The sequence below is a fragment of the Acanthopagrus latus genome, chromosome 5 (assembly GCF_904848185.1).
Source record: "Acanthopagrus latus isolate v.2019 chromosome 5, fAcaLat1.1, whole genome shotgun sequence".
Classification (NCBI taxonomy): Eukaryota; Metazoa; Chordata; class Actinopteri; order Spariformes; family Sparidae; genus Acanthopagrus; species Acanthopagrus latus.
In genome coordinates this window covers 3993175-4059848 of record NC_051043.1, presented here as the reverse complement: position 1 = coordinate 4059848, position 66674 = coordinate 3993175, and the positions used below count along the sequence as shown (strand labels likewise).

Here is a 66674-nt window from a genome sequence, read left to right as displayed (position 1 = left end):
GGAGTCCTGTGGTTGTTTTTCCATCTTCAAGTGAACATACACGAGTGAAGCCTAGGCAGTATTTAAGCTTCAACTGTCCACAGTTGTGTTCACATTAAAAAGAACACGGGCTGATAAAGACAGTCAGTGTAGACAGATGTGTAAAATGATACCGGTATGTTTTGACAGAATGAGTAGGCAAGATATGGGTGTGTCTCCTAGGAGGGAGATTTGTTTTCTTTGAAAGATTCAAACTTGCATAAATGCAAATTCCCGGACAGAAAGCGAGCACTTTCATCAACTTCCCGTTGAAAGCAACTGTAAAATAGCTTTATTGTGCCGGCGTACAGTTCACATGCTTTGGCAGCATTTCAAAGCACATCAGAAATTCGAATGTATCTGCCAGCTCAGCACATACACAAGTTTGCACTGGCTGATCAAACAAATAGTTCATATGCAAATAGCTCATATGGTCTTTGATTTTGACATCATTGACAGATGATTGACGACTGAAGCTGTGAAGACACATGAAGGCCAGCTTGGTAGTAGATTAAAGAATGAAATGAAAAAGAAACAGATTTGTGCCTCAGCATGTGTTAGCCTTTCATCTTCCATGCAGTGTTAACCTTGTGTGATGTGCGGGACAAATTTACAGAATGAGGTGACTATTATTATTTGCCTTACTGTATTAGAGATCCAAATTCTGTTTTTGTGAAGATCAGCTCTAGAGAGGGACATAAACACAAGTTTTGCCAAAACAGAACATTTTTACTGTTTAAATAACAACCTAACAATAGAAATACTGAGTCATGTCAGGATATCATCGTGGCCCTGAAGTGGCTGAAAATATAACCTTTCACAAACCACAGCAACATTCACATTTGACAAGTACTGCATTCAACACCACTTCAAAAAACCCCAACTGTCCCTTTAAAACATCCCACGGAATGGGGACCTTTCTGAAATCTAACATTTTGTTGAGTTTGCCGTGTTTTCTTCTTCTTGTTCTTGTTCTTCTTCAGTACAGAATTATGTTCATTTAATAAATTATGGTCCCATTTAGAGTAAAATATATGATAAACTGGGTTATTTTTTAGGGTGTGGCTATCATGGTGGGGTCTCTTTTCTCTAGAGTAGCATCATAGTTAGCACACAGCTGATATTACAATCCAACATGTCTTTTTATACTTTATTTTTTTAATCAATTGAAAAAAAAAACCCATCAGATTTTATCTTTAGATTTTGTGGTGGATTTTGTTGCCTTTGGACAGAACCAGAGTGGCCTGAAATAGACCTTGTTTCCTGAGAATGGTCCACACCTTCTCATTGAATTGTTAGCAATAGACAGCGTCAAGGATGACGTTAATTGAAGGCTAACCTGGAAGTTAACATCGGCCTGGTTCCCTTGACAAAAAGAGTATAACATTTTTTAACTGGATTTAGGATTATTGCAGACAAAATATCTGTGGTAAACACAAGTGCATGATACTGATGTGTTTTAGTCAGTAAAATAATCTTCACAAATCAACACTTTTTATGGTTTTGAAGCTTAAATGCAATCAGCTGAGGTAAAAATCCAAATTACAGATTTAACATCCCTGTCAACTTCTGTAGCCTCATTTGTCAACCTGTTAGCAAACACTGTTTTAAGTTACAAAACCCACAAGTGATGCACTGTATTTATTAGTGTAAGTGTTTCGTGTCTGCTAACAAAATGTTTTACCAATGCTATGTTCAGGTTTTAGAACTCATTCGTGCAGCACTCTATAAAGCAAAACCATGTACTTCCAAAAACGCCAGCTGTTTTTTTGCTAAAGGTGATACTACCTTAACCTCACACTATCAGTCAGGTACATTTTGATCAGACACATTTAACAAACAGCATTTCTTTTCTTTCTTTTTTTCTTTTCTTGCTAATATGTATTTTTGGGTCAAATTAACTTGCACATGACTTCAAAGAGAGCTGTTAACTTCACAGCAGATGGAGTGTGAATCTGACAACCGCATACATACCAGAGAGAAGAAAGCATTTTTATTAGGTTAACTAACAGTGAGAGTTAAACATGCCATCAGCCACATCTTACAATTTCAGAGCGTCAAAACACAGCTAAAGATCTTTGATGCAACAGCGGTTTGGAACCAGACATTTTATAGACCTTTCTTTTTCTTTCTGTCACTGATAGAAACGTTACCTTGAGATGTGCATCAAGCTGTTATTATTGTTCTACACTGAACACAAGCAGGGCTTTGGCAGAATTAAAAACACATGGGGACTGTTTATTCATTTGGCTGCTGATTGTTTCCGTCTGATGATTGGAGGTGAGTAATATTTCTGAAACTCTGTAAATCTCCACCCTGGTCTGAACAGTCAAAGCTCCGGCTGGAAAATTTGTGCAAAACAGATGAGACAAAAGAAATAAAAGATGATCTTTGATTGATTTAAGAAGCACTGAGGAGACATTTGTCTGAACGGGTGCACTGGCACACAAAAGATGATGAAAGCAGAACTTGTATAATGTGGGGCTAATTTGAAAACGCTTCGATCATTAATTATTAACTCGTCCCTGTGATATGTACGTGCCATGGTAGCGAAAGAGACGTTTAGATGAGCCTGCCACAAAGGTTATAAAATGATGGAATAAAGTTTATGATGTTTATTAATAATTAACCAGCGTGGATACTTTACACCTGTAAGGAAATGCTAAAAATGTACAAAGGATTTGATCAAACACCACAATTTGCGGCAGGATCAGGACTATGTAGGCCTCAAAAAATTCAGGGAAAAAACAAAAAAAAGTATGCTTCCACTAAACCCCAGATAAGTTAACACTGGATGATTAGGGTGTGTAGGGGGAGTTTTGTATTCCCTTCTCATCACAGCACCCTGCTAATGCTCTGGTTAGGTTTAGGCACAAAAACACTTGGTTAGTGTTAGAAAAGCATCATGGTCTGACTTAAAATACCTGCCACGATCATGGATGGAGATGATCTGACTTCCCATGAAATATAGTTGGTGTTGGTCACCCTAGGATTATCTCAAAAACACCCGCTTTTGTTGCAGCATTCTTGCTTTGTAATAATGCCACCTCCATTCCCTCTATCGCCTGATATAACAGCAGAAAAGCATATGATGTATATGTGATATGCCATATTTGCCACTAATGTCAACCTTGGACACACCCGTTTTTTGGAGAACCTAAAAACATCATATCCTGGCAAGTGCACCGGTGTTGCTGTGAGGCTCCAGAAAAATGAGTAGACAATGATCGAATTTTAATTTTTGAGTGATTTGAGTATTCCTTTAATGTCAGTTGAACCGGCTCAGATGTGGCTGACAAAAGCGCAGCCTGAGCACAGTGTGTTTTAAGTTGAGGTGGGGCATTTCTGATCACTCCTCACTTCCTTTCAGTGTAAGGAAATGTGCCGGACACTGTTAAAGCCAAAAATGCCTTATGCAAAGGCAGGCTTAGCCGCACATGAGCATGAGGACAAAGGGGGGTGATGCAGTCCTCAGAGGGAACAAAATCTCCCACAGGGATGCTTTGCATGATGATTTCCCTAGCAGCTTCTTCATCACCCCAAAGTCGTGTTTTATTGTCCTTGCTTTTCGTGTTTGCATTCCATTGTTACTGAGCAAGTACAAATATCCTCCTTTATGCACAAAAAAACCTCAGACAGGCCTTCCGCTAAAGCCCAGCCCTTATCAATCCGTCAGCAGTCACCTTGTTCTACACAGGGCCCCCCTACCTCATCTCACCACCCCCCAGCCCACTATTTGACATAACGCTGTTGTGGCTTTCTGGGCCTTTATGCTGGCTGTTGTCTGAGGTAGATTGAAGACTCTTTGTGTGTGTCAGCCCCTGTCTTGAGTGGTCGCGAGGAAACCTGCTGGGCTGCGAGTGGAGAGACAGGAATGCGCATATGAATGGGCCAGTGTGTGCACCTGCTGACAGGGGGACGGCGTGCCTTTATGAGTCTGAGCTCATCAATATAAACATCTTGTTGAAATACGTGTGCAGCACAGTATTGCGTTCCCTGGTCAGTCACACTGAACAGGAGAAGCGTCACTGCAGTTGTGAATATTTTGCTGTTCGGCACTGAAGAATTGATGTGGCGTCAGCTGTGTGAATAATCACCAAATGCTGCAATTTAGCTCCACCCTTCTTATGTGCTCCCACTACTTTTCAAATGATATCTGAGTGCTCAGGAGAATCTGACTTATATGAAATGAGGTCTGGCAGGAGTCTTCATGTAAAGTCTGCCTTTTCTTCGACATTTCTACAGGAATGTTTTGAAGGTGAACTTGATTTTCAAATTTTTAAATGGATGAGGTAAAGCCCATTTTTAATTTCTTTACTCCTGGATAGTTTAATCTACAACAATGTATTGTTTTATGAATTTAGCGGGCAGATAAATGAAGGCCGAAAAAAAAAAAATCCTGAAATGTATTTGAGTGGAAGTATGAAATAGGATGAAGTAGCCTTAGTTTGTATTTGCATATGTGTCCTAGTGTGTAACACCCGTGTACTTTACATGATAATCCTTAGCACTTATACTGGATGTCTCAGCAGTTCCTATTCAGTGCCATCATTCTGATTTGACTCAATGGTGACAGAAGAAACAAAACAATGAAATAAAGGAAAGAAAAGAATGATATAAGGATTGTTGAGTTGGTTGAATATGCAACCCAACACAGGATGTCTCGTCTCTAGCTGTGTCTGTCGTCCGCTGGGTGCTGAGCAGTTAGCTTGCAGTGGGTTTCAGAGCTTTTTCATTGGAAATGGTGCTATGAGAGTGGTGAGAGTTGATCAAGACAGTGGAGCTGGGAAAACAAAATCACGTGGATAGAAATATTAAGGTTGTGAAGTCTGGTAACTATTTCAGTTCATGTGATCTCAGAGACTACTCACATGTTCATGTTAAACCAACCTTATTGACAATGTCCTTTATTGTTTCCACAACACAAATTATTATCTTCTCTTTGCCATAAACTACAGAGCTGATAACAGACCACACTGCGGACGACAAGTCAACATGTGCAGATAAGCAAAATTCTGGAGCTCAATTACACTGATCAATCAGTATATACAGTAGATTTACAGAGTTCCTCTGCAGGTTTGGCAGATGATACATAATAGTGTGATTTCTAACCGTAGTCTGGTGTGATGGAACCTGGATATGTGATCCCATGAGCTCAATTAATTTTCCTCTGACTGTTATGGGTTGTTTATCTCTGAGGCATCAACCTCAGAGTGTGAAGAAAAATACATCTGGGAAAACACACTTTCCCTCTCAAGTACAGCCACAATATCACAAAACCCCAGCAAGTTTACTGAGCACATTCAGGGCCGCAGCCAGGATTATAGAAATACTGAGGTCATTAAGTTTATTTAACTAGAAATTTGCCAATTTGCATTAAATATATTTGTTTATTTCAGTTATATGACAAATATTAAGATCAAGATATCAAAGACACAGAAAAAAATGACCTTTTGTGGGGTTTTGTGATATTGTGGCTTAATGGCAGCTGCAACCCTGAGCACCATTTCTGGGGAAAACCTTTGCATGATTATGGTCGCTGGTAGGGAGGTTTTGGCACTGTCCAGATCTGTTAGTTGCATTTTAGTCCAAGTGTGGCAGCAGGAACCCAAATTCTACTGACATAGCCTCCTTATACAACATAACAGGTGCATCATGTAAAAATTGATGTTATCAATATATACAAAAATAAAAAGAATGCATCACATTGTCCTTGATCACCTGATCAGCCCGACATTTCCCGCTGGCTTGCTGGGGACTGCTGAGCTGCGGCCTCTGGAATCATGGTAGCTCTTATCACCCGCTGACCCAGAGAGCACGAGCTTACCAACATCACCTCAACCGACAGACAACATGCTTCTTTGTAGTAGGAGTGGATCTAAATTGGATTATGAAACAAGGAGCAGCTCTGGTAGATTTGATTACACACTCCCACTCCCTCATGCAGATGAGACAACATAAGGCGGTCCGTCATGCAGGAGTCCGGCACTCCACTTCTTCATGTGTGCCCAACTACCAGCCATTTACTTGATTACTTTGCAATAACTCAGACCATTCAGGCTGTCGGAGGGCGGCCAAGAGGCCAGAGGGTGACATTCGTTTTGTACGGGTGGACATAGAACAGATAAGGGGCAGATGACCCTTTTATCTGTGAAAAGCAGAGCCACCTCCAGGGCTGTAAAATAAAGCCGACCAATGTTTGAAATTCAATTTTCGTTGGCCACTCAAATTGCCACCATTTTGCAATCTTACATTTTGTGTCACATTTGTCATTTGTTCAGAAACAAATGTTGAAAATCAACATCAACATCAATACAGACACATGAAAAATGTTGATTTAAATTTCTTACTTATTATTATCCAAAGCTACACTTTGGCACTTTATGATCCTTGACAGCCTCAAAATAAAAAATAAAAATGTTGTTCCCACAATAAAGCTGTTATGCTGCGTTTAGACCAAACGTGAGGAAAACATTTGCGATGCGTTACTTGTGGCGAGTTTGATTGCGGGGTAATTAACGTGCGGCACCTAGCCGGGTGAATACTGCCATGTGGATGACTGGTGCCCAGCTCTCAGCTGTGTAGCGCCTGTCCATCTGTACCCGACAAGGAGCAGTTTCTTTATTGGTGTTTAAAACTCAATGAATAGTAACTGTGACCAGCAAGTAGATGTAGATTGAATTAACGTGACTTTTGGTATGAACCCAAAACAAAGAGATTTTCTCTGTGATCTGACTATACAATAAATGGATCAAAAGGAAAAAGTAAAAGCCCTGAATTCATGCTTCGTCAGGTATGTCAGCCAGACAATAAGCACACAACTTTTAAAATGCTTGTTCCCTGAAGGGTGTTCGGATCGATCAGGGCTGTGCTGTGTTGAGACACGTTTTCAAAATTTACCAGGTAATCTGACTTTCTCGCCAACTTCCCTCCAAGGCAGGTCCTTATTTGTCCTGCTGCTTTTATCAAAAACTAAACTCTTTTCCAATTCTCATTAAAAAAACCTCCCTTTAAGTTTATGTTATGCGCTCCCTCTTGAGAAGGCTTGTTGACATCTGCCACCTGCTTTACAGCAACAATGTAATGCCACATTGCAGTTCATGCTGACCGCCATTGTAGACGTGCTCTCCAGGTTTCTTCTTTTACTCATAATGCTATTTGTGGTAGACTAGCCACAGTACAAGCATATTCCTGCCCCTGACAGGCCAGTTGTGTAACTCAGTGCAATTCTTTCTGTTTGAGAGGCTTCTGCCTAAATTGCCGTGTTGGCTTGTGGGTTGATCAAATGCCTTGTGCCATTACCCCAACCTGAAGCCAAGGCGAAAGTAGACAGCAGTAGGCAGAACCCGGAGCTTCTGGAGGAATGAACACCCGGACTTGAAGAAAGCACAGTTTGTTTTGTTTTTCTTTTGGGATTAAAGAAGTGGATTTATCTTCATACATATGTTTAATAATTTGATTGCTGAATGGAGGGAAACGTGCTTTACTCTAAAAGATAATACTCTTTGGGATAACAGACAGAAACTGTGTGTGGTGAGTGCTGACTTCAGTGAGAGACTGAACACAAACAATACATACCAGCACATTCAGTGCCAGTTGCTGCTCAATATCTTCCCGCTAATACAAGTAAAATATTCCCTGTTTGGGCTGAATCGGTCGAATTCACGCAAGAAATGTGGGGCGAAATTCACTTCTCCTAATGTGTGAGCACAGACAGCTTGTTAGCCTTAATCTAGCTTGGTAGTTTCGACCTCGGTTGGGCTTGTTTAACTAACATGTTCAGCTCCATCCACACTCCTGCTCCATTTTTGTTTAGCCAGGAGTTAGGCAGAGTCAGCCACTGCCTAGACGGTGACAGCCTGACAGTGAAACCTGCGGGTGACGGCACGGTGCCTCAGTCCGCTATTTTTATAGTCAGCAGTGAAAACAAGCAACAAAATGCCACCATTTTTAACTGAACCATTTGTATAGCCACAGCTTTACTAATTCTGCATCTTAATCGTCAAACAGTCAAACTAGAGAAATACACACAGAGGACTAGCTGTTCTCATCATCCACTCTCAGCTCAAACGCTGTGCACATAAGCATGGCACACAGACCACCTTCTATTTCTAAGGGAAAATAACATCCAGTTCTGGTTAAACTTGGGCTCATTATAGTGGAAGTGGGTTCCAGGGCCAGGAAGTTTCATTGCTTTCCAAATAAATCTCACTAAACAGAGCTGTAATCCAAATTCCTCATCTTGTGGAGTCCTCTCCAGCTCCTCATATTATGAGAGTCTTGCAGTGAAATCACACCTTGTCCTTCTAGAAATCACTTGTTGTGACATTTGTACTGACAGAACTGAGTAGAGTAGCACAGTTAATTTAATTTTTTTTTTTTTTTTTACTATTATTCTTTTCAGACAGAGCTGCTCATTTTCACCCAGCACATGCCAGTGTCAGATTGTTTCCAGATAAAGGGGCAAAGCAGCTCTCAAATTCAAACCAGCACATGAAAAATTATCAAAAAGACTGAGGCCCTGTAATATTCCTCCGGTTTTACCACGTGACACAGAGGGTTTTCATTACCTCGCTCACTGCTAGCAAATTTAAGGCATCGACTTGGATTATGTTACATGGAACCTGGCATGGGAACAATCAGAAGGTGCCGTGGGTGGCTGTGACTGTATGTTCCAGTCAGTATTCAAACAGGACTATTTTCTAAACTCAGCGAGCAGTTAAAAAGGCTGAGCAAACCTCTGCTATTACTGACATGTGGCACTCGGAAAGGGAGATCCGAGTTTCAGATCCTCAGCTGTGGGGAAGGAGTTACTTGTCACTGAGTGTAAACAGCTCTCGGCTTAGTTCTCCGAGCTAAAATAACCCCGTCCCACCCCATCTACCCCCCCCCCCCCCGACACCCCATCTCCTTGTGCTGTGTGGCGTCAGCTGCAATGAGCTCCAGATGTGGCCTGGCACCCCTCCAGTCACGGCACTGGATGTGGTTTCAAGGTAGTTTTGAAACACCACCCACCAGCGGACCCAATGAAAGTTCCTCAGACTGCAGAGGTTTCTGTCGCCAGATCAGACTTGACTGCAGAAGAAGAGCATTACCACTCTGCATGTTTTTGAAAGACTTGGAGGAAGCGGTATCCGCCTCTCGTATGTGTTACTTATTGAACATGCTTTGAATAAGTAAGTACATGAGACAATAGCTGAATGCATTTCCATGTGGTTCAGTAGATATGGAAATATCAACATCCTTTATTCACCTCCAGGCAATCATCCTTTGTTCCCTTTGCATATAACTACTGGTCCAAAAAGCTCTGAGAAGTATTAGCTGTGTCAGCATTTGATTACTACAGAAAAGGCAAGTCGGCTCAGTGAGAGTGGCTCGATAAAGGCTGCTAACAGTTTAAAAGAAAAGTAGAAAAACAAAATATTCTAGCACAACATTATAAACAATGTGAGAAATTAAAGCTATAATTTAATTTGGCTCAAAGGAAAAGTCCACCCAACTACTCACACCCACTACTTAACCCTAAGCAAAACAGTGTTGTAGCATTCTCCTAACAACTGGATTAACTGGAGGCTTGATTTAAAACCTACTCATCCCTCAGAATAAATGCTGGCAACATACATTTCTGCAAAACCATCAATCCAACGTTGAACCAAACTTCACGTTTCTTTAGGTTAAAGTCACACCTACACCTGAGTCAAAGTAAAAATACTGAAGTTTTACTTTAGTAAAGGTGAAAATCACCTACATGAATTGTACATGAGTAAAAGTCTGAAATCAAAAGTACTTCAAAGTAACTTCAAAAGTAATGTTCTGTCAATAAACGCACTAACATATCAATTGTAAAAGGATAAATAAATTATACATAGAGTTAATTTACATGTATATACTGTATAGGAGTAACATTCACGGGCCAGGACGATTACTGGATCAGATATTTGGAACTTTTCTGATCATCAGAATATTTTCTTTAATTTAATCGACAATAAAATTCACTCATTTTAAAATGTGCTACTTTCTGATGCAACATGCAGTCGCCAAAGTAAGTAGTAACTTGTTATAAAACAAATGTAGTGGAGTAAAAGTACAATATTTGCCTGTAATGGAGTGAAAGTGGCAAAAAATTAAATATACTCAAGTGCAGAACAAGTGCTGCAAAATTGTACTTGAATAAATGTACCTCATCACATTCCATCACTGTAGGAACTGATTTCATTGATATGTCAGTAACATTTTGAACATATTTTAGGTTTACAGAAATGTTAAATGCTAACATTTTCCTCTGGGGACTAGGTTGTTTAAAAGGAAAAAAAAAGGAAAAAACGTTTAATGGCTCCATACATCCTGTTAAATGTAATCCAAGTCTCCAGATGCCATGAGATCCCAAACTGATGTGCAGCTACTTCAGACAGAGTGCTCTAACACTTTTAGCTCAACAGCTGCAATGACAATTTCATCTTAAAAAGGGTGTAAGTAACATCTTCAAATCAATTTGGGATCTCTGGGTTTCTGAAAACCTGGATTGCACCAGACCATATGGACCCACTTTATGTTTTTTTTTTTGGTGTCTTATGTTAGAAAACAAGTCCCCAGATACTTCTGTTGTTTAGCAGAATGTTGTAGTGCTGTTTTTTCTGTTAAACTCCAGGATTGTTTTGTGAACAACAAAAAACTTCACCTGACCTTCCACAGGAGTGAGTAAATTATGACTGAATTTTTGCTGTTAGCTTTGTTTTCCATTACAGGACACAGTGATAGAGGCATCAATAAACTGCTGGTATAACTAATTGGCTGCCAGCCCGTTGACATTTGAGCTCATTACTTCCCCAAAAATACAAAACCCATCAGCCATCAACATCTGTAGAAAAGTGTGAAAGCCTTACATCAGCAGCAGTGTTTGCTAACACACTCAAAGATCATAAAACTAGTGCAATAAAAACAAAAACATTTAAGCTGTTGCTGTGATTGATGAATAACTTTGCCATAGGAGAAACATTACTTGTCTGAACTTGAACATCCACAATGTCTTACTATCCGCTGTAACAGCTACTCTGATGCTTTCCCCTCTTTCTAACGGTTAGCCTGTTTAGTGTTCCAACAGTGTGCTGAGAAAATCGAATGAGGTCAGTGTGTGTGAGCTGCCAGCTAACTCACATGGTGTGCTGGAAAAAAAAAAACAGATTCAGCTTTAAGGACAACAGCTCCCCCTGCTGACACACATTCAGAAAAGCAAAGGCGACAGTTCCTTAAAGTTTTAATAAAAACTGCTTGTTTCAAATGTTCAAAGCAAACAATCATTCATTTTAAAACTGTTTTTAAAGGTGCCAAATAAATAAAAGTTTCGTTTGTTTTTATTTTTGTCATGCTGTATTGACAGAACTGGCTTTGACCAATTTGGTGACCAAGGCAATCATGTTCATATACTCACACCGAAATGACCAGTGGGGGGCAGCAATACTCCTCGGCTGCGAAGAAGAAGAAGAAGAATAGGAAGAAGAAGCAGAAGCAGAAGCAGAAGCAGAAGCAGAAGCAGAAGCAGAAGCAGAAGCAGAAGAAGAAGAAGAAGAAGAAGAAGAAGAAGAAGAAGAAGAAGAAGAAGAAGAAGAAGAAGAAGAAGAAGAAGAAGAAGAAGAATCCTCAGCAGCAGCAGTTGCAACCATAGACATATAAAGAGTAGACGCCGCGTCGAACGCTGCTGCCTGTTGGCGCTGATGAGAATTGGGGCGGCCATCTTGGGGCGGTCACCCGTTCCACTCAGTGTAATCTGTTCAGCAGGCGCGATTAGGTGTCAGCGCATTTAATCAATCGTAACTCTGATATATAAACTGATTTTCACGCGTTTTTTTTTGTTTGTTTTTTTTTGCTGTAAACGTCATACATTATAGCTATGACACAGGACACATGGGCCGGCGTATTTTATTCATTATAAATGGATTAACAGTAATAGAATATTCTGATGTATGATATATGTTATGTATGATAGGTATTTTGCAAACACTATAAACACAACAGAAATCATATAGGCTCTCTCTCTCTCTCTCTCTCTCTCTCTCTCTCTCTCTCTATATATATATATATATATATATATATATATATATATATATATATATATATATATATATATATATATACAGTCGTCCTCAAAATTATTCATACCCTTGCTGATTCTTGTGATTTTTTCATTTAGTGATGAAATAAATGCTTGTTTTCAAATTTGTGTTTTAGCTTCATGTGACCAACAATTGAAAGAATGACAACAATATAAAATAATTTTAAAAAATCATTTCTGGGGTATTTTATTAACGGAGTCCAAAAAAAATGCCATGTTCAAAATTATTCATACCCTAGTCCATCGTCTTTATTTAATAGTCAATGGCATAGCCTTTATTCTTTATGACTGCTTCCAGACGATTCTTGTACGTGTCCACAAGCTTCTTGCACGTCTCCTGTGGGATGTTGGCCCACTCTTCCTTGGCGAATGCCTCAAGCTGGGTCAGGTTGGTTGGTTTCCTCGCCATCACTCTGGTCTTCAAGTGATGCCACAAATTCTCAATTGGATTGAGGTCAGGACTTTGACTTGGCCATTCCAGGACACTGATGTCATTGTCCTTGAACCATTTCTTGACTACCTTGGCGGTGTGTTTAGGATCATTGTCTTGCTGGTACATCCAGTTTTGGCCAAGCTTGAGTTTTTCAGCAGATTCCTTGACATTTTCATCAAGTATCCTGATATAATCCTCCTTTTTCATGATACCTTGGACCTTGACGAGATTGCCTGTGCCACTGGAAGAGAAGCATCCCCACAGCATTATGCTTCCACCACCATACTTGACAGTGGGCACAGTGTTCTTTGGTCTATAGGCTTCTCCTTTCTTCCTCCAGACATACTGGGTATCCATATGGCCAAATAACTCCAGTTTTGTCTCATCAGACCACAGGATGGTTGACCAAAAGCTGGGATCTTGCTTCAGATGACCTCTACAAAAGGTCAGGCGAGCTACCAGATGTTTTTTCCTGAGCAGCGGCGTCTTCCGAGGTTTACGTCCATGGAGACCTCCTCTGTGCAAAACTCGCTCAATGGTGGACCATGACACCTTTGTCCCTGTCTGCTCAAGGGTTTGAATTAGGGCCTTGGTTGTGGTCCGTGGGTTGGTGTTGACCTCTCGGCAGATTCTCCTGGCAAGTTTGGGGGACACCTTACACTTTCGGCCACGCCCACTGAGGTTTTTGACAGTGTTGAACCTCTTGTGCTTGTTGATGATGCTCTGGACGGTTGAGACAGGGACACCATACTGCTTGGAAATGGCCTTGTAACCCTTTCCTTCACTGTGGGCCTGCACAAGATGCTGACACAGGTCCTCACTGAGCTCCTTCTTCTTTACCATGATGACCAGAGATTAACAATGACCTGAACACTTTCCCACTATTTATACTCTTCTGGAAAGATGCTATTTTTTTAACCTTGTTTAACATTTGGTCAACAAAAAAGGTATTCATTCCAATGAGACATCATGAAATAACTTTGGGACAAAGATGAACACATTTGGGACATTTTTGTTGAGATATTGCCAGGGGTATGAATAATTTTGAACATGGCATTTTTTGGTAATCCGACAATAAAATACCCATGAATTTAAGAGTTTCTTGAATTGTGTATTGTTGTCGTTCTTTCACTTGTTGGTCACATATAATTCATAAACAAACGTGACAAAAATGCATTAGTTTCATCGCAAAAATAAAAAAAATCACAAAATTAACAAGGGTATGAATAATTTTGAGGACGACTGTATATATTTACACACACACACACATTATAGATACGTTTATATATCAGAGAAAATGAAAAATATATAAATCATGTAGAGTATCAATATGTTCATATATATTATATATACATTTATATATCAGAGAAAATGAAAAATATATAAATCATGTAGAGTATCAATATGTTCATATATATATTATATATACATTTATATATCAGAGAATATGAAAAAAATATAAATCATATATATCCATCCATATATGTAATAGATACATTTATATATCAGAGAAAATGAAAAATATATAAATCATGTAGAGTATCAATATGATTCATATATATATATATATATATATATATATATATATATATATATATATATATATATAGATAGATAGATAGATAGATAGATAGATAGATAGATAGATAGATACATTTATATATCAGAGAATATGAAAATATATATAAATCATATATAGAGTATCAATATAACTCATATCAGGCCAATGATATGTTCTTCTTAGTAGCCTACATTCATTCAACTCGGAGTAGAATGACCGCCCCAAGATGGCCGCCGCATTTCTCGCTGCCCGGCAGCCGTTGCGGCGTCTACTCTTTATATGTCTATGGTATTCTTCCTCACTGCAGCAAACAATGAGCAGAGGAAAAGACGCCCTATCACTGTAGTGATTATTTCTCCCCTATTTCAGGGGCGTAACATTTCTCAGATATTTCTACCCTTCCTCTTGTTGAACTCCAACAGCAAGTACAAGTCACTTTGCATAACAGTTTTGGTGGACTTTTGTTACGGATTTACATTCATTTGCTTGGCAGCTATGTATGCTAGATGCTAAAAAGCAGGAGCTCGCTCAGGCTGTGGGGCTGGTTGAAGTTGGGGAAGCACAGAGTCGGTCGGATCCACCATGACTCTCAACGTACCGGGTCTGATAATGATGGTCGCCTTCTACCTGCTGGTGTTAGGAATCGGCATCTGGGCGTCTGTGAAATCTAAGAAGCTGGAGAGAAATGTGCACAGCAGTCGCATAGAAGCTTCTTTACTCGCCAACCGGGGCATCAGCTTGGTACTGGGTGCGTTCACAATGACAGGTGAGTGTACACTGGAAAAGATGTCCATAATGTAATTGCTGTGAGGGAGGTTTTTTTTAATGAATTTTCACACTCTTACCCACTAAAGATGGTGTTTTTTTTTTTTTTTTAGTGAACATTGTTTTTAACAGCACACAAAGCTTTTAATATCTTGGCTCTGTGAAGTGAAGTCCCATTTTTTTTCCCTTTCCTTTGGTTTCACACATGAATATAATCTCTTGTTTCATTCTGTCTGACACAGGAAAAAAAATTCTCCTGAAAATGTTTTTTTCTCTCAGTTTTAATCATGAAAACAGAAAAAAAACCTCCTCAAAAAAAGATGTTTTCACTTTTTTCACATAAACATTTTTCCTCCATTTTCACACATAAACAAAATGTTTTTGGGATAAAATGTTCAGAAGAAAATGGAATAAAATTCATAAGAAAGTTTTCGGAGGAAAATGCTTGGAATTTTAAAAAAATTCTCAAGATTTTTTCTCAAGGTTTAATCATGAAAAAACTAAATCAGCATCTTCAAAAATAAATGTTTTTTCTCTTGAAAAATGTTCTTTTTTCATTTTGGTTCATACATTGAATAAATTCTCCTGAAAAGGTATTTGTTCAATCGGTTTCACACATGACAAAAAAGTTTATTTTTTTCATTTTGTTTCACGAAAAACTTTTTTCAATCGATATTTTTGAATTTCTCTACTGAATTTTTTTCATTTTGTTTCACACAAGAAAAGAAAATGTATTTTTCCTGAAAAAAAAAATCACTCTCAGAAGTTTTTCTGAGAATGTTTAATGTTTTTTCTCCTAAAAATGATTTTTTTCACCCAGTATCACACAAACAAATCTTTTACCAGAATATATTTTTCCATTCAGTTTTAAGGTTTCCATATGTTTCCTTTGTAAGACATTTTAAACAGTAATTTTTCCATCTCTGCGTGTTTATTTCTGGTTGCAGCTACTTGGGTCGGCGGCACCTTTATCACCGGTGTTGCGGAGTCGGTGTACGATCCCACCCAAGGTCTGGTCTGGGCTCTCGTTCCTCTGCAGGTCTCTATTTCCTTTATTATCGGTAAGACAGAACAGTGTGACAGCAAACAGGTGGAGTGAGAGGGGGAGTGACACGCAGCATCAAGGTCAAAGCCTCTTTAGATGGGACGCCCGCTCTGCCCACTGAGCTAAACAGCACCTCAGGAAGCTTTGATAAGAACACTTGAGATCCAAATGAGAAGTTTAATATGGAAAAATGTTGCAAATGTAATGGATTAATCCTCTCCTCTTCCTGGCCGTTATTTGAATGCAACCCTCCCATATTCTAGGAACCTGCTTTGCCTCTTCAAACTAAGCTGCTTCTTCTTATTTGCAAATGTACATTCAGATCTGTTCTAGCTTCATCTTCACTCAGAAAATGTTTTCTATCCCCACTTATCGTTTTTTTGGTTTTCAATAAAGGTGGACTGTTCTTTGCAAAACCAATGAGGGAGAACAATTACATCAGCATGATGGATCCATTTCAGAGAAAGTACGGGAAAACGCTGACCGCGGCTCTGGCCGTTGTCCCAGTCATGGCTGAAATCGTCGGGATTCCCGGATTACTGATTTCTTTGGGTACAAATACACGAACACACCCAAATGCACTTCTTTGCACTTCACTCGATAAGTTCTCTCTTCATTTTTTGTGCCATGTGTTCGTGACAGGGGCGACCATGAACGTCATCCTGGATCTGCCCGTCGGCGTCTGCATCTATATCTCTGCAGCGGTGGCGATCGTCTACACTGTCCTCGGAGGTCTGTACTCGGTCGCCTACACTGACGTCGTCCAGCTGTCACTGACCCTTCTCAGCCTGGTGAGTTTCACACTGCGACGCTCAAGCAAATCGGATTTCTCGGCACAGTCAGCGCGCTAATGAGATCACACTCCTCTCCTCCCAGTGGCTGTGTGTCCCTTTTGTTCTGACGAGTGGCGTTTACACCGACATCACCAAGACGGCCTTCAACCACACACATCAGGCCCCCTGGCTCGGCACGCTGGAGATTGATGACGTCGGGAGGTGGATCGATAATTTTCTAGTGATGGTAAGATGAACAGCAGTAGAACACATTGATTAAAATCACCAAGTTTTCACATCATATTCTGACAGGAATGAACACTCGGATGTTTTACCGACGGGAGGAGAGCTCAGAGATTGCTTTTACACTTTTCTGCTCCGTTCCCAAATATTTTGGTTTGTTCCACATTTTCCAGACCGTGGGCAATATGGCGGTTCAGGATTTCCATCAGAGGACTCTTTCCTCCAGCTCCACCTCCACCGCCAGAATCATCTGTTTCATAGCAGCAGGTGGAGTCATCGTCGCCGGACTCCCGTCGGTGTTGATCGCAGCTGTTGCAGCTTCCATAGGTACACTTGTGAGTTCGTACCTCTTGATATCTTCCAACATTTTGAGAGTGAATGCAGACTTCTTCTTTGTCCTCTGTGCTTCAGACTGGGACTCCACCTCGTATGGTTCCCCCTCTCCATACGAGCGAGGGGAGGCGGCCATGGTGTTGCCCCTCATCCTGCAGCATTTTACCCCAACCTACATCGCTGCTTTCGGCGTCGGAGCCTTCGCTGCCGCTGTGATGTCCTCCGTTGACTCTTTCCTCTTGTCGGCCACCACCATCTTCACCACCAACATCTACCAGACCATCAGGAGTCAGGTATCAGGAGCACGGGGGATGGAAGAGGGGAACTGAGTTTAATGCAAACATTTCATACGTGTAAGGTATTGTTCTTCTCTTCAGGCATCAGATAAGGAGCTGCAGTGGGTGATTCGTCTCTCGATAGTGGTCGCAGGAGTTGTGGGGACTTCTCTCACCTCCCTGGACAGCAGCCTCTTGGTGTTCTGGATCCTGGGTTCAGATCTGACCTACACCATCATATTCCCACAACTGATCTGCGTCCTCTTCATCAAGATTTCTAACGGTTACGGGGCGATCGCGGGCTACCTTGTCGCGGTGGTGATGAGACTGTTGTGCGGGGAGCCGCTGTTCGGCCTCCCCGTCCTCCTACAATTCCCAGCATGCACCTTGGAGGACGGCGTTTACATCCAGTGCTCTCCAGTCAAAACCATCTGCATGCTGGCTGCTCTGGTCTCCATTGTGGTGTTTTCATTTGTGTCGTCGGTCCTGTTTAACAAGGGGATCCTTCCTGAGAGGTGGGACGTGTTGAAGGTGAAATCACAGCCGGCACCATCACCAGCAGGTCGCACCAAAGAGTGTGATACTGATGATACGGATGACGACAAAGTCCAATCTGAACAGATGCTGGATACAAAATGCTAAGTTTTTTTTTTTCTTTGTTGACTTAACTTCTGGGTTGTGGTGTTACAGTGTGTAATGATTGATCTTTCATCCAATTGTATTGTAAGACACCTCTTAAATAGGATTTGCAGTGGGGATGTAAATGAAGAACCCTGTATGGTTCTGGGTAGAATGTATGTCTATATTTGTTGTAGCCCTTTAACTACCTCACCTAAATGGGATACAGCCATCGTTAATGTTTTAAATTCCACCTGTGATTTTCCTGCTTCCATGCCTCAAAATGTCTTCTGGGAAAAAGGTCTGTTCAGGGTGACACTTGACACAAATAGTCATCATTTTGTGCACTTATTGTAATTCCTGACACTCATTTAGAAAGTAATTGTAACATGCAAGTAAGGTATTTCAGTCAAAGTGAAACTCTCGCCAAATTGCAACCTATTGGCTTTTTTTTTTGTAAATGTACCCAAGTCAAACTTTAGTGTAAAAGCATAATTACAACAACAGAGGCGCTTTTTTTTTTTTTTTTTTTAAGAATGACCGTATATTCGTTTTCGGGTCAACCTCATTTTCAGTGGGAGTGCATGGGGCACTTTTACGATCGATACTTTCAAAACACTATATGGCTCGACACAAGAAACTTTGCTCGTAGTATCACCAGTATCACATGAACATGAGCATCGAGAACATTGTTTGTGCACACAGAGTTTACTAAAAAGAAAGTTTTCCAATGACTCACGTTAGCAGCAGCTTGTTCAGTGTTCGTGTTCATGTGCTATTGATGCTATTGTAAAAGTGCCCCTAGCACTCCCACTGAAAATGATTTTGACACGACAATATGGTGAAAAAAAAAAAAGTGTTTTTCATGCTTTTACATGAAAGTTTGACTCGAGTATATTCACAAAAAAAAACCTAGGTTGTTACCCTACAAGCAAGTGAATCCGATTGATGACTGACTGATTGATCAGCAACTGAAAACACAATAAATATTAAAAATGTGGAGCAGGAATGAGAGCCACTGAGAGTCGAATCAGTCAGTCTCCAGTTTCCCAGCAACAACTAAGATGGACTACATGGACTCTTAACAAGAGATTTATCAGTTCAGAAGTACGACATGCCAGTCACATGTTTTCTGACCCCATTAACTTCTGGTTCAGATCTGCATGCAGAGAGAGATCCAGGACATTACGATCTTTTCATTTTGGGGTGCCCACATTTTAATGATAAATACCAAGTTGGGTCCAAAAGTCTTATTTGGCAATCAGGGAATGGGACTCAACAATGAACCATCTTCTTCAGAATGACTTTAAAAGTTACATAGTGTTGGTTAAACATAAGCTTGATTGAAGTAAAGTGGACTGTTGGACCCTGGCGGAGGTTCCTGTTAGCAAATTAATTCAAACAACACGTTGTTGACCCTTGACCACCAAAATCTTACGAGTGCATTCTTGATTCCAAGTCGAGGTTAGTGCCAAAAAAGTTACGTTCACAGAAGTGGAATAAATGTACGTACAGCTGTTGCTAACACGCATTATTCTGTCAAATCTGATCTTCTGTTGGTGTACATTTTCCAAACATGTCCACGGAGCAACATCCTTCTTTGTGCACTTTCATTAACCATTTCTCCCAGAGTAGAGGAGCCAGTAACTACGATGGTTTAGTTTAGTTTGCTGGAGAACAAAACTTGTAACACAGCATACAACCGATATGTAATTTATTTGATTAATATCATCACACGTCCATTTTTTCTACAACATCAGGTTTCCTTCAATGTCAGTGCATTTCATAGGTCAGCAAGACAACCAGTAGAATCAAAAAAAACCAAAACAAAACAAAACAAGAAAATGCCAAAACCTAGAATGAAAGTGCTTAGCTCTCAACATCAAGCACGGAGTCTCAAAAGAAAGCACACGCAACCACACAAACAATACATACGCTGTTGCATCTGTCAGGTAAGTAACTGATGAAAACGCTGTGCTCCTTCGCTGGAAGACACAGAAAGAGTTTGCATAAGGCACCGAGACGTGGAGGGGAGTAGCTTATCGATGGCGGGGTGGATTTCCTCTTTCTGACTGGGGGGACGCTTTGAGAATGTGAGGTGGCGGTTTAGTCGAGGGGGGAGAAATATTACATTGTATGTACATCACAGTATAGTAGATGCAAAGGAAAGGAAAGAGAAAACACTGATCCAACACTTGACGTCTGTACAAAAGTGGCTCTAAAAATCAGAGCAGTTCAAGCGCGAGATGGGGGAGAAAGACGCATTCAAAGAAAATAATATTTATTTGCATTACAAAACAAGCAAATTTGGTTAAAAGCTCTTCATGACAGACACTTATAAATTGAAGTAATGCAGACACAGGAGCAGTATACTTGCTGCAATCAGTGTGAACAGAGAGACTTTGCAATCATCAAGCAGGTATTTTCACCATCCACCGTTAAACCACGGGACTAAAAAAAAAACAAAAAAAAAACAAGAAGGGCGTGAACGGTGGGGGAGCAATTCTTTAGATGCATTCACGTGTGACTCACCCGATCGTGGTCGTTTTTCGATAATTAAAAAATTTGGTTATTCGTCAGCTAATCTACGACATGCCATTCAAGCAGTGTGGCTAAGTCAACACATCGATATTGATAAAGCATCAAACAACAATTAAATACATGAGAATTTAGAGATGAATAAAGTAGATCTAAATGCACACAACTTACCTGATAAAGCAAGTTAAGGCAATATACGATCACTGTTGAGACTATCGTCTGAACACCTGAAGTCATTATCAAGGGCGGCCTTACCCGGTTAAAGGGTCACTCCACCAATTTTACAACATGGAAATACATAAAATCTTGCACAATGGTTCATGGCGAGGGACAAATTATCTTGAAATAAAATCAAATTGATTCTGTTTCTTAAAACACACGTTTATCAATTTAAAGGTGCAATACGTTATGTGTATCTATAGAAGTTAGCATGCTAACCAGCTAGCCTTAACCCATCTCAGTTCTAAGTTCCTGTACTAGTGATGTAAGCAACAACACTCTCCTGGAGCTCCCATTACAGACTGCTAACTGCCCGGCTAACTGAGCTAGCTAGCTAATGACAACTACAGTTAGCGGCTACTGCAGCAATGCGCACAAAAACTGATAACCAAAACCTTGTTGAGTCGATGCTGCATGCTACCCAACTTGAAAAACTTCAGTTTCGCATAGCTGTCAACCTCACTAGACTTGTAATGGCGTTTTAGTTATTTAAAACTTTTTCTGGGCCAAGTTGACGGCCATGTTGGTGACAAGAGATGTAGCTCGCAGAGTTGTTTCGCAAACATTACAACAAACTGCTACCTTTTTTGACTTCCAAAATGATCTTTAAAGTTTAAATCTTTTGTCTTTCGCCATTAACCAGAATACAGATTATTTCTGAAATAAGGTCCCATGGATGAGGGACTTTGTCTCTCCTTGAAAACCGTGACCAAATCTTAGATTCCAGAGTTTTATGGAGCTTATCTCATTATAGGAATATCAGCTATTTTTTTTTTTGACAATTTTCTTTTTTAAAAAAATGTCGTTAAATTTTCTGACCCTTTGTCCATTTAAACCAGGAAGTCAACATCAAGACTGAAAACCGGGGTAAAGTGCTGGACTAATTCATGGTCAGGAGCAGAAATCTCAATATAAGACCTGAGGAAATCGCTGCTCCCCACCAAGAAAAAGTCCCTCCTAAACCCACAACTTGTCTCTTTTACAATTTGGGTTTCGTTCAGATAAACAACTGAGACACAGAGTTTTAAATTAGGGAGCTTCAAATCTCCCTTTTTTCCTTTTTGGCAGACACTCTAGCAGTTTCCCCCGGTTTCCAGTCTTTGTGCTAAGCTAAGTTTTTTGTCGTTCTTTTATTTGCACTACAATTTATTTTTTCCGCTGCTGCTCAAACGTTTGGTTGTTTCCTCAAGACAAATTCTTCAGAATCAAACCATCCATGTGTATAAACTATAGTATAATACAGAAAGTATTGCCCTCAGATGATTACCTGGAGATCAGAATATTGTGTGCATGTAAATTTACTTCTGGCTTCTTTGTTAGTAGAGTCAACTGTCTGTGGAGGTTTAAAAGCCCTGAAAACTTCTTACATCAACATGAAACATCTGTGTGTTTTCCTCACAGGTTGAAGTATGACGCATGACTTTCGTGCACCAGTCAGGATCAAGGAACATCTGAAACAGAATCTGCCGACAGCTGATGGGTTGCATGGTTACAGTTCACACACCTACAGTCCCGATGAAGCAGATTACTTTGAGTTTTTGTACCTAAAACGTTTTAGAGTTTCACTGTTGCTTATTCAGTCGTAATGTTAAATCTTATCGAGAAAAACGTCGTTTTGAAGCAACAGTTCTCAGGTTCTTTAACATATATAGAGATCATGTACAGCATCTTTACATTCCAGTACACTAAATCCAATTTACAACAGTTTCACTGCATCACATCTATCAGGCAGTATTCCAATTGCTTTCTGTCATGTTGGATATCTTATTTTAGAGAAAGAAACTCCTCAAGAGTCGCTTGACGTTAGTGTGATACCACAGCTTTAAAAAGGAAGAAGAAGAAGAAGAAGAACCAAATCCAGGTTGATCAGAAAAGCCCAAACTGAGAGCATCATTCATCAGACTTAAGGCTGTGTAAATAGAGTACCATTACCTGTACAAGAATATGTTTCATTGACATTGGATTATAAAAAAAAAGAAAAAAAAAGACTGATCAGCAGTACAAAAGCTTGTACTTGGAGGCTTCGTGAATGTCGTGAGAGAGATTCGAGAACGCCTTCGGTCGCACCGTCTCTCTGTCCGTCTCCCCGCGGCTTGCATTCGTCTGTACGTCAGTGCAGGTCGTGCTCTCGCTTCAAAACTGCCAACCACACACACACACACACTCTCACACACACACACACTCACACTCACACTCACACCTGAACCTACAGTATCAACATCCAAGAAACAAGCTGAAGAAACTAGGATTTGAATGCAGAGTTTTTCCAAAGTGGTTTGTGATAGACCCATCCTTCACCCTGCGGGACAGAAAGAGACCAGTGTCAGGATATTATTGTTGACATCAGCCGTCACATCAGGCTGGAAACAATAAAATGTGCTTTTTTTAAAATACAAATAATACCAGAGGATTTGCCTCAAATTAAAAATAATGTCTATTATGGACATTTTCTCTCCACCTGGCTGACAGAGGTTATGCCCCAAACATCTCCTGTAGTATCTTTTCAGCCATCGATCTTAAACTCTGCTTCCATCTAGTGGTTCTTTGCTCCTATGCAAAAAGAAATCAGGTGTTTGTAAAAGTGCCGCCACCTTTTTCCACCTTTTAGAAACAGAATGTACTGTTACATTTGAGGATCTACATTTTGACTCTCACTGTAGCTCAGGATATTAAGGAACTCCTTGCAGTTTTTTATGACGTGGGTTTGATCCTCGCTCTGACCTCTATCTTTGGAGTATCAAAAAGTTATCAGAAAGTAAAAAGTGAAAAGCCCTCATGAAGGCGAAACACCACAGTGCAAATAGCTCCGCAAATGAAAAGACTGAGCAGTGGTTCTGAGTTCAATCCTCAGAGGAACCAAAGATTTTGCTGATCTGTCCTCAAACATCCCCACAGACCAGCCTGGATTTGATCCCTCAATCTCATGCATTAACAGCAGCAGTAGCTTATCTTACTGAGCTATAACACCACACAGCTTTATCAGTTCACAGAACCTATAACATGAATAAATGTGCAGGAGAGCAGTAATTTGTTTTTACAATATAAAGATTATCAGAGGATTGAACCCAAAACCTCACAGTCTGCAGGCAGCAGTGTAACAAACATTTGCAGTCTCAGGGTTTTCTTTCACTGAACAGAAAACCCTGAGACTATTAGATCTCTGATGATGCTCACCTGTTTCTAAAAGGTGGAAAAGGTCACAAGAAAATCAAATCAGTGTGAGAAGTTCCTGCGTGAAGAGGCCAGACCTTCAAGGTTCAAGTCCAACCTCATCTGTCCTGTGAGTTTTAAATCCTCAAGTTCTGACCGCAGCATGTGAACTAGAAACGTGACAACGAGCCCAACATGACCATTAGGATTAAATATACGGGACATGCATGGTTGAGGGTTCAACTCCAGGTCTAAAGAGAGGTTAACAGAGACGGGATTCAAACCCACAACCTCTGAGACTACAAACAGTCTTATTACAACCTGAGCTATTTGAACAGGTGCCAAACAAAGTTTCTCAGAAGTATTCACAACCTTTGGTGATCCGGCCTTCATAACTAATTGGGTTGACATCCTCAGAACTTCTGATCAGTCATCTAAAAGTGATGAGGTTCTTTCACACTATTCGCTCAAGCTCTCCATTTCTTCTGTAGAGCAACCCTCCTCAAAAGTTAAAGATTCATACGTCTGGGATTGAATCCCGACCCTTAAAAAAACGATGGGTTGCATTGCAGCACTCTGAGCTACGTGTCCAACTGAAGCTCCTGGGTGTTTCTGTGACAGGTTGAAAAGCCAATACACTTATTCATTGTTATGGATTAAAAGGACATAAATTCATGGTCTGTAATAATATTAAAATCTGTTGAGATAAGAAACATTATAAGAAACATTATTCATAAGAGTTGAAAAGGGCTTAAAATGCTATAAGAATGTTTATTTGATACTGTTTGCATTCATTTTGTATAAGAATGTTTATTTGATACTGTTTGCATTCATTTTGTATTGTTAAATTTAAGCTTAAGTAGTTTTGATCTGTGATCTATACAGTGATCTTGATCTGAGACTCTGAGATCGATTGCTTCTGGCTCCATTCACATACCTGGGGGATTCGCGGTATTCTTCATAGACATATAAAGAGTAGACGCCGCGTCGAACGCTGCTGCCTGTTGGCGCTGATGAGAATTGGGGCGGCCATCTTGGGGCGGTCACCCGTTCCACTCAGTGTAATCTGTTCAGCAGGCGCGATTAGGTGTCAGCGCATTTAATCAATCGTAACTCTGATATATAAACTGATTTTCACGCGTTTTTTTTTTTTTTTTTTTTGCTGTAAACGTCATACATTATAGCTATGACACAGGACACATGGGCCGGCGTATTTTATTCATTATAAATGGATTAACAGTAATAGAATATTCTGATGTATGATATATGTTATGTATGATAGGTATTTTGCAAACACTATAAACACAACAGAAATCATATAGGCTCTCTCTCTCTCTCTCTCTCTCTCTCTCTCTCTCTCTCTCTCTCTCTCTATATATATATATATATATATATATATATATATATATATATATATATATATATATATATATATTTACACACACACACACATTATAGATACGTTTATATATCAGAGAAAATTAAAAATATATAAATCATGTAGAGTATCAATATGTTCATATATATATATATATATATATATATACATATATATATATATATATATATATATATATATATATATATATATATATATATATATATTACACATACATTTATATATCAGAGAATATGAAAAAAATATAAATCATATATATCCATCCATATATGTAATAGATACATTTATATATCAGAGAAAATGAAAAATATATAAATCATGTAGAGTATCAATATAATTCATATATAGATAGATAGATAGATAGATAGATAGATAGATAGATAGATAGATATATCAGTGAATATGAAAATATATATAAATCATATATAGAGTATCAATATAACTCATATCAGGTCAATGATATGTTCTTCTTAGTAGCCTACATTCATTCAACTCGGAGTAGAATGACCGCCCCAAGATGGCCGCCGCATTTCTCGCTGCCCGGCAGCCGTTGCGGCGTCTACTCTTTATATGTCTATGGTTGCAACAGCCCCCCCTGCTGACACGCATTCAGAAACGCAGGAAGAAGAACATCAACAACTTCCATTTGGCTGGTGAAATGATGCTGCTACTCATGATAGGCTTTTACGAGGATTAATCCAGCATTCTGAGGCTGAAAATGATCTCACTGAGCTATATTCTGTTGTGTGGACAGTTCTTGCTCCTGCTGACGGTGATTCTGTTACAATGTCTGGAAGGAATTCACTCTCAAAATTCAACGACGACAGAGACTCCTGCTTCTTCTCCTGTCCAGGGAACTACAGCGCTGTCGTTCGGCGAGCAGCCGCCCGAAAACGGCAAATATGAAATACCGATGAATTCTACAGAGCAGTATGAGTACAGACCCCCTTCACCAGTCGTCCTCTGCAGCTATCTGTAAGTAATGTACAGCAGCGTTGGTGTGCCCGCGAATGAAACATTTAGCATGTGAGCTAATGCTAACTGCTAACGGTACGTTGTTGTTCTAGACTGACAGCAAACTGCTTTCATGAATCTGTGAAATCTTGCTGACCTGAACACCAACAGTCCCGTACCTCAAACAGCACGTATGCAGCAAATTCGCCATTTCCTGTATTACTCTCTGGTCACGTATAATGAAATATGGCCTACTAAATGGAGTATCTTTTACTTTCAACCGTGTTGAGCAGAGCATTTGAGGACCCGACGTTTAACGTTGTTTGAACTAAAACAAGGTCCAGAATCGGTCATGAGTGGCTGGCCGAATTTTCTTCAAGGTAATGATAAACAGTAGACCTAAACCATGATCTACCTGGAATAGTTCGAGGGATTGTAAAGATGGTTTCAGGTTTAATAATGGGGAGCTGGCATGTGTCCTGTATTTGTGGGATGTATTTGAATGTACAGTTGCTTCTTGTTATTTATCAGTCATCTTCGCAGCAGTGATATACATGGTAACATTCCTCAATCTGTCTTTTTTGTTATGTGTTGAATATGTGATGAAGACCGGAGGAGTTCATCTACTGTCAAGACCCAGTAGATCATGCAGGCAACCATAGCGCCTTTCTGGAGATGGGCCATGGTTGTGTTGGGGTAAGGTGTTTTTGTTGTTTGTTTCTCCACAGACCATTTAATGTTGTTAATAACTTGGTAATTGTTTAACTTGCTGTTTCTATCTTCAGTGGGGTGGCCAGACTCAAAAAGAGGTGAACCACACACCGGTTATCTGCACTGCACTCGATGCTATAGAGTGTGCCGGACCCAGAGAATTCCTCAGAGGAAATGTACCCTGTATCAAGTAAGAGATACTCTGCTGGACACACACCTGTATTTATACATGCATGGCAAAATGTTGTCACTGGACCCCTTATAAAACTGCATTCATTTAATGTGTTAATTATTAGAATTGTCAAACATGCCTACATTTCAGAATCAAGCCCCTTAAAAATGGTATAATATTAAGGTAAAGTCTCAATTACTGTTATTTTTTTGTCCCACATTAAATCCTTTGGCTCTGTAATTTCATGGCAGTGTAAAGGTAAATGACTGTCGCACAGTTACAAGGCGATAATGTCTCCACGTAAGAAAGGCTTTAACCATGTTCCTAAGCATCCTTGAAACATTTCAGCTGCTCCGAGCCATCTGTCCAAAGCGATCTGATTAAAGCAAAAAATCATGACTGAAATGTAGAGAAGCACACAGGAAAGTGTGCCCACTTTTTGCCGTTAATCTGCTGTTATCTGTAGTTTTAAACTCAATTCTCATGGCAGGGTTTTAGCGGGTAAATCTCCTATGACTCCTTAGGTCAGGTACTGACAGCCATTTAATACGAAACTGCTGAGCGTCTCTCCCTGGTTTTGGCGTCTCTGCCATGTTTAACATTGTTGTGGTGTGGTGCATGGTGCATTCAGGTGACATACTAGAAATCTACATTACTGCTTATAAGAATATTAAACTCTCGGGGCACATGATGGATTTTATTAACTCGCATGAATGCACAAAGTGGATGAGACCCACACTGAAAATGTCTGTTTTCTTTAGTTTACACAATACATTTTTAATTCATTGACATAACTTTGTAGAAATCTGTTTTCACTTGAAGAGGTTTTTTTTTTGTAAATTCATGTCAAAAAAGCCAACATTATAATGACTATGATTCCATTTTTAAAAGCAATCAAAGTCTAATAATAATTAAGGTTTATGATAATTTTAGTATTTGGCTTTCTTTCCCCATTATTTCTTGGGATGTTTTTTTTTTTTTTTGCATGCTAGTTTAGTTTAATGAACTGAAATACATGGCAATTTGTTGAAGACTGCAGAGATTGAGTACAGCATACACAGATAAGTCTAAGATATCAGTATTGAGGATGATGCAGACTTTAACAAAATAGAGGAATTATTGACCTTCTCTGTAGTTTCTCTTGAATTGCCGGTTTGGCTGGTCGTGTGAGTCCTGACCTACGCCACATTTGGGGGAGACCATAATCAAGATCACATTGGCATGGGAAAAAAAGGCCTTCGACACCTCTAAAGTAGCAAAAATTGTAGTGGATTTGAAATGAAACATGGTCTTGGGCTGCTCAATATTTTCATGCAAATGCAGTCTAGACTCTGGTGTTTGTCCCCAAAAGTGGCATAGATCAGAACACACACATACATGACGTACCTCTACTCTGTGCCTGCCGGTGCCCGCCTTTCGTATCAAACGCTGCTAGTTACTTAAGGTAATATGCAAATGTGTACATCCTCAGACTTGTCTGATATAGTTAGATCTTCATTGGAAATGGTCCATGTAGGGAGCAGAGAGTGGAGAGGGTAAGGTGTGTGGGGGCAAAGGCAGATAAGGCTGACAGGGCAGTTTGTTGTGGTCTAACATGCTGTTGCTGAGCTGCAGCCACTAGTGATGCTCAATTTGGCGTGTAGGACCTTTTTAAGACTGAGCCAGTTAACTCAGATGAAAATCTCTGGTACCAGGACTTCACCGCCAGAGGTCAGCTTTTCCAATTGTATAGACCAAAAGCATAACCTTATTTGCCCCGTTCTGCTCACATCACTCAACCTTCATCTGCACATGTGGTTAATCTCTATAGTAACTGCGCAGCGATCAGAGACATGCAGCTTGAAAGCAGCATCTTTACAAGAACACTGCTGTAATCCCTTACTTGAATAAATGCATCATTTGTGAGACTGATAATGTTCAGCTTCTGTTCAGACAGTGTCCACTTTAAGTATTTTACACAACAGTTGTTGCTTTTACAGGCGTAGATCAGAACGTTAGACACAACTTATTTTTGAAAGTCCATTATTATAATAGTATCCCATTATTTCCACAGAAATATTGACAAAATTATTTACTTAACATATAAGAGTAAAAGTGTATCTGCAGGTTCAGGAATTAAGCAAATTATTGAAGTTCAAGTTATTTAATGGTCTTCAAGTTAAATGTTCATGATTTATTTTATTTGCCCACTGGTTCATATTTAATTCCAGCTGTGTGTTGTCCAACTATTCCAATGTGCCCGTTCTCTGTTGTTTTTGCACAGATACTCCGGACATTACTTCATCACCACGCTGTTGTACTCCTTCTTCCTGGGTTGTTTTGGGGTCGATCGTTTCTGCCTGGGCCACACCGGCACAGCTGTCGGGAAGCTGCTCACCTTGGGCGGCCTGGGAATTTGGTGGTTTGTGGACTTGATCTTGCTTATTACTGGCGGCCTGATGCCCAGTGACTACAGCAACTGGTGCACTTACTACTGAGACTGACAGCAGAGTATTACTGAGAACTCTGACCTGTTCTCAGTGCTCAAATCTGGGGAATGACCTCAGCCTGTAATGGATATGAATGATATCTGTGGCTTGTTCGAAGAGGATTCCCAGGGACCTCCTGAGGAAATAAATTTGTTATTATTCTTATCAAATTCACTAAGGACTATAGTTCCCACAACTTACACCAGACCGACAGTGATGACATGCTACTTGTTTCTAAGGTCAGTTTTTACATCTGTAGTTGAATTTGTATGGTCAGGACCAAGGAAAAATGCTCTGGTCAGCTTCATGTTTACACTTACCTGCACACCTGACAGAGTCGGACACTAGAATGACAAACAGAGGTCTGTTTGTAATGGATATGTTGGGGGAATCACTGCACTTATATGGTGGCATGTGTTCGTGTTACCATGGTTATCAAACGATTAGCAGAAAAAGATTGCATCCTTGACAGATGACAAACAGTAGTTGGGTCTAATAGAAGTCTGGCTCTGGAATTCTCGCTAATACATATCTACCATCCGACGATACGGTAGTTGCTCGTTCTGGCTTTCTCACCGCAAACAGACCTAAACAGACAGAGACCCTCCTAACCCTCTTCACTGCTCTTGGAAGTGGACTCCAGAGTGATTAATTTGTCGGATGACCCTGCACATGATCTTGTAATAACACATTTGTTTTTGGCAGGAAAAAAATGGTACAAAGACACCCTTATTTTGCCCTTTTCTACTTGTTTGTCACCATATGTAATATTTACTGTCCGGTGTCTGTACCAGTAATAATCATCAGTTATGTTTTTATGAACCTCTAATGACTCCAGAGAAGAACAACATAGACACATAGCGCTCAGTGAAGTGCAGCATGACTGACCTCAGCATGTAGAAATACGGGCATCATATGACATCACCTGTCAGTCGACATGACTGCTTTAGAGCTGCAACAGTTAGTTGAATAATCAATTATTCAGTCAGAAGGAAATTAACCGCCAGCTATAATTGATAGGTGCAATGATTTTTCAAACAAAAAGGTCAAACATTTGTTGGTTCCAACTATTTTAGATGTGAAAATTTGATGATTTTAATTTATCATTGGCTGGATGGACACAATAAGAAATTGAAGACAAAGGCAACAATGTATCTTTTTTTTGTCAATTAAGACCACATCATCTGAACTACAGGTGTGAAAGTGACCAGAAATCCTTTAGAACAAGTCTGAAGCACATCACTTTGGGAATGATATGATACAGCCGAGTTGACAGTCACTGCTCACATACATAGTTCATTCTACCAAGAATCCTCTGTTCCAGTTACAAATTCTGAACAAATTGAAAATATTCTACAATTTCCTGAGTGCAGCATTCTACACAGAATTATCATCATAGCTTTCCCTCTTCAAATTACCAGGAAAAGTTTGAACCTTAAGTGGCTTCATCTGCTAGAGGTGATGTGACATCTCTGTTTTATTGCTGTTTGAATGTCTTCTGACAGTTCTTGGATCGATCAACTTTATAGTTTCAAGCAAGTGGGACCACAAAACTCAAGGTGGTCTGTGTTCACATAATTCATGTTAAACATGTTGATAATTAAATCGTTTTCAGTATTGACTCAAAGAAGGTTTTGAGCTGGGGAAAGCAGTAATTTCCATTGTCTCAAGAATTTGCATCCTTGCTGTGTTGAAGCATTTTTCTGCTCTGCATTCAAGTGTAAGTCTGACTCTGCTCAGATGTCTTGACCTAAAACAAATTTTCATCCTCATTGGCTTTCAACAGCTATGCTCAGGTCTCACATAAAATATTTAAATCTCATCTTCCACTTTGTTAAATTTCTCATCTTTACCTGAACTGAAGATTCATGTGCTATTTAATATATAGAGCAGGTTTGATTATGTAAGGATCAATAAAATCCTTTCAGGTCATAAAAAGTTGAGGAAGACATGATGGTTAATATCTTGACTCTTCTCATCCAGCAGCAGCAAAATATTTTCAGCTGGCTTGATGTCTTTTAAAGGGGGAAGCATTAAGGCACTGCATTACATATGGCACATTTTCATGTAATTCACGATATGGCCATTTATATGGCAATATATGATACTATTTATTTATGTTCTTGTGTGTTGAGTCATTCCTCAGTCCAATGTTGAGTTTACAGTTTTTCCCTTTCTAAATACAAATAAATTTAAAAAACTCAAAAGGAAACCCACTTTCCCCTGCTGTGATGGTGAGAGGGAATACAAAGTGTCTCATGCTGTGTTTATCACTGTTACAGTTGTTTGGACTCGATAAAAAGAATCTGGTACAGTGCGTTTCTTGCTTTGGTTGATGCAGCGATAGAGGTGGAACATCAATGAATGAGATATTTGTCCTTACTCAGTGCTTCCAAGATATTGCCTTGGGTTAAAAGACTGGATTGCAACCAGTCTTGCAATGCAGGTTCCTCCCATGATATGTACAGGTATCCCACATTTAAGTAAGACAGCTACACCAGTGAAGACACTGACAGGTGAAGTGAATTACATTGATCATCTTGTTACAGTTGCAGTGTGCTACTGGGAAAGCCCTGTGCATTACATTCATTTGATGACGCTTGACACAAAAGACTCACCCAAACACCACTGCAGATCAAGTTCATCCCATGAGTGTCAATTCCTGACAGCAATGGCCCTGCCCAGTAGGACACTGATCCCTGCTAGAAAAAAAAAAAGTGCCATGGAATGGCCCGAGGACCCTAATAAAGAGCTCAAGGCATTGACCTGGCCTCAAAATTCCAGAGATCGCAATCTGTACAAGCATCTGTGGATGTGCTGGAACAAGTTATCTATAGAGGCCCCAATCTGCAAACCAAAGGACCCAGAGAAGCTGGTGCTAAACACCAAAGGACACCCCCAGAGGTCCTGTATCCATGCATCAGCGGCTCAGAGTCCAATCCACGGTGGGACTCCTGCAAATTGTACTTGCTCAATCGGATTGGGATCAGGGGAATTTAGAGGCCAGGTCAATGCCTCGACTACTCAAGAATGGCAATTCATGACCAATTTCCGGCTGAGGGGATATCGGGCAGTGCCGTTGCCAATAGTGTTTGAGTTTCAGTACCACATTAATGCCAGGATCCAAGGTTTTCCAGCTGAAGATTTAATGACAAGATGATCATTGTTTTTCACTTGCCACCTGTCAGTGGTTTTAATAGCCCTTTTTAGACAGAAAAGGCAGCACATTTGCTCCAAGGTAAGGGCAGCAATGTGCCAGCATGCCTTTCTTTTCCAAAAGCGCCATGGAGGTTGCCTGTGGCTGTGCTTGCAGAATAGACTGAGGAAGAAAGTCAGCAAAAGAGTCTAAAGATAACGTGAGTAGAACTAAAACAATACCTTCTACTTGAATATTATAGTCTGAGTTACCAGACTAGTTACCAGTTATCAGTTAGATTTATTTAGCAATGCTGGTTGTTTAACCACCAACAGGATAATGTGCATTTCCCAAAACACCTAGATTACATTTTCCATAAACTAGAGAGCAACAACACACACTGAGGGAGTGTGTGTCTGAACTCAGGTGAACTTCTCACAAAACTTCTAATTACAATCAATCAATCAATCCATCACAGAGGCACTTTTTCACCTGTTTGTATTTGTGTCAAGTTTTTATCATATTCATGTACTCATGTTGATATTAACCAATATCAAATGAGTAAATGTAGAACCAACTACAGTACATAGAGCACACAACATGATACACATACTGGATATCACCATACACACTGAGGATCAGTGTGTTCACACGGGCTAAATGATAAAATGCTGTTAGTTGAAATATTACATATACCAATATCACATATATTTTATGAGAAACAAGAGTATAGTGTATATACAGACTAAGAGATCTTATCTTTAGCTAAACTATAGTGTCATTGAGCTTCAGAGTTGAATGTTTGTATTGTGTGTTTCCCTGTAAAAATTAAATACAAAGCTGTCTGAAAATTAAATTCACAGTTGAACCTGTTTCAACTTTCTGCATCAGGATTCATACAACAGCCAATAAAAAATACTGACATCATGGCACATAACATTCAGTGTATTATTAAAGTCAAGTCATACTGACATTTTAAGTTACACACATTCCCATATTCATCGGCCATATCTAGAGAAAAAAATCAGTATACTGTAAGTTGTGTTTCGAAATTTTTATATATCAGTAAATATGCAAAGTAGCATGTAGCCTGTTGATACAGATGCAGTGACACACACCTTAGGCTGCCTCTCCGTCTCCACAGTGCATCTTCTGTGCAGTAACCTGCAGGCTATATATTAAGCATAAATATATAACTACCAGTACAATAAAGGTGATTGAAATTCCAAAATGAATATCCCGTTTAACATGTTATCCTGTTTTGTGTTTCCAGTTTACTCTGAGGTTTTTATGATTGTATTGGCAAACTTCAACACAGCAGCTGAAACATTTATATCAGAGGGATGGTAGGGAATGTTTAAGTTATCCTAAAGGCGTTTCTTTGCTATTTTTGAATAAAATTTCTTAACATCCAGCAATCGATAAATCAGATACTCTGACACATAAAAGATTTTGAATAAAAAATACCATCCTTGGTACCCAGACACAGGACTCTAATAAGCTCATCCAATCATTTAATTCAGCCAGAATGAAATGATTGGACAGGCCTCCCTGTGTACTCGCCTGCCCGCATGCACTCTACCCATGAAGTCTTCCACAAAGCTCAGTGAATATACTACCAAAAGTTAGGAAGCACAAGAATTGCAGAGAAAGAGAAGCTGCTATTTCGAATTGTAGTATCTCAATGATTTTGCAAGTCAATAATTTCTTATGTTATCAGTTGTATATGTAAAGGTGTAACTTTAAGTTGATTAAACTGAACCATTTCGATTGAATAGACAGAACAACAACTGGGTCTAAATGAAAATACTTATTAACTGAGTACATACTTACACAATGACTTAGATTAAATGATTATCAGATATGAATGTTTACTATATACAAGCTATAAAAATGATGATGAATTGAATTGAATGATGAAATGGGGAACGGTGGAGGAAGTAATCTGTTCATTATGGATTCTAGTAACAAATACTGACTATTATACTATTATCATTATTATTATCATTATTAGTATTATTATTATTAATATTAGTAGTAGTAGTAGTAGTAGTAGTAGTATTTTATTATTTTGACCTCAAGCCAGTCATGAGCAGTTTGAGAAGGACCCACAGCAACGTGACAGACGGAACCCCTTCACAGTGGACTCTGGGTGACACCGTATCTTCATGGATCTTTCTCCTGCAGTGGTTCAGAAACATCAGATCTCCGCAGTGTGAAAGTCCTGTTATTCCACTCTTTTTTGCTCTACTCTATTTCTTGATCTGACTTGGAATGCTTGAAGGTATAAACTTTGTAGAAACAAGTCAAATTAGGGCAAAAATCTGACAATGTTCTTGCCAGAGGCCCAATGTTATATTGTCTCTCGAGCCAACAAGAAGAATCAAGTTTCAATGCACCACAAATGGAACTCCTTAAATGGAATTCCTTAATAAAACCACAACAGCTAGTAAAATACTTGTACATTTTTCTTTAATTATTGCCAGTTAAAGTCAGTGATATTTGTCACTTTCTTCAGGAATGATAGTTAGCGATACATCCTTATCCTTTCGTTTCACCACCACTGACAGTGGGATACCACTCTGGACTGCTTCGCCAACTTCCTGCACGGTGTGGATGGACTGTCTGTTGATGGCGACGATGATGTCATGCTCAATCATGCCCGCACTGTGGAACAAAAACAACGGCATACATCACGCACATATAAATCCTTACTTAAACACATCTACCTCAGTTGGGTAAATATCACATCGTCAGACAAACAACAGTAGCCATGTTTCCATAAAATGACAAGCACATTTAAGTGGAGGAAACTACAGAGTAATAAATTAATTAAGGTGATGGGACTTCAATGGTCAACCAGTATAAGAAAAGCCAGTCATCCTCCACTATCAACAACAAACGTGGGGTTATGTTTTGCCAGTTGCTAAATAACAAGCTGGAATGGAATGGGATTTAACATGCCATAGCGTAGCAGATTGACTCTTACCTGGATGCAGCTGTTCCAGGTATTACCTCATAAACGTAAACCCCTGAATTCACATCTGGAAATTCAGCCATACGCTCCTTGAGATCTTGGATCAAACTGGAAAAGTGGCAACAGAGAATAAGTGAAACACAGAAACATACAACTCAGTCTGTTCTAACTGAACAAATCAAACTGGATCCACATTTTTTAAAAAGGAACATGCAGCCTTAAGAATGGCAGGTAAGAATGCTCATATTCTTCGGAAAATATCTAGAGAATTCCAGTTACCTGTTCACAACTCTGATGTAGGCACATAGGCACATTGCATGATGATGATCATCAGCAATGTATCACCGATAATATATTCCATACACATAATATGTGCTTATTGGCAAATGTTATTATGCTAAAATATGATGGTAAACATACTAATCGACATACCAGCAGACATCAGTATGTTAGTATTGCCCTTGCGAGGATGCTAGCATGTAGCCTGAAGCACTGCTTGGCCTTATTACAATCACTGGATGTATTAAGACAGCTGGATACGCCACCCTAATTTGTCCCAGAGGCCATTTGAAATACTACAGCAACAAAAAGTTTTCCCCATTGACAATCAATATAAAGAAAGATCAATAAAGGTGTTGATGGGACTCCTCAAACTGCAGATATCTGTATAACCTTCCAAGCACACAATAACAATGTTTGTGTGTCGTGCTGTCCTATGTCTATGAACAATGCAGGACTGAGGGGTAGGGATAGGTACCAGATTGCGGTATTAAATGGATTAAATTTAGAAAGACCAAAAATGAAGGAATTTGCCTATGATGGATTTTCACTATCCCCAATCCTGAACAGAGATCTGTGTTGAAGCCTGTTCTGTGCAGGGGGCGGGTTCTCACTGCCTGTCTGTCACTCACACACACACACACACACACACACACAGAAACACCCTGCTCCCAGTGGAAATGGCAGAGAGAACATTAAAAAGTGAGGTTATATGTCACAACAATCCATGCAGACAATACTTGTTGCCACAAGTGCAACAAGACATTTGCATGTCAGCGGGAACAAGAGCAATCTTTAAAAACATACCGAAAATACATCACACAGAAATGCACGGTTGTCAACAACTTGTTGTTCCTCTGCTCATGTAAGTTATGTTAGCAGCACACAGAGTTCATTTAATTATACAAACAGGGATTGACAGCCATTAGTGCCCATTAGTCAGCTGTATGTTTAGCTATATGGTCATGACTTCTGTCTGACATGGTGAAATGCATCAACAAAACCACAATTCATCTTCATAATATGAACTTTGTAGGGGTCTCTAAGATAAGTAACCCCAACCAACCTTAGGACAGAAATACATTAAGAGGATAATAGCGCAAACAATGGTGACAATAAACGCATTGCGCTCAACTATATGAAAATATAGGGCTACACTGACATTACAGCAAACAGATATTACAGTGATTCATCGTATTAACTAATACTCTATACGAGGAAAAAAAAATCTTAATGCCGAATTTTCCAAAAGAAAGCATCAATGAGTTAAAATGAGCCATAGCTGTTTCACAAAGTTGCTTAAGTTTCTCCTCAAGATGCAGCAACTCTTACAATTACTTGATTTGTAAGGGAGTCTAGGATATTGGTGACATTCATTACTTTGTTATGTGGTCCATATCCATTACTTTCACACACACACACACACACACGCGCACACACACACACACACACACACACACACACACGTGTGTATATGTGTGTGTGAATATATTCTGTGATAGTTATTCTTCAAAATAGTGCTACCACTGAAATGAATGGGTGGCATGTTGGATCTTGATATCCAGCTGGGCCAGAGATTTGTGGATGCAATGGATTAATTATTCTGACATTTACTTACAATGGTGTGAGCTGCAGCATCCGTACACCTATGTATTTCTTTTTTGTTGCTTTTATTCCTAAAGGCAGAAGAATAAACAAACGATGAAACATTTTTTTATATATGAATGCAATTATATAGTATTTCTTGGACATTGTGACCACATATGCAACACGACCATTAGAATCCCACCCACCGTTAGCTTTTCTGTTGTAGGAATCAGCCAGGAACTGCCGTATTCTGTCTGCAGGGATAGCAAAAGAGATTCCAGCTGCCACTTTCAGAGTATTTATGCCTATTACATCGCCATCCTGTTGAACACACAATGGAAAGAGAGCCAGGAGATGGTGGACTCATACGCTTCATTGATAACATTGATCGCTTTGCTACTTGCAGAAACAAAACAGCAGTGAGAGTATCAGTGCCTTTAGAAAGTATTTACCCCACTTTGATGTTTTCTCCTTTTCTTGTTTTAAAAATAGAATTATGGTCAATATGATTTGATAATAATCAAAATATAAAATGTAAAAGAAGTGACTGCATGAATGTTCACCCCCCTTCAAGTCAATATTTAGTAACTGCACTGTGTGGATAAGTCTTAGTCAGGCTTGCACATCTGGACACTGCATCTGGACACTGCAATTTCACTACATTCTTCTTTGCAAATATGCCCGAGCTCTGTCAGGTTGCATGGGGACTGGATGTGAGCAACCCATCCACAAATTCTCTATTGAATTGAGGTCTGGACTTTGACTCGGCCACTCCAGAACATTTACCTTGCTGTCTTTAAATCATTTCTGTGTAGCTTTCACTGTTTCCTTCAGGTTGTTGTCTTGCGGGAAGATGAATCTTCTCCCATGTTGTAGTTCTTCTTACACAGTGAATCTTGATTTTCCTCCAGCATTTTCATATATTTTGCTGCATTCACTTTACCCTGTACAGTTACAAGCCATCCAGGGTCTGCTTCTGAGAAACATCCCCATGCATGATGCTGCCACCACTATGCTTCACGATGGGTATGGTGTGTTTGTGGTGATGTGCAGTGTGTCAAACATAGCCTTTAGTCTGATGGCCAAAAAATGTTGGTCTCATCAGACCAAAGAATCCTCTTGTACTTTACCTTGGAGTCTCCCACGTACCTTTGGGTGGACTCTAGTCCAGATTTAATGAGCTGTCTTCCCCATAAAACTTTGACTGGTGAAGAACCCGGACAACAGTTGTTGTATCCAAGCTCTAACTCCTTCAGAGTAGTCATAGGTGTCTTGGTGGCCTCCCTCACTAGTCTCCTTCTTGCACTGTTACTTAGTTTATGAAGATGGTCTGCTTTAGGCAGATTTACAGTGTCATATTCCTTCCATTTCTTAATGATGGATTTCACTGAGCTCCAGGGAATGTTCAGTGACTTGATTTTTTATTTTTTTTTATGGTGTAATCAGGAATACAAATTAACCATTGACTGGTCCTTCAGACACAGGTGTCTTAATACTACAATCACTTGAGACACATTCACTATACACAGGTGATCTCCATTTCACTAATTGTGAGACCACTTAGCACCAACTGGCTGGACCACTGTTGAAGTAGGCCAGTCACTTACAGGGGATGAATATTTACTCAATCACATATTTTACATGATATATTTCTACTTGACTGACCAAGTTAACCAATTTTTTTATTTTTATTTTTTGGGTCGAAAAAGCCAAATTATATGGACCATGATTCCACTTATAAGAGCAAAACAAGGGGATGACATCAAAGGGGATTTTTATAGGCACTGCAACTCATAGTCTATTAAATGTTATTTTTTACCGACAACAAATACCACTAGTCTTGGTTGTTGTGTTCGTGACCTTAGTCCTCACATTCATTAATAAAACAAGATGGATTGCCTGCATAGCTGAAAAGCACTATAAATTCTCTTACCAAGTTGACAAGTGGTCCACCAGAGTTGCCGTACTGTGAATTAACAGAACAAAAACATTTCCTTACTCACTGTAAAGTAGAGCAAAAACTGTGAAGTTCAAATCAAATGCAGAACCAAGAAAGGCAGTGATTGTGTTTGTAATGGTAACTGGGCCCTCACTGACATTAATGATGGCGTCAGTTTGGATGTAGTCCATGTCGGAGTTTTCGAAGCCCAACTCCAGGCCATTGCGCTGGACTGTGCTGATAATCCCGGTGGTGACAGTGTTCTGCAGGGAGAAAGGACTTCCCACTGCCACCACAAACTCACCAGGGCGCAAGTCTGATGACTGGCCGAGACGAAGAACAGGCAGGGGAATCTGCAGCAAGGTACCAAGAGAAATGATGAACCACAGTGTGGGATAACAATCACTTTTATAAATGGAACTGAGACACATGGTGGGTGAAATAATGTCATGATGTTCACTAGCTGGCTTTGGCAGTGAAAGATTATTTTAGGTCAGCCGGCTAACTAGTCCGCCAAGACACACTTACTATGGGTTAATATGGATTGGGGATGTAACAACACTAAAAGTGCACATATGACATATAGATCATCATCATGCCTAAAAGTCCAGGATGTGATATTTATCATAATCGGCAGCATTTATTTTTTTGTAAACGACTTGTTTTTACTTTTTACTTACTTCTAGGAACTTCTGCTTTCTTTCTATACTAAATTAAACATAGTCAGCTACAACCCAAGCATGTGCAAACAGTAGACATGAATTCTCTTTAGCAATAAGTGGAAACAATCCCTCCCACATTCTTGTCGTACAGTGGGGCTTCCAGGGCACTTGGAGGTGTGGCAGTCAAGGACATAAACTCAGCCACAGGTCCCACCGGTCTCTCTCCCTCTTGCATCGAGCAGACCACCAGGGCCGTGAAAAGCTTTGTCAGCTTAACTGACAGGTTCTTATTTTATAACTGTATGTTCAGTGGTGGTCTTGAGTTAATGGGTTACATTGTGCTTTTCTTGTTTGCTTACAAAAAAAAAAAACAGCCAGCAGCGGCAGTGTCTCTGGTCTCATTAGGTGAAACAGACAGGCTGGGTGGCACAGTGGCAGGGCACCCCAGCGGTAGCTCGCCATGTGGATTAGGAACCCTGACAGGAGAAGCAGAAGACCAAGATGACCGGGACCTGATGAATTGCTGCAACTGATACATGTTACATGAATCAGAATGATTTAGTCTCACAAAGCAGGACCCAACCCCACAGTGCTGTGTCAGCGCTGCACCCATTCACATTCTACCATGGGGGAAAAAATGCTCTAGCATGTCTATATTTCTTTAAGGCAATCTCATACCCCTCTTCAATCAAAGTGAACAAAGTGCTGGTGCTTGTGCTGGTTCACCTTTTAAGAACCGGTTTTCTTTTCCATGGGCAGGAGAGCATTGTTAGAAACCACGATAAGACTGTGGAACTCCTGGCTTTGCATGCCTACTTTGGCTTTTAAACATGATTGTTCCTTGGACCACTGTTGCTTTGATCCGTGAAAATAGTTCTAATCTTTTGTTTATTCTCAGACCAGTCAGAACATGCAACCTAGTTCTGACTGTTAAAAATGGCAGTCATAAGCAGTTTTAGTTGGTCCTTGGTCTTAATACCCCCGCTCCCAGCTCCTGATGCCAGCGTCTAAAAAGGGCTGGTGTCACTTTGGAATCAGTTTTCCTGGCTGGAAGCCAGTTCTTTGACTGTCAACATGCAAATACCTGGTTCCAGGGTAGGCATTGGCTCTGAACCAGCACCTGCCTTGATTTAAAAGGGGCATAAGTCATTTTAGGTGTTGCAAACCTCTCTAGGGCAGTCAAACACAATACTGGTTTACTCTTGATGTTGAGGTATTCTTGCATTCAGATCAGTACTATAAATGTTAATCATAAACTTCCTGCTGAGTCTGACTAAAGTGGTCATAAGTACAGCCTACCATCTACCATGCAAGCAACTGTCTGTGTAAGAGCATGTCTGAGGATTGACATGTTTTATTCAGAACTTTGCTTACAAATACACAAAAAATAGCTCAGCCTTTAATTGAAAAGGCAATACCAGACAAGTCAGACAACAAATTGAAGGAAAAGAGTCTAATTTTGTTGGGCGAAAGCATTTGCTGACTTTCTCTGTGGAATATCCACCCCCTTTATGTTTAATGTCAGCCTCTGATGACAGTGAGATGAGAGTTTAACACAATGCAGACTTTAATCTAAGGCCCCTGTGGAGCTGAGGGGCAAACGTGTGCACTCACATCTGGTTCGATTTTGATGAGCGCCACATCCATTTTCTGATCCACGTCCATGACTGTAGCATCGTACTGCGAACCACTTTTCAGCTCCACTTTTATCCGCTGTTTGTTGGTGAGCACGTGAGCGTTGGTGATGATCCAGCCATCCTCTGACACTATAAACCCAGAGCCACTCGACACAGAGAGCTCCTCATTGGAAAATAGCAGCCTGGCAGGGATAAGGGCAAATGGGCAAATGCTATTTTGTTCTATTGAAGGTGTTATTTTCTTGCTTCAGTTAGTTTTACCTTTGGAAAAGTTCCAAATGAACGACAGCTGGGACAATTTTATCCACCACGTCTGCAATGAAGTTGTACTTGAAGCGCAAACTTCCTGGATGCTGTGTTCCTTTGGTATACAGGATAGAAAAAGATAATAATTAGACAGGGTAGGCCATTCAATTTCTCTAAAATGTGATAGATTACATCCGTAAAACTTTATTCAAAGTGTTTTTGACATAAAAGCAGTATAGCTCTATGGATGGTAATGTTGATGGATTTTGATCCTTTTGTCCAAAATTGTTGTAGTTGCCAAAATAAAATTTTGCATTTTAGAATGCTGCAAACCATGGACATGTTCAAATTTGTACATTTCAACAATTCCTGTCATATCACATTCACACAGGTTGTATAAGAGCTTACTTCCACGTGTTGTAGTGGAGGGAATGATGGTGGCTTTTCAGTTCAGCAGTAAGGCTGCCAAACCCAAGACAATGTTTCTCCATTTGGAGGCGTGAATCCACATCAAGACAATTTCCAGCCAGAAGCTGGTAACCCAATATTCTGTCTGGGCCCTACTTTAGTGAATTTATATGTCATGGCGCAAATGTATTTAGGGTGTCTCCGAGTAAATTTAGCTGGTTAAACGGAAGATAATCTGGTCGCAAATTAAGGCGGATGATGTATTTAGACTCTTCATTAGTCATGGCTGGGTTTTTGGCGTAACACAAATTAAACTGATCAGGGTTCCATCTCCCATTCCATCTACGACTCAGGTGCACCAGGACCATGGTCCAATATCTAAAATTCTATGTATATTCAGGTGTATAAATCTGTGTACACACAAAACAGGAATGCATATAAAACATATGCAGTCTTTTTTTTCAGATGTATAAAAGCCCACAGAGGTCTGTTCCTACGTGTCTTTTCCTCATCATCTCATGTGCACAAACCCTCTGACCATCCCCACAATTGAATATAATTGGCTCTAAAAACGACTGCCTATATTTAGTGTCGAGGAGACATGTTGGAAGCAAGGAAGTAGTTGAAGAACAGGAAGCGTAATTATCATTGTATCATGTGGCACCGCCATTACACACAGCTACAGCCCTTAGTGCCAGTTACACCTGAAGATATTCTTACTCCCCATCAATACAGGAAATTAATCCTGTGTAGGGTTATGAAGGGGCTGGAGACGATCCTAGCCGACACTGAGTGATCGGCAGGCGACACCCTGAACAACTGGCCAGCTCACATACATGTCTTTGAATTGTGGGAGTAAGAAGGAGATCCCAGAGGAAACCCATGCAACACAGGGATAACATGCAAACTCTCCACAGGCCCTGCTAGGACATCAATGCTGTGACGCAACAGCCCTAACCACTGCACGGCCATGCCGCCCACATAAAAATAATATGTGAAAGTTGTTACTGCCGTTTTTACTGTCTTTCTGAAAATATGTTTGTGATAATGGGTTATGATCATTAAAATAATAAAAAAAATAAAAGATTGTTGTCATTATAATTATCATAATGAATCATGACAAACATATTTACAGAGGAGAACCACCAGGTGACCACTTGCACATGACTGTGAATATTTTATAAACTACAGATATAATCCAGCTCTAAATAAAATTCACACTTTTCTTATCCTTTTTTTGTCTACTCAGAAGTCAGTTGGAACTAATCAGACTGAAAAGACTGTGTGCATGGTGTTGAAGATGGGTACCAGTCTGCATTAGTCCCTCTGTGGATTATTATTACATTTTATTACATTATTACATTTGGAAACCAGCATGGAAAGTGGCATAAGCCCATTTTTTGTCTGTATGTATTGAGAAAATGTGTTTATAGTCTGTGTGCTCCCTGATCTCTTTGTCAGTTCGTCCCCCTCGCCCCCTTGAGTTTTGCATTTGTGTACCCTATGTTTAGGATGAAACTGGTCTTGAAGTCCTGGTTGCGGGAGGCTCCAGGCACAGCAGTACTCTAGTTCAAAGTAGCTGTGCTTGAAGAGTCTTTAGTAGACAAACTGTATTCCAATGGCTTCCATACAGGACTTAGTTCCAGTGTTTGCTCATCTTCCCATCTTCACCACTGCCCAATATCTGCGAATGATTCTCCGCTGGCGTTCCGGCCGACATCTGCCAGTGGCTCTGCATTGGCATACCGGACGAATCAAGCTCATGCTCGTCCTCGTGTCTGTCCTTCTTGTTACTTGCTTTGTTTGGGTGTTTGGACTGGAGACAGTTCACGCTGTTTTGATTTAACCTGCCTTTAAGTCCATTGCCTACAAAATCTTACACTCAAAGAGCAGCTAGTTTGGCCTTAGTGTTCTATTAGATATTAGATTAATAGGGATTATTAATTATTTATTATTATTTGTCATGTACCCTTTCTTTTTTCTTTTTTTTTTATTTGAACATATTAATGAGGTTAGACTTGGCAAGATATTACAGAAACTACAGAGAGGCAAGATAAATTAATTCCCCATCCAGCTGTTATTTTATGATCAAATTCCAGGCTGCATTTTCAGAGCAAATGACTCGCACCATGTCTTACTTTGTAGGCAAGTACGGGCATATCATTGCTCTACTGGAAGCGTTTATGTTGTTTGATTTCACTGGAATCATGGACTAACCGCAAGCACAAACAACGCTCTGCATGAAAACAAAGATCAGATAACAGAACAGTGAGTGAGAGTCAAAGTGTCTGCCTTGCCACAACTATGCTTCACAGTTAAAGTCTTGTAACAGGTGGGGTTTCATTTAAAACACAGAAAACAAAGAAAGTGCAATCTCTTCCCTGATGACAACTCCAACATTCTTCTCTTCACTTAAAGCACACAGTCACTGTCCTGAGGCCACCACACTCTCACCAATGCCGTGTTTACACAGATGCACACATTAACTTGTCTCTGCAGAAAGAGTCTTAAATGCAAATGACAGTAAGTCTATTGCCAAGAGCAAGTGCGGGAGAACACCAGCTATTTTTCCTGGCAGTGAGCTCTACTAACAAATCATCAGTGTGTTCGCTGTTGGCAGGAGTGCCCGCGACTCTATCCTCCCAATAACGCTGTCAAACAAATACAACATACACTTGAAAGGTCATCTTATCTGCTGTTATAGCTACCAGAAGTTAAAATCTGCTGATGGGATGCAATGCAGAACATACACACGTTTGAACATTTCAACACATCACATCTCAGATGTGTTTTATTTTAAAGAAAGGTTATATGTTTTAAACCTATAACGGTCTTCTTGACTAGAGAGCAGATTTTTAGTTATGAATTGTTGTTGGAAAATGAGTTCTATAACAGTGATCATAAAAAAGTTGGGACACTATGTAAAACAGAGTGCAATCATTTGCAAACAAACCGCGTTGAGAACAACAGTTATGTGTTTTTAAGTGTTCCTGAGCCCATAGCTTATCCTTCACACAATCAGGTGTTTGACAAATAGGTGAACCTCGACACTTCCTTGCTTTTGTGCTTGTTGAGGAAGCCCCGTCTATACCCAAGTACAATACTGTCACCTGTTGTTTCACCACTGAAGCTGTTTACCTGAGTAATGTTCCAAACAGATGTTTCACTCTACAACTTTCCGCGTCTTTTGTTGCCCCTGTCCCAACATGTTTGAAAAGCGCTGCTGGCATATTAATGATAATATTTACTGAACGTTAAACATATTGCCATAGCACCACTTTCAAACGAGTATTTGTCAAATAGAATTAGCAGATTATCACATTCTGTTTTGTCTTTACACAGCGAATCAGTGTTTTTGGTATCAGGGTTCTATTTAAAGGTACCCTCTGGCAGGCATCTAGGAGAGCTATGGAGCAATGTTTTTATTATTGCGGCCCTATGTGGGTGCCATTTTTCACATTAATGCTGCCAGTTTATTCAACTGGTTGATAGTGGAAAAGTGTTAGCAGTCAAGAATCAAAGAGCAGACCTAGTATCAGACCAAGTAGTAGAGTGTACGCTTGCAAACAAAGATTAAGCTGTGCATGATTTAAAATGTTTTAAAGCTATTTTCAGACATTATTAAGGAAGGAAATGGATTCAACACATTTGTTCGACCTCAATGATAAATATGTGTTTTCATAAGTCATATTTATGATGAACATAACTTTAGTTAAGTTTACAAGAAAACTGCACAAGGCACGTTTAATTAGACAGGTTAAGTCCACTTAAAGTATGTAAGGCTGAAGAGAAAATCTAGCTGTTGTTGATTAGTCACCATAAAGTTCAGACTTTGGTCTCACCAGCTAATGGACAGACTGAAGTGACATTTATGGTGCCCAGAGGATGAATCTACTGACTGTGGTGATCCTCTCATGGCCTTTCTTCTAGCACGCTTTTAACTGTCCAATACTTCAGTATATGACCAAATACCTACAAAACGAATGATGGCCTGAGTTGTACCTTATCTTTTGTGCTAATTGGCAAATGCTAACATACTGACGGGCCAAATTAAGAGGTGGACCTGGTAGACATTATACATTCATTTATCATTAGCACTGTCATTAAGACAACATTAGTATTCTAATGTTTGCATTCAATTAAAATAACGACTCTGGCTAAATACAGAGATAACTCGTGGAGTCTCTAGTGTGACTCTAGACTCTGAGTCTTGGCTACCAAGGTTTGAGGATATTAAATATGATGCTATTATTACAATTTGTATGATTTCTGAGCATTTTCAAGAAGCACAGATAGTAATCAAATAAATCCAGCGTGACACAAATTGCAGCTCAGTAAAGGCTAGTTTCCACATGCCATTTTTTTCTGAGCATTTTTTTTTTCAATTGGTCACAATGAGAAGCAAGCATGGGTAGCAGCAGGCGGCCACCCAGAGAAAACGCGCAATGCCCAGTGTCATTTTGGCACTCCTCCCGTTTTGTGAGGTTGCTCTGGGTGCTTCCAGTTGAAAATGTCTCAATTCAAGAATGCCGCTTTTTCTTTTTCCTGTCCTAGGCGATAATATTCACCATATTTTTGTCTTCTATGGATCATGTCACACATCCTCTGCTCTGATGTCCCGATGTCAAATAAAAAGAAATAGTAAACTGTAAAGGCTCAGTGATGATCATACAGTTGTAGTTGTTAAGATATTGCTATCATAGAGAAAATAAGCATATGGAGTGTTTTTTTTTTCTCCAAACGCTCGTGAGCCAGTGCTTTTCTGCCTGAAAAAAAAATGAATCAGTTTTCAGATTCATTCACATTGGTTTTTTTTTTCATCATAATCAAAATGTAATCTGGTACAATGTTATTATTATTATTGTTATTATTATCATTATTATACATACATATAATATAATGTATTTATTATTATTATCTTATTATTTGTAGTAGCCAAATAGAAACAGAATTAACATAAGTTAAATAATGACAGTAGTTATAGCATTAAAATTTTAAGGCCTATGGTCCATTGAACAGCAATGACAATAATTTGTTGACACAAAAGAAATGGCAATTGCATATCACTCACAGCTATACAGGATACATAGCTAAGCAGTTAGCTTTCTATAAGTACTTATAAGTACACACACACACACACACACACACACACACACACACACACACACACACACACACACACAAATCTATATACACACTTTATCACACTTGTTCTTATATCCTTAACTTTTTAAAAAATGTAAAAACATGTTTTTGGTACATTTTTATTAGTATTGTTATTGTTATCATTATAAATACATATAGTGTAATTATTATTATTATTATCTTATTATTTGTAGTAGCCGAGTAGAAACAGAAGTAACAGAAATAAAATAATGACAGTAATAATAGCATTAAAATTTGAAGGCCTATGGGCCAGGGCCAGATCAACAATCATTATCATTAATTGTAATGTCAGCTTAAATTATGATATTCTATTATGCAAAAAAAAAAAGGCCACACCACTCACCTGAATCACACCAGCCCCTCTGGATGAAGATGACCGGGGGGATCTCACCCAGCTCGGCTCTCCTGTTCTCGGCTCTCAGGCGGCAGATGCTGGGGTAAGTCCTGCCGTCGCTGCCGCACACCGGGCCAGAGGAGGCGCAGACACAGGTGTTGTGGAGCCCACCGTGCGCCTTCCGCACAGAGTCGCACCGCAGCCCATCACCGCAGGGGACCCGGCCACAGGCCTCACCCTCCCCGGCCGCGCACACGACGCAGCAGCCGCATCTGTCCTTCAGCTGCTCGTAGTAGCAGGCCTGCGCTGGGACGGGGCACTGAGAGGCATCGCAGACCTGAGGGCAACCTTGTTTTTTGCGCAGCACACCTGCATGAACTGCGGAGGTGAGGAGAGTGAAGTAAACTACAAATTTCATTACGACATAAAAAACGATTCACAGTAAATAGTCTTCCTCTTCTTGTCGACTCTGCAGGTGGAACTACGACGTCCGGATGCTTGTATCCTCACTGGTGGAGCTCATTGTGGTACACAACACCACATAGTACATACACATAGTAACGCTCTTTTATAGCCCACGGGAATGGCTAAGTGCCAGTGGTTACCTTCTTGTAGCAGCATGCTGATCCTGGTTTTTGCTCCATGATCATGTATGCCGTGTCATTATGAAACCTCTACGGAATGTGGCTGAAACAGGTTTTAATGCAGGTATGTTTTAAGTGTAGACTCCAGGCGAGGGATCTTAAACTGCCCTCTCCTGGACGAACTTACCACTGGGAAACTTCTGATGTCACAACTCAGCTGAGCACAATTTTACTTTATTTCTTGACACCTGGCGGCACTTCTACTCATAATTTCTTCATATTTAACAGAGAAATGCAAACAGAGGTATACATCTGTATGCACATTAGTATTTTATCAGTACAAATCTTTTGTCCGTTTAAATAACTTATTGTACTGGGCATCAGGGACATTAGAGTATTCTTGAATAAAGTGTATTTTAATTCCACTTCATTGTAAGTGTGTTAATTCCATGTTGTGGGGCCCATAGAGCATGCACAATAGAGACTTCTGCTGAGCTGGCTAACTTCCAGTTCAGCATGCAGCTAACTCAAATGGGCATAAAATGATGTAATTGTGGCAATTCTGGACTTTCCAAACTTTATTCGACTCGAAAGGCTCAAATTAAGAGTGAACGGAGGCAGAAGGTGGCTAATGCAGTATGGGACAACAACCATCAACCATGATGGTCCCCTCACAACTTATGATGTTCAGTGAAACTGTTTTGATGATGCTTCTGTTGACAATGTAGTTGGTGATGCTGTTGAACATTATACAGAGAGGTGTTCCTACTCTTTTGTCCAACAGTTTTAAATGATAGGCTAAATAACGTGAACACCTCCTTTTTGGGTCAATATTTGTCGGTATCATCTAGTAATTTATTTCATGTCTTTCATCTAATTTCAACAAATCCAGTTTTGTCAAGCTGCATGATGTGACCTAAATTAAGTGGTGTGTGTGTGTGTGTGTGTGTGTGTGTGTGTGTGTGTGTATATATATATATATATATATATATATATATATATATATATATATATATATATATATATATATACACTATATTACCAAAAGTATTCGCTCACCCATTAAAATGATCAGAATCAGGTGTTCTAATCACTTGGCCTGGCCCCAGGTGTATAAATTCAAGCACTCAGGCATGCAGACTGTGAAACAAGACATTTGTGAAAGAATGGGCCGCTCTCAGGAGCTCAGTGAATTCCAGCGTGGAACTGTCATAGGATGCCACTTGTGCAACAAATCCAGTCGTGAAATTTCCTCGCTCCTAAATATTCCACAGTCAACTGTCAGCTCTATTATAACAAAATGGAAGCGTTTGGGAACAACAGCAACTCAGCCACGAAGTGGTAGGCCACGTAAAGTGACGGAGAGGGGTCAGCGGATGCTGAAGCGCATAGTGCAAAGAGGTCGCCGACTTTCTGCACAGTCAATTGCTAGAGAGCTACAAACTTCATGTGACCTTCAGATTAGCCCAAGTACAGTACGCAGAGAGCTTCATGGAATGGGTTTTCATGGCCGAGCAGCTGCAGCCAAGCCACACATCACCAAGTGCAATGCAAGGCGTCGGATGCAATGGTGTAAAGCACGCCGTCACTGGCCTCTAGAGCAGTGGAGACGCGTTCTCTGGAGTGATGAATCACGCTTTTCCATCTGGCAATCTGATGGACGAGTCTGGGTTTGGAGGTTGCCAGGAGAACGGTACATTTCAGATTGCATTGTGCCAACTGTGAAATTTGGTGGAGGAGGAATTATGGTATGGGGTTGTTTTTCAGGAGCTGGGCTTGGCCCCTTAGTTCCAGTGAAAGGAACATTGAATGCTTCAGGATACCAAAACATTTTGGACAATTCCATGCTCCCAACCTTGTGGGAACAGTTTGGAGCGGGCCCCTTCCTCTTCCAACATGACTGTGCACCAGTGCACAAAGCAAGGTCCATAAAGACGTGGATGACAGAGTCTGGTGTGGATGAACTTGACTGGCCTGCACAGAGTCCTGACCTGAACCCGATAGAACACCTTTGGGATGAATTAGAGCGGAGACTGAGAGCCAGGCCTTCTCGACCAACATCAGTGTGTGACCTCACCAATGCGCTTTTGGAAGAATGGTCAAAAATTCCTATAAGCTCTCCTCAACCTTGTGGACAGTCTTCCCAGAAGAGTTGAAGCTGTAATAGCTGCAAAAGGTGGACCGACATCATATTGAATTCTATGAGTTAGGAATGGGATGGCACTTCAGTTCATAGAATGAGTAAAGGCAGGTGAGCGAATACTTTTGGTAATATAGTGTATATATATATATATACCCTTTATTGGAATTGGATAGTGCATATATAGACAAGATGACAAACATCACAGTAAATGGAACAACTATACAAAGCAATGTTGATCCACTTGATCCATCTACATGCTGTAAAATTAGAGTCAGAATGTGTACTAGTGTCCGCTTGTAAAGATGGACTAGTGAGTAGATGAATCTCTGTTATCGGTGTGGGGATGCTTGATGTCTCCAACAACTTCTGTAGTCTCATTTTGCCACTTGTTAGCAACCACCTTTTTAAAGACACGTAAACACTGACTTATTTTATGTTAAGAACACAATGTGAAAAACTCTTAAGTATGTATTCATCAGATACTTTATTTCAGACATTTAACCAAAAACCCATTTAAAACATAGGAAAAAGAAAAGGATGATACCATATGCTTACATGCCCTAATCTGGATTGAGCAACATGTGATTCATAATCCAGAGATAGTTGGTGGGTTGTTGGCCACTGTCAATTTAGATTGGATAAATATACCTAAAATATGTATTTTTTTCTTTATTATTGATATTAGTTTTTAGAGGCCTTTAAAAATAACTATGCAAATAACACATCATCATATGTCGGATCAGTTTCAGTCAGTTTTGTTTTTATATATGTGTGTGTAAATGATCATGTAGTTGGCTTATAACTTTTCAGGCCTTTTCAATATTAAAAAATGCGCAAAGACCTTCATATGGTTATTTTTTTGTAGTTTCATGTATTGATAAATCTGTCAGTTTAATTTTATGGGTTCAAAGGAAAGAGATTTTCTGAATCTATGAATTCTGTTAATTCAGCATCCTAATAATCCACCAAGCATTATTCTTAAACTAAGTGACATGTTGAAATAGTCCTAAATCATTTTGTCACCAAGATGCAGATGTGGGAGACTATTTTCATTTTGAAATAAGTTTAGTGTCATTCCCACAAGACAACAGCCTTTGAAGTCTACGTGGAAGTGGGCAGACCACATGCAGGGACATTTTACAGCAGCAGTGACAGTTTTCAAGTCAGTAATTTCACTCTGTTTGTGACTACATGATTTCAGCTTCATGCTTCTGGTCTGCCTTGGGTAGAATTAGCAAATCAGGGGCGAGATATTTCAATCCACTTCTACCCACAGAGGGAACAGATGAAGATATCACGGAAGAGGTGAAGTAGTCCTGACTGTGGACGCCTGGATGGGCTCTGAAATCCACTCTAGGCCGCACTGCTGGGACCAGGCACTGAGCTGACACTGCAGAGAAGCTGTAGGGATACAACAGAAAGCCTCCGAGGTGTGAAAGGCTCACCAGGTCCTGTTGGGGGGGTGGATACAGACAACAGATTATCAATATTCTCTCATGGACAAATGTCAAAGCTCAGATCTGAAAAAAGATAATGATACCAATCCAATAATGTAATACATATTATTATAGAGATGTGGCTACAAAACACTTGAGGCAGCCAATCATGCATACATGCATTAATACTGCCGATAAAAAAAGCCTCTTTAATAGTGATTTGAAACATTAAAATGTAGCTTAAACACTATTATGCATTAGCAATGACAATCATAACAATAAAGTGGCATTATGACTATGTGGCATAGTTAATTCCGTGTCTCTGAGCTCAGCGCAGCAGTCTTTGATTAGACTGAAGCAAACAAGCCTCATTTACGTGAAAACCATGGTTAGAGTAAGATGGAGAGACAGTTGTGCAGCAACCGTCACTACCATGACTGTGTTTAACGGGATCATAGAGAAACTGTGCTGTCCTCTGCTATTTGATTATGAGCACCTAAGCCTGTAAAAATGCTAGGGAGTTCAGTATACGTTCATTTTGAATTTAAAAGTTAAACGAAAGCAGAAAAGAAGGAAATCAAAAGAGCTGGATTGTGAATACACTGAAAGTGCTTTTAAAACATAAAACAGAGTATGTATGAAATATTTGGTCAAGAATTTGGAGCCAGTGGTTGGTCAGTTGGTTTGGGAAGAAGCCCAGGGCGTAACACGGCACTCACCAAATCTGGTGACAAAAATTGAAAAACAGCAAAATAAATAAAATTACTACAACCCCCCCATCTTCAGACAAAGATCCTGAAAAAGGCAACAGACAATTCTCTAATAGTAACTACTGAGAAGGAAGAAATAATTGTGACTACTGTGGAAAACCAGGCTACTACGTAAGAGATTGTAAAGCCAAACACGTAACAAGAAAAAACAAAACCTACATCATGGTTGCAAAACATGTAGCAGTAAACACGATAAAGCACCCCAACCTCCACCTGCCCTTCATCAGCAAAGAGGTTACGATCACACATTGGGATGTCATGGAGACGCAATGTTTACACACTTTCTCCTAATGCAACAAGTTTCGACAGGCTTTTACAGTGATGGCGCAAAGAAAATTGCACTTTTTACAAGCAAAGAAAGAGCTTCATGTTTCAGAGTTTCTCCTCATGATGCAACAGCTCTTAAAATCACTGGATTTGTAAGACAGTCTTGGATATTGCTGTTACTGGTGACATTCATCACGTCATTATGTGATCCATATCCATGACTTTCACTCACATGCACGCATGCAAACACACACACACACACACACACACACACACACACACACACACACACACACACACACACACACACACACACACACACAAAACAACAAGTATTTAATTCAAATAACAAAAAGGTATGACAGTGCACACCCCAGAGAGAGAGAGACTTATATTATGTGGTCATTATCACTCTCGTTCACAAAAGAAATAACGGTTATTGGTAATGTATTGGAGAACCCTGCACATCGGTGATTTTAATGCTTTAATGGGAGCTCATACCCTACATTATGGGAACTCCCACTGGCTCCCACACATCTCAAACTTTGCTTGTATGTATTTTAAAAGCGCTTCACTTGTTTGATGGCAGTGTGTGTACTTATACCAGTGGGTGCTGTCGAAGGCTGATGGGAAACCCTGGACTTCCTGAAGGTCTGACAGGTGCTGCCAGGCTCATTCCCCACTGCACTGCTCTGTCCATGGTGGCACAGCTGTTCCAGGTGTTTACCTGGGTAGAGTGGAAAACACCGTCAGGGATACTTGGATCCCGCAGATGTTTGTGTAATTCCGGTGGATAAACACAGCTGCATGAAAAATCACTGCATGATTTGCACTGTTGTTCCGTCTCCGCTCCATCATTTAATGTACTGGTGACGTAGCTTTGTACGGACTCCATTTGTTTCTGTGTCACAGCTGGAGTCTTTACTGTCCTTTCTGTTGTGGAAACCATGTCAGTCTCTGTTGGGGTGTCCTCAACGTGGTCTCCTTTGTCACCGTCGCTTTCATGAACATCTTGAAAAAAAAATACATAAATAGGAAATTTAGATTTGCGTTCATGTTTGTCTTAAAGAATGTTTGGTATTGAAAAAATTAATATTACATAAGAGGAAGTAAAGTCTGAAAATCTTGTTTTCTGTACCTGAATATGTTGAGTTGTACGAATGTTGTGCAGATGTCATCCTCATCTCTTTACACTTCTGTGATGAATGTTGTAGTTTCCTGATGTTATTAAAGAAAAGGGATTCTTATTATTTATTGGATCAGTAACAGCTTCCGCAAATTGGTCGTTAGTTCCCTGGGGAGGAAAGTAAATTAAGTAAATCCAAAAAGTAATTCAAAAGTGAATTATTAAATCACACAGCTTCTGTCAATAATGTTCAAGGTGAAAATGAACTGTTTGCTGTGCTATTTTCTTTTCTTTTTTCCTTTTCAACATGCCAACAATTACACTGCTGGCAAGTTAGAAATTGAGCTCTATATTCAAAAATAATCAGCAGATTAGTTTATTATGAAAAATAAACTCATCATCATAACAACTAATTTGTATCATTTGTAATTAACATTACCTTTGGTTTCTGCTTTGGACTAACACAACTGTTCTCATAAAGTCTATGTGTACTAATTATTACTAAGCAGGGCCAGGCAATGTGGCCTTAAAATAACACTGCAATATGTTTAGGCTATTTCATGACATATATCAAAGACAATATAAAGTCTCATATGATAACGATATGATAAGATATGATAAAAATATTGCTCAGTAGTGCTCAGTGGCTCTGCTGCATTTACCTAACAATGAAAGTTGGCAGTTAATTTGCTGATAAAGATTTTACACATAATGTAAAATGTTATGTGAATGAATGTTTAAGAAATCGTACATTGCTTTAGCCCGACAGTATTAAAGGTAGGTTCCCATGAATAGGCTGAACATTATTGTTGCTTTTAAATGTATGCTTTAGTACATAATCGGATAATATGACAATAACACACACACACACACACACACACACACACACACACACACACACACAACAGTAACATTAGTAGCTTTGTTAGATATTATTGTTGCTATTATTATTAATAACACAATAATATTATTATCAACAATAATTATTATTATTATTATATCGTGATTCTAATAATAAGAAGCGTCTTATGTTGTAAATGAATGAACACATAACTTGCCTCTTTTCTCGTCTTCCGTTGCCTGTGTCTCGAAATCCCTTCGCGAAAGGATTGTTGTCAATTTTCAACTGTGTAATCTGAAAATCGGTACGAAGGAGAGCAACAGAAACCCAGTTATAATCATCGTATTGTTATTACATACTTAGATAGTCTTTAAAAGGCTGTATAGCCGATATGTCGATTTTGTTTGAAAAGTGGAGCGAAGGTTAGGATTATAGTAAAATAATAATAATAATAATAATAATAATAATAATAATAATAATAATAATAATAATAATAATAATAATAATAATCATAACTCTTACTTTATCATTTTGGTAAGCTGTTACTGCGATGAATTCAGTCTCAGAGAAGACATATGTCCTAAAAGTGCTGTAAGGAAGTTTCAGGATGTCATTTGCCATCACTATATGAAACCTTGGCTGGTATTTGTGCATCGAGTTGAGAATTGTCTGCAAATGATAATGAAGACAACATAATAATAATAATAATAATAATAATAATAATAATAATAATAATAATAATAATAATAATAATAATAATAATAATAATAATAATAATAATTAAATCAATAGGATTAGGCTACTTTCTGCACTACAATATTACTGTATATTACTGTATGCTAAATGTGAAAAAAAAAAAGAAAAAAAAGAATAAGAATACATACGTACAAATCCATGCTTATCCGATATATTGTTGGTCAGTTTCAGCTTGTGGAAGTTGACCACTTTGGACATCCACTGCTCGCCCATGGCCGGACTGTCCGGGTGGATGTACATTCGTTTGGGCATCTCCGGGTCCGCCTTCCCCGCCACCATCCAGCGGGAGTTATGAAACTTGTATCTGCGGTCGTCAGTCGCCACGATGTCTAAAAGAAGAAAGTATTTGGCTTTCCTGTCCATCCCGACGCACCTGGCCCTGAGCGGCGGAAACATGCGCCTGTAGGGAGAACATGTGACAGCATGTAATTATTAAAACACAGGAAAACGTTCCATCCATGCGTGATTATTAGACATGTGCGTTACCTTCCAGATTTTGTGATGACCATCTCAGTACCGAATTTGTGGAACCGTCTCCAAAGGTCGCTGGCTTCCAGATAAACTTTCGGCTCATCCTCTGTCATTTCCCCACTCTTCCTTCTGAATTTCGGGTGGCCTTCGCAAAATCAAGACTGCTCCGGTGGCGAAGTATGAATCATCGGGTCCGCGCCAGCATCCGACCTGGGCACTGATGATCCTCTTGAGGATGAGGCGGGGGCAGAGAACAGCGAGGGGCCGGCCAAGATAGTCCCGTGAAGGGCCACGTTCCGACGTCATAAAAATAAACTTTTACGCACTTCCGTAGTAAGGTTTCAGTTTTATGTCACGTTGATACCTGCAGGATAACCGCATCTGCATGTTTCAAAGTCACTAAAACGCAACATAGATAACAGCCTTAACACTGTTCTTGATTTCTCTCTGTTTTGTCTAAGAAAAACCCTGATCACTGTCGCTCTGGTGCCCCCCAGCCTGTGTCCAAGATGATGGTCTCCCGGACACGTTAGTGTTACACGATTCAGTATCAGACCCAGCAGTGGGTGGAGTTTTACTGGTATAGCATGTGCTGAAAAAAAATGCTGCTTCAGTTGTCTTGACTGGCTGAGGAAGCTGTTTGTGATAATCTACAATCTACTTTCATTAATTTTAGAATGACATTCCAACCATGAGCAATGTGCAGCACTGTATTAGGTACAGAAATGAGCATCTGTAACTTTTCCTCAGGCAGTGCAGCCTGGAGAGGTGCAGCCTCTGCCAGTGACTGTCCCGGCTGGATTAAATTCTGGGTTTGATTACATTCAATTTTTTTTTTTTTGCCCAGTGGTCCCTGACAGTAGGAACTTTCCAGGGAAAACTTTCTGTGAGTGAGGGGAGCAGGATGTGCTGCACAGCAGGGGCTCTGCAGCAAGTGGACATGAGAAGGTGGTGCTCAAGGTTACTGAAAATCATAAAGAATGAAGAAAGCAGTCACTCTTTATTGTGATGAATCAACAAAACTGCCAATATTATTACAACTTACGCTCCTAAAGATAAATGTTTTAAAGTTTGGATCAGTTGATCAATAGTCATACATTATTTTCATTGTGCAATTCAGACCAGTTTGCTGATGAAATAAAATAATTTAGAAGTGTGCTGCTTTGGTTCTGGTTCAGCATGCAATCTGCAAAGTAGCTTGGTAACTAAAGATATCAAGTGCAGTGGAGTAAAAAGTTCAGTCGTGATAGTACAACAACATGTAGTGGAGTGGAGGTATGAATTGGCAGAAAATGGAAAGACTCCAGTAAAGCATAAGGACATCACTAATGGTTTGTCCCTCACCTCTGAACCACCTCTCAAGCTCCTGCCTTAATGTGTCCAGGAAGGTGTAGTACAGCTTTCCCCTGTAGTACTCCTCCAGTGTCTGGACATGGTAGTCCTCAGTTACCGAGGTGAAGCTGTACTTAAATTTTCTCCTTCACTCGCCTCTGGACACCATCAACAACAGTGTAAGCACCTGCCAGGTCTAGGTCTTTCTGTTGGAGAGCGTTCGCAGCAATTGATGTTTCCAGGAAAACCGGTGTTGTTGAGGAATTCAAAATGTATGTAGTTTAGCAGGATTTTTCAGGATTTTAGCAGGATAAAAATTTTAAGTGATTCACCGGTTGTTGACTGTACATCACAGAGCTGGAGGAAGTGCTCCTTTATGGTCATGTCATGCACATAGCGAACAACAAACAACACTTGCTCAATGTGCGACACATCAGTGGTCTCATCAATCTTTTAGCATGAATACTGAGTGCTCTAATAAGGTCACTCTGTGTTCTGTTAGAAAGGAGAGACACTTGGGGGGTTTTTATTTGACGCTTGTTTTTCCTTGATTACATCAAGATGAAGCTTGAGGGCACTATCATACTGGGCTTGCAAATCCACCAGATGCAGAACATTTCGTCTGTTTGAATTTAGCCAGCTTTCATCTCTACCCCTGAATGTCAAGCCTTGTCCTGCTAGGCAGACTGTGATCTCTTTTAATCGGAAGATGATCTCTTTGTTCTTCTGCCTCTTTCTTGCTTTCGCTCCTTGCATTTGAGAATCTGCCATGTCCAATGGCTTTATTTTACATTCATTCCACCTGGTCATGCCAATCATGTGTGATTCACTGCAGGAGTGCTCCTTCATTCTGGTGAAGCTACTTTGAAAGTATAGCTTTCCAAACTACCATTACTTTATTACGGGAAGAAGTTACAGCAAAGTTACTCCAGGGATAAATCTACTTTGGTTAACCAAAGCCATTTAGAAAAAAAAATTCAAATTACTCACAAATTGACAATGAAAATATGACATAAAATTATAGCAAATGAAATTGCCAGTTCACTGCAATAAAACTATAAGCACCGTTTCTTTCCTCACAGTTCATACATAAATAAAATAAAAATATCTAAAAATGAAATAACATTTGTTAATAAATAACACATTAAAACAATGAAAGTCTAAATAAGGAAATAAAAAAGGGGCCTGTTGTCTTGTCAGTTTTGAAACTGCAAAATGTTTAACTAGCCTACATGTAGTTCACGACTCCCCAACACGATATACTATATCACATCACATCCACTGGAGCAGATTCATTGTTTTACTCTGTCATGGGATTGGGACAGGACGAAGTGAAAATCCATTACTGTGTCTCCCAGTAGCTTGATGGTGTTTTGCGCCCCAAACGCAGACTTCAAGGCAGTGCTGCATGGAAGGAACTCCCCCTCCTCCACACACACACACACACACACACACACACACACACACACACACACACACACACACACACACACACACACACACACACACACACACACATGTTAGTAAAAGGCAATATTGTGTGACGTGAGGCAAACGTCAAGAACTGCACATTATTCGAGGCCAGGAGGATACTTTTTTGTATTATTCACAGAGCATCTCCATAACTTCTTAAACTCGGCTGACTGACAAAGTTTCCCTCTTGTATACCTACAGATTAAAGTCATGTGATGAGGGGCAGAGGACATTGCTGATGTTGTTGAAATAAAATAACTTTTTGATTGCAGAAAAAACAGTTTGAATCATATGGCGATCTAATTCTTTAAACACTTCTACTTTACCAATTATGGGCTTATTGTATTGATGTAGCAAAAAAAGGGCAAATGGGCTGTTGCCCGATAGAGGTGGATTTCATCGTTCGATGTTGAGATTCAGTTCCCGTCGCTCAGTTCAGCAGGAGGACTCGTTCATGTAGTTTGTTCATTCGTTCATTCAGTCGCGCTTCCGGTTCAACGTCGTTCAGTGGTGAATCACATAATGCACAGTTCTCAGCTCCTCATACTCAAACGATTGCGCTGACTTCATGATTATGTGTACTTTTAGACAACACAACAGTTAACAGCTAACAGCTAAAGCCTGATAGCCAAGAACAAGTGACTGACCGCGAACGAAGGAATACAATGAACTACTAACAAAATGAAATGTTTTTTTTTTCATGGTTTCACGGTTGCTATGCTTTCTTGTTTCTCATTGGCTAAAATTCGACGACCGTGTCCTAGACTAAGCATACGATGGCTCTCAGTCCTCACCACTGACCACATAACTTAACAGTGAACAACACAGTGACTGGCAGTGTTGCCAACTTGGCGACTTTCTCTCTAGATTTAGTGACTTTTCAGACCCTCTTAGCGACTTTATTTCTAAGAACGGACGAGCAACAAATTTAGCGACGTATTCAGATCATCGGGCAGCGCAGGCGGCAGGCCAGTGTGTGGAGGCTGGCAGGGGCAGCAGAAGCTGACACCGCGGCTGCTTGCTCTGTGGATTTGAGACCGGATAGCTGCTTTTTACTCTGTTTTGATCTGTTAATTCTTGGACTTCTTAGTCTTTGTGGTTCCATTGGTAATTTACCGGTGATAATGTTAAACTGCTGAGTCTAGATCACGTTTGAGCTTCTCTCTCACACTTTCTCTAGATTAGGATGTTCCTCTATCTTGTAAAAATGTACATAGTTCGTTTGATCTTCTCCCTTCCTTTACTGTTTTTACTTCAGATATATTTGTCCCTGTGGTGAGTCTGTGATTATTTGGTAAAGATTTCTCTATCAACCTTATTTGGCTTAAAATAATCTCCCCCTCACTGCAACAGACACAACCGGTAACCATTATGCAAATGAGTACGTGATTATGGCATCAATATGTAAATGAGCATATGATGTCATCTGGCGACTTTTAGCAGCTTTTGGAGCTAGTGCTAGCTACTTTCATTGGAAAAGAGTTGGGAACACTGGCGACTGGTCTGTGAGAGCGAATGAACGAACGAGAGAGAAGTGAAACGGGGAATCAGTTAAGTTTGTTCGCGTCAAAAAGTCGTTCCTTCGAACTGATTTGTTCGCGACCGAGCCATCACTATAGCCTGAGTAACAATAGCCCATACCTGTGCACGTCTGTGTGTAAGTACGTGGGGCAGACGGCCACTAAGCCCATAAAACGTTTGTTAGTCTCTGCAGCAACACAAAAGTAATTTCGAGGTAACAGTGAGTGGGGGTTACAAGGAGCCTATTGCACTAGTGCTGACTGAACAAACGCCACTATCCCTAAACTTAACTTTCATCTGACAGTGAATTTTGTCACTTTTATATTTTCATGATGCGACACACTACAGGACAACATCTTAACAAGCAAGGCATCTGTCAGCTTCTGTGGCTGTCACCTGCTGCATCTCTCTTAGAAGGGAGTGCAGTTGTGTGACTTCTGTGATGCTTTGGAAATGGGACGCTAGGGAAGAAATTGTTTGGGAAAGGTATAATCCTCTCCCCCTGCCCCCACCCAGCCCTACTTACCATACAGGAAGCTCAGCTTTCCTCTTGTATTTTCAATGGCAGTGGAAGGCAAAGGAAGAATTTCAATAGTTACTTCGTTTTGCCATGCAACATTAATACAATGGCGCCCGAGCATCCCCACACAAGTCCCGATTCAGGACCATCTTACTAAATATGTACTGTATATAAACTGAACTCATCTCTCTAGTGCATTTTAATATGCTAGCGCAATACCAAGGAGAGGAGGGAGGCTCGTGAGCTTGTCAAAAGAGCAGTAAAACTAGCCAAAATCAGATATAGACGTCAAGTATTGTGAGATGAATGAAAAAGCTTCAAGGCTTGCTTAAAAAGGAATAAGGTGCATGATTGTGATGCGGAACAAGAACACCCTCTGAGCCTGTAGGTTCCCCACCCTCTCACCCAGTTCATAGTATTTTTGTCCTCATTTAAAACAATGCAAACTCTGCCCTTCCCTGTGACGAGGGACATGAAGGAGGGAAAGCCAGGACTCTCAACCCCAAGAAATCTTTGACCCTCCCACATGGGTTAGGAAATAAGATGTATAAGATAAGAAGATGGAGTAAAATGTAATCAGAATTAATAACTTTAAAGTGTGCTTCATAATATCTCATTAGCATACACACACAGCAACCTCTGCCACATCACACAACTACAATGGCTACAGAGATACCACATGGAACCCTGGACCAAAAGAGAAAACCTTTTTTTTTGGAAGATGAGATCATGTTAATGGTAGAGAAGGCTGAAGCAAGACAACACATATGAGTCAGTGAACTAAATACCAGGTTGACAGACATAGTCAAACACATTAGCTCGGGAGTGTGTGATGCAAAGGGCTGTGTCTCAAACTGCATAACCGCTACATAACCAGCAAGAAGTCTGCTCATGTCAAACTTAAGATTGAAACTGATCATAACTGTTTTATACATAAGGCCCCTGGGATATAAATCCATGTTTGGTCATTTTGTTACATTTCAAATACATTTAAACATGTAGCACACATTTAAAAACTAATTGGTGTATATGGTATGCTCTCAGCAGTCTGACATAAATCATTCTCTTCACACCTCTTAGTATGAATGAACCTGCAGTATAACATGTCAGTCATGTCTTTCAAATAATGGACATTCATTATGCAGTTAAAGTGTCTTACAGTGGCCTTTAATTCACTCAACAAGTTTACGATTCTCTTTTTTTGTATCTGCCTCCTCATCTGTATTCTCATAGACACACAGTTAATGTAATGATGGAGAGATGTTGGGTGTAGCTCCTCACAGATCATCACGTTCGCAGAGCTCATCAGTGGAGAAGCTGTTTTACACTTACAGCTTTGTCCAGCATCCAGCCTTCAATCCATCTCTCACCTCTCAATAAACTAATGGTTCTAATGTGTCAGAATGGATCTCTAGAGGGCTCTGGCCTCCTCTCTAATCCACTCTGTGTGCCCACCTTCCCATACAACAGATTTATGGCCTTGTTGGTGCTGGAAAAAACACATTGATTTCTTCTTTTTTGTTTGTTTTAAAGTTTGCTGCCTGAGCAGAATAAACTAGAAAAACAAATTCACCCAAACCTGATGTTTCACATAAGCTAAAGCAGTTGAATAAAGTGTTTATCAAAGATGTTTCCCCCCCCCCCCAGTTTTTAACATCACAGCCTGGCACTTGTATAGATAAATAAACATCAGTACCTGACAGTTATCGTTGGCACTAAACTGGGTTAAGCCTGACATCAGTCTTCTTATCTTATGTTGTCTTGAACAGTGTAATAGTGAACTTGACAGAGAGAAATATGAAACTTATTTCATTCATTTGGATATGAGAAGAAACATACAAAATGGAATTAATTGTAAATTGTACTACCCTTTGTTTTACATGTTTATGTTCGCTGTCATTGTTCTCATGGGCTCACTTTTATACAAAGAGCAGTAAATAACTACCAGCAGCAGCACCAAACACAGGCAGAGGCTAGCTAGCTAGCTCGTTTAGCAGCAAAAGAGACAGTCTTGCCATAGGAGCTGGCAGCAACAGTGCAAAGAGGGTGAGCATCGGACAATCCAATTTTGCTCTGCAAGAGCTTGCAAACATGTTCACTATATAAACTGAACAGACAGTGTTATAATGTGTCATTGTTGTGTTCACAACTTGTATCTAATGCCCCTAAGTGGACAAAAAAAAGCTTTTGCAGGTTTAAAATCCCAGACACATGGACTGTCATCACAACGTATGCAGCTTAATCAAAAACACCTGGGTATAGTTTTTTTGGGGGCAAACCAGCACGGTGCACCTGTAGAGTGAGGCTGCATGTGCAAAAAGGCAATAATTTCTAATCAGTGGAAAAAACTTGCCCCTGAAAAGTTGACAATATTTTGAAAATAAGCTGCATCTTTTGGGACAAAGCCAAGCTTTCGGTCTCACTCTCTCTCGCTGTGGTCTCTGCCATCAAACAGGCAACTTGTTGATTCTCTCCTGAATCAGATGATGCTGAGGTGATGAATCTGTGCAGGTGGGGGTGCGACATTTAACATATTTTGAAAATAGAAACGCTACCTCTGCTAAAGGGAAACATAGTTGAACTAGGAGCTACTCCAAACTACAAAGTGGTGTCTTTACTGTACCAATGTTCAAAAGCTGTGGTCATCAAAAATATCCAGTGGTTTCACACTTACAAATGTTGAAGCTCAGTTTCAAGCTGCAGTTACTGACTTGGTAGCCTTCTACAATCTAAATACCACCACTTTCAACAATCCCCTTCACCCGACATGACAGTCTACTCATTAACATGTAATGTGAACGTGACTTGACACATTTTGTTGAAATGTTAAGACTGAGGTTGATGATAGTGAGAAAAGTATGACATTTGGGGGATATAGTAACCAAAAAAATTATGATGAAACGCTGCATTTGTTGCATGATTTGCCTCATGACAGAAAACATCCATGGCGTGCAGATCATCAGTGATTTACATTCGACTCAGCTGAGACATGCTGGTAATTTCAGGAGACCTTTTTGGTGCAGTTTTTCTGTCAAGAGTTTGACATTCTCATGCTCTAAGCACGCACATGTACTCGGGTCTGATCATTTTGGCTGCCTTCCAAAAAATGGACAATATCAAACAAACTACCAATAAGACAGCCTGTGAGACTTTTGCACTTCAGAATTATACTGCAGGTGGAGTTCAGTGAGGGGTTTAACTAACACATGTCTCCAGTGGCGGTCCAAGCTTTCATGACGCCCGGGGCAAACCTCACCTCCAGGTGTCATAAGAACCACAGGTGGGGGGACATCCCCCATGGCCCCCCGAAGCTCTGTGAAGAGCTCAGAGTTGAGAGAGCTGAAGAAATGTTGCCCTGTTAACTTGGACTTAATGTAGACCTGCTATAATAAAATGGAGGTTCTATTTTGCTTTGATACAAAGACACAAGCATTCTTTTGCTTTGATTTCAAGCACACACACACACACACACACACACACAGACACACACACACACTCACATACACATACTTTTTGAAAACCAGAATCTTTTTGACAACATTTTTTACATTTAAATAGTTTTTGTTGAATGGTTAAAATAATCAAATTAATAACAGGAAGTTTTTTTAAAACCATAATGAAAAATCTGCCTTTTTCAAAAATGAATATCTCCACTAGTTGTCATTTTCTTGCAACCTAACGTTGGTTCTGGTGGTTGTAGAAATGTAGTTATGTCACATTTAGAAGTTATTTGGTGCTGCATTAGAAACTGAGTGCAACAGACCTTTTTAAAAGTGGCTTTTTGGGTTGTTTTGACTGTAGATTTTCCCCAAAAGTCTTATTTTTGAATTCCTTTAAACTTTGATATGTGAAAGTGTTGATATTCAGTGTACATATGCAGTCTCTGTCAAAAGTTTACATACAATTGTCAAGAAGATGTAGATTGTGCCAGTCGTCATTTCCAATGTTTTCCATGATGAAATGAGTGGGACACAAACTACTTTATTTGAGAAATTCTCCTTAGAGGCTTGAAGCAAGTCAAGAAGTTCAGAGGCCGGTGCTGTAGCAATGGACTCCTGATCACACTGCTTCCCCTCGGGGACTACAGTGTCTCTCAAGCTCAGTTTCCTCAGCCCCAGAAAGTGACGGCTCTTTTGCAGACAGATATTTTTAGTCTGTTTGGGAGCTAATCACACTGCTTCTCCTCTGGGACTTGAGTCACAATCAGAAGTTCAGCAGCTCAGAGTTGAGAGAGAGCTGAACATCATCTGCAAGCTGAACAGCATCTGCAAGTTGTTCGATACTGTGTCTGCGTGAGACTTGACTTCCCTCTCAAGCTCTTGCTGAAGAGGATCAGCATGCTGTCTCACAGTGATGATTTCACTTTGATACCACTGACTGATATCATGGAGTGAAACCCTGATCCTGTCCAGTGTTTCTTGAAGAAGGTTGATCTGCTTTCTCATCTGGAACGCAGCAGTGAACTTCTCATGGACTCCTGCTCACACTGCTTCTTCTCTGAGACTACAGTCACAACCAGAAGATCAGAGGCTGGTGCAGCTTCTCTTTAGGCCTGAAGCTCTGTGAAGAGCTCAGAGTTGAGAGAGCTGAAGAAATGTTGCCCTGTTAACTTGGACTTAATGTAGACCTGCTATAATAAAATGGAGGTTCTATTTTGCTTTGATACAAAGACACAAGCATTCTTTTGCTTTGATTTCAAGCACACACACACACACACACACACACACACACACACACACACACACACACACACACACACACACACACACACACACAGACACTCTCTCTCACACAAACACACACACACTCACATACACATATTTTTGAAAACCAGAATCTTTTTGACAACATTTTTTTTTTACATTTAAATAGTTTTTGTTCAATGTTAAAATAATCAAATTAATAACAGGAAGTTTTTTAAAACCAGAATGAAAAATCTGCCATTTTCAAAAATGAATATCTCCACTAGTTCTCATTTTCTTGCAACCTAATGTTGGCTCTGGTGGTTGTAGAAATGTAGTTATGTCACATTTAGAAGTTATTTGGTGCTGCATTAGAAACTGAGTGCCACAGACCTTTTTAAAAGTGGCTTTATGGGTTGTTTTGACTGTAGATTTTCCCAAAAAGGCTTATTTTTGAATTCCTTTAAACTTTGATATGTGAAAGTGTTGATATTCAGTGTACATATGCAGTCTCTGTCAAAAGTTTACATACAATTGTAAAGAAAATTTAGATTGTGGCAGTTGCATTTCCAATGTTTTCCATGATGAAATGAGTGG

General features: G+C 39.9%; 4 protein-coding genes and 1 long non-coding RNA gene across 11 annotated transcripts; 2 read left to right on the top strand and 3 right to left on the bottom strand.

The window, feature by feature from the left end:
• The first annotated feature begins 14414 nt into the window (after window positions 1-14414).
• LOC119019396 (high-affinity choline transporter 1-like) lies at window positions 14415-19187 on the top strand. The gene is made up of 8 exons (XM_037097932.1): window positions 14415-14887; window positions 15834-15947; window positions 16328-16483; window positions 16574-16722; window positions 16808-16951; window positions 17121-17274; window positions 17359-17573; window positions 17658-19187. Exons 1-8 carry the CDS (start codon window positions 14704-14706, stop codon window positions 18195-18197), a joined length of 1656 nt encoding a protein of 551 aa, XP_036953827.1. The 5' UTR covers window positions 14415-14703; the 3' UTR covers window positions 18198-19187.
• Window positions 18656-26813, bottom strand: LOC119019398. Its single transcript, XR_005075034.1, has 3 exons — window positions 26613-26813; window positions 23389-23480; window positions 18656-23229 (listed from the first exon to the last, which is right to left on the bottom strand). It is a non-coding gene; the product is annotated as an uncharacterized LOC119019398 (long non-coding RNA).
• On the top strand, window positions 26025-32000 carry tm2d2 (TM2 domain containing 2). The gene is made up of 4 exons (XM_037097933.1): window positions 26025-26454; window positions 27042-27129; window positions 27219-27334; window positions 29580-32000. The coding sequence occupies exons 1-4, from the start codon at window positions 26198-26200 to the stop codon at window positions 29791-29793; spliced, it is 675 nt and encodes a 224-aa protein (XP_036953828.1). The 5' UTR covers window positions 26025-26197; the 3' UTR covers window positions 29794-32000.
• A 3375-nt stretch (window positions 32001-35375) lies between these two features.
• On the bottom strand, window positions 35376-48674 carry htra4 (HtrA serine peptidase 4). 3 transcript variants are annotated; one of them, XM_037099576.1, is made up of 9 exons: window positions 48165-48674; window positions 42263-42362; window positions 41979-42183; window positions 39861-40055; window positions 39697-39729; window positions 37970-38084; window positions 37795-37852; window positions 35910-36005; window positions 35376-35587 (listed from the first exon to the last, which is right to left on the bottom strand). In XM_037099576.1, exons 1-9 carry the CDS (start codon window positions 48571-48573, stop codon window positions 35413-35415), a joined length of 1386 nt encoding a protein of 461 aa, XP_036955471.1. In that variant the 5' UTR covers window positions 48574-48674; the 3' UTR covers window positions 35376-35412. The 3 variants fall into 3 exon arrangements, 2 of the variants coding, with proteins under 2 accessions (XP_036955471.1, XP_036955472.1); XR_005075282.1 differs by lacking the exons at window positions 35376-35587; window positions 35910-36005 and adding an exon at window positions 40724-40893 and having other exon boundaries at window positions 48165-48635; XM_037099577.1 differs by lacking the exons at window positions 35376-35587; window positions 35910-36005; window positions 37795-37852 and adding an exon at window positions 40724-40893 and having other exon boundaries at window positions 37969-38084; window positions 48165-48635.
• A 3062-nt stretch (window positions 48675-51736) lies between these two features.
• On the bottom strand, window positions 51737-66178 carry LOC119019910 (T-box transcription factor TBX2b-like). Of its 5 annotated transcripts, none has more exons than XM_037098879.1 (9): window positions 64652-66178; window positions 63092-63898; window positions 56565-59308; window positions 56211-56478; window positions 55845-55991; window positions 55540-55616; window positions 54494-54573; window positions 53960-54366; window positions 51737-52333 (listed from the first exon to the last, which is right to left on the bottom strand). In XM_037098879.1, exons 3-9 carry the CDS (start codon window positions 56660-56662, stop codon window positions 52070-52072), a joined length of 1341 nt encoding a protein of 446 aa, XP_036954774.1. In that variant the 5' UTR covers window positions 56663-59308; window positions 63092-63898; window positions 64652-66178; the 3' UTR covers window positions 51737-52069. The 5 variants fall into 5 exon arrangements, with proteins under 5 accessions (XP_036954774.1, XP_036954772.1, XP_036954773.1 ...); XM_037098877.1 differs by having other exon boundaries at window positions 56565-57513; window positions 57894-59308; window positions 63092-66177; XM_037098878.1 differs by having other exon boundaries at window positions 63092-63176; window positions 63819-66177.
• Window positions 66179-66674: the final 496 nt, after the last annotated feature.

What these genes read in the sequence shown, in the direction of transcription:
- LOC119019396 (XM_037097932.1), top strand. Translation starts at nt 14,704, where the DNA reads ATGACTCTCAACGTACCGGGTCTGATAATGATGGTCGCCTTCTACCTG. An exon ending in AGCTGTTGCAGCTTCCATAG is followed by an intron (nt 17,275 to 17,358) that starts GTACACTTGTGA and finishes TCTGTGCTTCAG; the next exon opens with ACTGGGACTCCACCTCGTAT. An exon ending in ACCAGACCATCAGGAGTCAG is followed by an intron (nt 17,574 to 17,657) that starts GTATCAGGAGCA and finishes TCTTCTCTTCAG; the next exon opens with GCATCAGATAAGGAGCTGCA.
- htra4 (XM_037099576.1), bottom strand. Translation starts at nt 48,573, where the DNA reads ATGAAATTTGTAGTTTACTTCACTCTCCTCACCTCCGCAGTTCATGCA. An exon ending in AAACTGACGCCATCATTAAT is followed by an intron (nt 39,730 to 39,860) that starts GTCAGTGAGGGC and finishes GTTAATTCACAG; the next exon opens with TACGGCAACTCTGGTGGACC. An exon ending in CCTGGAACAGCTGCATCCAG is followed by an intron (nt 35,588 to 35,909) that starts GTAAGAGTCAAT and finishes TTTGTTCCACAG; the next exon opens with TGCGGGCATGATTGAGCATG.
- tm2d2 (XM_037097933.1), top strand. Translation starts at nt 26,198, where the DNA reads ATGATCTCACTGAGCTATATTCTGTTGTGTGGACAGTTCTTGCTCCTG. An exon ending in GTCGTCCTCTGCAGCTATCT is followed by an intron (nt 26,455 to 27,041) that starts GTAAGTAATGTA and finishes TATGTGATGAAG; the next exon opens with ACCGGAGGAGTTCATCTACT. An exon ending in GGAAATGTACCCTGTATCAA is followed by an intron (nt 27,335 to 29,579) that starts GTAAGAGATACT and finishes GTTTTTGCACAG; the next exon opens with ATACTCCGGACATTACTTCA.
- LOC119019910 (XM_037098879.1), bottom strand. Translation starts at nt 56,662, where the DNA reads ATGACAGAGGATGAGCCGAAAGTTTATCTGGAAGCCAGCGACCTTTGG. An exon ending in TATCGGATAAGCATGGATTT is followed by an intron (nt 55,992 to 56,210) that starts GTACGTATGTAT and finishes TATCATTTGCAG; the next exon opens with ACAATTCTCAACTCGATGCA. An exon ending in GCCTTCGACAGCACCCACTG is followed by an intron (nt 52,334 to 53,959) that starts GTATAAGTACAC and finishes CCCCCCCAACAG; the next exon opens with GACCTGGTGAGCCTTTCACA.